The sequence below is a fragment of the Humulus lupulus genome, chromosome 4 (assembly GCF_963169125.1).
Source record: "Humulus lupulus chromosome 4, drHumLupu1.1, whole genome shotgun sequence".
In the NCBI taxonomy this organism is placed as follows: Eukaryota; Viridiplantae; Streptophyta; class Magnoliopsida; order Rosales; family Cannabaceae; genus Humulus; species Humulus lupulus.
In genome coordinates, this window is record NC_084796.1 from 102,608,732 (window position 1) to 102,680,026 (window position 71,295).

At 38.6% G+C, this 71,295-nt stretch overlaps 4 protein-coding genes and 2 non-coding genes across 9 annotated transcripts; 4 read left to right on the top strand and 2 right to left on the bottom strand.

Moving 5' to 3' along the window:
* Window positions 1-21,771: 21,771 nt before the first annotated feature.
* On the top strand, window positions 21,772-25,470 carry LOC133829094 (mediator of RNA polymerase II transcription subunit 15a-like). Of its 2 annotated transcripts, XM_062259023.1 has the most exons (5): window positions 21,772-22,247; window positions 22,392-22,461; window positions 23,752-23,873; window positions 24,318-24,429; window positions 24,847-25,470. In XM_062259023.1, the coding sequence occupies exons 3-5, from the start codon at window positions 23,764-23,766 to the stop codon at window positions 24,982-24,984; spliced, it is 360 nt and encodes a 119-aa protein (XP_062115007.1). In that variant the 5' UTR covers window positions 21,772-22,247; window positions 22,392-22,461; window positions 23,752-23,763; the 3' UTR covers window positions 24,985-25,470. The 2 variants fall into 2 exon arrangements, with proteins under 2 accessions (XP_062115007.1, XP_062115008.1); XM_062259024.1 differs by lacking the exons at window positions 21,772-22,247; window positions 22,392-22,461 and adding an exon at window positions 22,658-22,784.
* Window positions 25,471-25,820: 350 nt separating this feature from the next.
* LOC133829095 (mediator of RNA polymerase II transcription subunit 15a-like) lies at window positions 25,821-26,325 on the top strand. The gene is made up of 2 exons (XM_062259025.1): window positions 25,821-26,034; window positions 26,117-26,325. The coding sequence occupies exons 1-2, from the start codon at window positions 25,825-25,827 to the stop codon at window positions 26,207-26,209; spliced, it is 303 nt and encodes a 100-aa protein (XP_062115009.1). The 5' UTR covers window positions 25,821-25,824; the 3' UTR covers window positions 26,210-26,325.
* Window positions 26,326-26,644: 319 nt separating this feature from the next.
* On the top strand, window positions 26,645-29,213 carry LOC133829096 (ureide permease 3-like). 3 transcript variants are annotated; one of them, XR_009891520.1, is made up of 5 exons: window positions 26,645-26,911; window positions 27,131-27,274; window positions 28,156-28,294; window positions 28,412-28,574; window positions 28,935-29,213. XR_009891520.1 is itself a non-coding variant. In XM_062259026.1 (5 exons), the coding sequence occupies exons 1-5, from the start codon at window positions 26,909-26,911 to the stop codon at window positions 29,008-29,010; spliced, it is 459 nt and encodes a 152-aa protein (XP_062115010.1). In that variant the 5' UTR covers window positions 26,645-26,908; the 3' UTR covers window positions 29,011-29,213. The 3 variants fall into 3 exon arrangements, 1 of the variants encoding a protein (XP_062115010.1); XR_009891521.1 differs by having other exon boundaries at window positions 28,190-28,294; XM_062259026.1 differs by having other exon boundaries at window positions 27,197-27,274.
* A 20,597-nt stretch (window positions 29,214-49,810) lies between these two features.
* LOC133830678 (PLASMODESMATA CALLOSE-BINDING PROTEIN 3-like) lies at window positions 49,811-53,868 on the top strand. The gene is made up of 4 exons (XM_062260706.1): window positions 49,811-50,063; window positions 50,652-50,891; window positions 50,993-51,026; window positions 53,148-53,868. The coding sequence occupies exons 1-4, from the start codon at window positions 50,012-50,014 to the stop codon at window positions 53,431-53,433; spliced, it is 612 nt and encodes a 203-aa protein (XP_062116690.1). The 5' UTR covers window positions 49,811-50,011; the 3' UTR covers window positions 53,434-53,868.
* Window positions 53,869-66,033: 12,165 nt separating this feature from the next.
* On the bottom strand, window positions 66,034-66,140 carry LOC133833481 (small nucleolar RNA R71). Its single transcript, XR_009892858.1, has one exon. It is a non-coding gene; the product is annotated as a small nucleolar RNA R71 (small nucleolar RNA).
* Window positions 66,141-69,284: 3,144 nt separating this feature from the next.
* On the bottom strand, window positions 69,285-69,391 carry LOC133833303 (small nucleolar RNA R71). Its single transcript, XR_009892694.1, has one exon. It is a non-coding gene; the product is annotated as a small nucleolar RNA R71 (small nucleolar RNA).
* Between the last annotated feature and the right edge of the window lie 1,904 nt (window positions 69,392-71,295).

The window sequence follows — 71,295 nt, forward strand, 5'->3', positions numbered from 1 at the left end:
CAAGTATGTATTTCAATAAAACACAGGGTACGAAATGAGTATTACCCTATATAATTATATATATCCATGGTTATAAGAACATGAAGCTATTAGATCGGAAAAGATATACACATAATTGTTTAATCAAAGAAAATAATTGAAGTGGACAATAACTACCTCAAGTATGAACATTTCTCATGTAGTACATATAGGTTATGTTTTGGCTATAATTTTTTTTAGCAATGATAACTTCATTGATAAATATCATAATGTCGTGCAATCTAGAAAGCATAAATATCCAAAGAAAATGAGGGATATTTTCTAACTAAACAAGTTGTCTTTCCATCCTAAGAGCCGCAACTATTCGTGAAATGACGAATCATAGATTAGGGACACTCTTGGAAATATGGATAACAAACTTTTTATAACCTCTAGCAAAGATCCAAGGTCATTGTAAAATGTAGCTCTCTTAGAAAAAGTAGACACAACTGCTAAACAATATGTGCCACAAAATATTTTAAATAGAATTTGACTAAAAAGTATGGGAAAAATAATTATTTGCTGATAATAAATTAGATAAAAAAATATATTAAATACAAAGTTAGAATTTGTTTTCTTATCATTGAAATAAATGAAGATGAGGATTAGATTAGGTAAAATTATCTTAATTTTTTTTAATGAGATTAAGTTATCTCATCATAAACGAATCAAATAAATTGTTGGTTAACTTTTTCTATATTCTCTCATCAATTTCCTAACAAAATCATTGGATAAAAATAATCCAATCTAATTCTACACTCCAACCTAACCATAATAAATTATGAATATTTAATCAATTATACATATCTAAAATTATCGCCTTAAATACTATTAACTAATTAATACATTATCTAGTAATATTAATAGTAGCCCAAAATCTTTTAACTTTATTGTAACATCCCAAAACTCCTGATAAATTTTTGTACTTTGATAAGCGTGCCGAGAAGGCATGTGGAGAGATTATGTGGATTATATTATTATTTAATTGAGTATGCATTATTATGTATATTGAATGTGTTTAAAGATCCGCTTTTGTTAAAATTTTATATTTTCGTAATTTTGACCCACTAAGGGTGTATTTGTAATTATATGTGTATATGCATTTATACCACATTGTTATGTGTGTAAATATGTGCCATTCGACATGAGTGGGTCCTTTTGAGCAAATTAGCGGAAAAGTCATAACGGGAGTTGTTGACTGCCTCTTTCGCTATCAACCTAATCTAAGAACTTGACAAAACGTAGAAGAATATCACACAGAGGTTTTACGTGGTTTAGGCTATAAAAGAGTCATAATCCATGAGTCTTTGGTATTAGTGAGTTTGAAGCTTGTTTGAGTAAGCTTCAAATGATTCTCAGCCAGCGTATATATTGCTCTAAGTTTACAACGCTTAACTAGCCAAAGTTATGAATCTTTAACAAGGAGATATCCCAGACCTATTTATAGGGGATCCGAGTATTAATGTCCTTAATGGACAATTAATACAACATTCCCCAATTATTTGGGGGAGTAAAAATACTAATTAACTACATTGAGATGCACTAATAAAGACCAAGGGGCCAAGTGAATTGCACGGGGCCCATTTGCAGAAAGCTACCCACTAACCTTACGGGGAATAGGATACGGCTGCACATTCGTCCATGTCAAACGGCGTTGTGGGAAATGTCGATTGTCGAGTGTAGGAACTCGACACCACTACTTGAGGCTCACCAAAAGTTGTCAGATGATCTCCTGGTGGGCCACAACTACAGTTATTGACACCTGGCAATTACTCCAGGTTCCGAGGAAAAAATCCTAGACCTGGAAGACTACTGAATGATGAAAGCAGGAAGGCCACCCAGTCCTCAGGGTATGGCCTTACTTGGAAACAACCATTCCTTGGAAATAGACCACAGGATGTGGCCTCGCCTAGAGATATATGCACCTCAAGGATGGGTCACAGGACGTGGCCTCACTTGGAGACATCGACGTCTGGTCGAATCATAGTACTCGGAGGAGTTCTACACTTCGAGGAGCTCTACTCGAGCTCAACAGAACCTCATTAGCGCTCAAGGAGCTTAATTACTCCTCTAATGACTGTCACGTGTCTAGTGGTGAAAACACGAACAACATTTTCCCTCCAAGTCTTCACTTGTCCTCGGACAATGGAGATTTAGACTAAGAGGAGTAATTCAAAAGGTCTTCGGTGGGAGACGCTTGAGCTCTTCATGACGTTATACTCTTAAAAAGGTACACCACATGTCGACTACCTATTGTTGGGCCCTCCAAACTGTGCCATTAATGAAGAGTCCACTCCACAACCCAAAACATCTAATCCATACCCTAGGTGTCCTTTTGCAGCTTTGCTCGTTATGCCATAGACAACAAGATCTCGTTGATAGCTGCCAGTCGCCACATCTCCGTGGGGGTAAGTAAATCTTTTTGTTTTTCTAACTCCCCCCTTTTTTTCCATTTTTTATCTAAAATCTTCTTCAAGCTAACAGGTTTATAGTTTTGGTGCAGATTGTAGCCTTCAACCAATGGCTCGGGGACATCATTACCATGAGGTCCTTCGAGCTGAAGGAGCTTTGGGAAGAGCTGGAATAACTCAAGGAGACTGCAGTCTTGCTGGCAGAGCACTCGCGGCTTAGAGCTAGAGACCCTACTAGCCACAGAGCAATCCAAACTGTCAATGCTTAAAGACACTTCCTTGAACTGGAGGATGTCGTAGGTCAAACTTGAACCGTGGAAGAGGCCAATGACAAGTTGTCGGCAGGCCACACAGCTATTCGGAAGGAGTTCTGCCTGAGCTACGAGGAGTCTTTGGCTCACACCGCAGAGCTGGCCAGATTCCAAGAGGAGGCCACAAAGACCGAGGAAGATACGCTGCTTCCTGTGCTGAGAGCCTCTCATGGGAGAATGAAAACCTTCTGCTCCGACCAGAGGAGCTGGAGAGAGACCTTAATGTGATGGCAGATGAGACCTTGTTTGTGGCATGGCAGAGCAATCGTGACATGGTTTTTTCATTCTTGGAGGATCCAAACATGCGGATGATGCTCGAGGACCATCTTCTGGCTGAGGAGGCCAAGGCAACTCAGGAAAGGGAAGTTGCAGCGTCTAGTAGGGCTCCCGACGGGGACCCCATCATTGAGGTGGTTGTGGAAATTCCTCTAGGCGAGGGCCCAAAGTGATTTTGTTTTTATTTTCTTTTTTTTATTAAGTAGGCCTACGTGCCTTTTTTTTATTGGGGTATCGAGCCCCCGAGCACAATTGTAAATACTCTTAACCTCTATGCAGCTTGCACTACTTTTCTTGCCAATATTGCTTCTTTACTAATATGTTAATATTTAGTTATTATGCAATTTGTTCTTACTAATTTGGCTGGGTTTTAATGTAACTCAACATAACATAATGCCATGATAGTTTGAAACCTCAACCCATCCACAACTTGTGGGCCTTAATTCTTAGAGACTTAGGTCTTGTGCTCGAGTCTTGGTGGCTCGAGTCTTTATCGACTTCTCTTAGTATTTAGACAATTTTAGGCACTTAGTGTTGTTCCCAGGCTCATGTCCTCGAGAGTAACTTATAGTGCGAGGTCAAGTCAGAACACTGAACGCAGTCCTATTCCCTTGGCTCCCAAAAACTCAGGCCTTAGGCAATCTATTATACTTAGAGCTTGAAGATCTTCCTCTTAGTGTTTAGACGCTATGGGCATTTAGTTTTGTCCCCTAGGTTCATAGTCCTCGAGAGTAACTTTAATGCCATGTCAAGTGGAACACTTGACGGTCCCAACAACTCGAGTCTTAGGAGGTCTATTGCACTATGAGGTTTTAAGGATTTTATCTTAGTACCGACACTTTGGGCATTAGTGTAGCATCCTAGGCTCGTTGTCCTAGGGAGTAACTGTAATGGCGTCGTGTATCCTTGAGTCCCAATGAATCAAGCTCTAGGAGGTCAAATGCACTAAGATAATCGCCCCCCAAGTGCAGTGTCCTTGGGATGTTATATTAGGCTTTCCGTCCTGCCCCCCGAGTATAGTAACTCGGGCCTTTTCCATGTGGAAGTCGTGAACTCGTTGTCCCTAGGATCTAAGTCCCTAGAGCATGCAATCAAGTTTTCCACCCATAGGCTAGGCTTTGTGATGTTCAAGTTTTCTTACCTTAGATTTTCATTTACACCTCAAGCTTTAGGGACATAGTTATTACTCCGAGGACGCGAAGTCCTCGAAAGGTAACCTTAAGTCAGCACTTGCATTACTTGGATTTCTCATCGTTGGGGTAATTTTTTTGGGGTTGTGCCTAAGTACAAACGACTCGGGATTCCATTCACATCTTGAGGATTGGGACTTGGTTTTCATTCCTCGGGCGCGTGCTGTCCTCGGGAGAATACCTTAGGTCAATCCTAGCGTTATTTGGATTTTTTTGACGCTGGGGTTTTTCCCAGGTCTCAGCTTTGGGGTCTTATGACACTAAGGTTGCTCTGCTTGTAGACTAGCTTAGCTTCCCAAGTCATTGATTCCCAGTGCTAGGATTAACCTTACGGTGCTCAAGTTTTGGTAACTTAAGACTTTGGGCACGAGTACGAATTACTCAGGTTTCTGTTCACATCTCGATATCTAAGAACTTGGTCATAGCTCCTCGGGCTCAATGTCATCAGGAGGTAACCTAAGTCCGCTCTCACACTACTAGGATTCTTAGTCTTCGAAGTCTCGTGACACTAGGCCTACTCCTCCCTCGACAAGTTAAGTTTCCTAGGTCATGGACTTCCCCAGACTACTTAGTTCCCTAGATTTTTCTATTCTCTGGGTATTGACACTAGGTTTACTCTTCTCACTACAAGCTTAGTTTCCTAGGTCATTCTCCATGAGTACAGATGACTCGGGTTTCCATTTGTATCTCGAGATCTAGCAACTTGGTCATAGCTCCTTGAGCTTAATGTCCTCGGGAGGTAACCTAAGTCTGCTCTCGTGCTACTAGGATTCTTTGTCTTGGAAGTCCCGTGACACTAGGCCTACTCCACTCTCGACAATATTAGTTTCTTAGGTCATGGACTTCCCCAGACTTCTTAGTTCCCTAGATTTTTCTACTGTCTCGATATTGACACTAGGCCTACTCCGCTCATGACAAGCATAGCTTCCTAAGTCATCCTCTGCGAGACACTATACTCTGTGAGGCTTCCCTAACCCCATGCCATCAAGTGAATGGAGACTAGTTTGAGCTCACTTGTCCAGGCCAGTGAGCGGGTGCTCTACGAGTAGAAAAAATAGAATAAAAAGGAAACTAACAAATATAAGAAGATTCATTTAAATTTTCTACTGTGTCTTGTCTACACGATTTCCATTAATTGTGCTTGGAGGCTACAAAATTAAACAAAAATACCATGCTCATATCACTGGTAATACCGGCGAAGATGCTCAGCATTCCAGGTGTGGGGTACTAATTCCCCACTCAGTCGAGCTAGTTTGTATGTCCCTGGACACACAATGCTCTCAACTTGGTATGGGCCTTCCCAGTTAGGGCCTAACACTCTAGCACCAGGATATCAGGTGGCTAAGAAGACTCTTCGCAACACCAAATCTCTGACCCCAAATTTTCTATCTTTCACTTTAGAGTTAAAAATATATGGCTACTTTCTACTGGCAAGACGCTACTCGAAGCTGAAAAGCTTCACAGAGATCATCCACGAGGTACAGAGACTCTCAGAGTAAAGTGTGATTTGTGGTTGTATCATACATATCTCGTGGGTGCGTGGAGATCACTGCCTCAACTAAGAGCATGGCTTCGTACCCATAGGCCATGGAGAATGGCGAGTGACAGGTGGAGATCTTGGCAGTGGTGCGGTAATTCAACAATGCCTTAGGCAGCTCCTCGAGCCATGCGCCTTTCTCCTGTTCCAACCTTTTCTTCAAGGTGGTTTTAAGTGTCTTGTTGACTGCTTCCACCTGCCCATTTGCGTGAGGGTGAGCTACGGAGGAGAAGCTCTTTACAACTCCATGCCTTTGACAGAAATCTGTGAATAACTCAATGTTTAACTATAGGCCGTTGTCGGAGACTATTTTCCTCAAGAGCCCGAAGCGGAAAACGATGTTCTTGATGACGAAGTCTAGCACCTTCTTGGAAGTGATGATAGTGAGAGGTTCAGCCTCAACCCACTTTGTGAAGTAATCGACCACCACAATTGCATTTTTCACTCCCCCATTTCTCGTGGGTGAGAACCCGATAAGGTCAATGCCCCAGACTGCAAAGGGCCAAGAACTTTTCAGCTGAGTGAGCTCATTTGGAGAAGCTCGAGGTTGTTGGCGAAGCGTTGGCACTTGTCAGACTTCTTGGCGTAACCCATCGCATCACCATTCATAGTGGGCCAGAAGTACCCTTATCTCAAGATTTTCTTGGCAAGGCTCTGCCCCCCAATGTGGTCCCCGCAAAAGCCTTCATGTACTTCCTGGAGTATAAGACTGGCTTCTGCTTGGACACATAACATATTAAAGGCAATGAATATCCTCGCATGTAAAACTTGCTGTCCATTATCACATACCGAGGTGCCTTATAAAGCAGCTTTCGAGTTGCTTTCTTGTCCTGCCTCAATCACCATTACTGGTTGCTTGAGGGACACATTGTAGAACTACCTGGCCTCCTTCTGGTCTCCATGATTGTTCTAATTCCTGCCTCTGTGGGGAACTTCATGCATAAGTGGTGAATTGAAGTGACCGCTCCAAATTCTACCAGGGTTGGATGCCCAACGATGGCATTATACGCCGAGGAGCAGTCCACTACAACGAAGGTGTCGTACTTGAAGGTCTGACGAGGCACTTCTCCAAGTGTCACGGGCAGCTTGCTTTGCTCCATTGGAATGAGGCCTTCCCCCGGGAACCCATATAGATTCGAAGTGCACAAGTACAAGTCACTCATGGTCAGCCCAATCTTCTCGTAGGCTGACTTAAATAGGATGTTCACAGAACTCTCGTTCTCCACCAGGATCCGAGTCACAATCTTGTTGGAAATCTAGCTCTCGACCACTAAAGGATTGTGGTGGGGAAAATCCATTCTTCGAGCATTGTCCTCGAAGAATGTGATGACTTGGTCAGTCATCCTAGGCATCTATGCTGGCAGCTGAGTAAATGTCAGTACCTCGTCGTTGTGATTCAGAGCTCCTGCGTATCTATTATGCAAACCCCGCGAGGAGCCCCCCAAGAGGGGTCCTCCAGAGATATTCCCCACTCTTCCATTCAATGGGGGAGGCTCGTGGACTACCTGCTATTGTGGAGTTGCAGGCACTACACCCGGAGCCTGGGGAGCTGCCTGCTGCGAAGGCACTCCTGCGGCCGAAGCGTGAGCTGGTGTGCCCCACGCTGAACATACCAGTATAAATGCCCTAACTTGATGAGATTCTTAATCTCATCCTTGAGTTGTCTGCACTAGGTTGTGTGGTGCCCCACATCATTATGGAACTGACAAAATTTTATGGGATCTCTCATCTCCCTGTCCCTCCAAATGGGGTGTGGTTTCCGTTACCGGACATGCAACTCCGTGGCAAAGAAGATGCTCTCTCGAGAGTCCACTAGGTCCATGTACTCAGAGTACTACAAGTCATACTTCTCATCAAGGGTCGTTCTTTGTCCTGCCTGAGCTGCCCCAGTTCCCTTGGGCTTCCAGCCCTTGCCTTTGCCCTCGCACCTATTTCTGCTGGGTGCCGCTGATTGGGCTGGAGCTGCAGTTCTAGGATTGAATGTAGACTGAAAAGCACTGTATCCAATGGCTGTGGCTTCATAACCCATCGGAGTAACATTAAAACTAGCAGGAGGCATGGCACTGAAGCATACTTACTAGATAGCTGGGCTGAACTACGGGGCACTCACAACACTCTATTTGACAAAAGTATAAAGTGAGTATTGGGTCCCCGTAGCCACGGGGCTCAGAGACAACAAAGTAGGGAAAGTGATGGTTCCACCAAATGCTCCAATCTGGGCATCCTCTCAGTTTATGTATTCTTGTGCTCGACGAATGAAGACGTCGAGCCTATGGCATCCCCTCCACTGAAGGCCATCCCATAGAGAGGACCCTGCATGAATGCCTACCTGCAAGTCCATCAGCTCCTAGCCATTGTCGACCCTCTTGGACCTAACAGCTTCCTCCTTGAAGAGCTTGATGTAGGCCTTGAAGGTCTTGAGGGGTCCTTCCTTTATGTTGGCCAAGGCGTTGACCTCGAAGCTCACCTTTCGAGCAACTATAAATTGTCTTCAAAACGAGGACCAAATCTGGTGTCAGGAATGAATAGACCCTGGTTTGTGTTTCTTGAACCACTTATTTATTGGTCACATCAAGGTCAACAGGAAACACGTGGCACTTTGCGTCCTCGTAGACACGATGCACCGACATCAATCGGTTGAACTTCGATAGATGGTCAGTGGGATCCATGCTGCCATCATAAGACGTGATGGCTGGCCTCTTGAAGCCTCTTGGTAATGAGGCTTCCACAATGTGGGGAGCACACGACTCCCCATCCTCATCCTCCGAGTCAGAGTCATGGCCTTGCCTTCGAGCCATCCTTAGCATAATCCTTTTCAATATCTCCAATTTTGTGTGGAGAGGGTCGTGATCTTGATTAACACTTTGTGCTAGGTGCTCTCTCTTCCGAGGATTAAGATTGTCCCTGAGATCTAGCTGATCTCTCCTCCCGGGGTTGCTCCTAGGAGCTGCTTTATTCCTACGAGCATTTAATTCATCTCATAGGTTTGGTTGACCTCGATGGCAACCACTATCCTTGAGATATCCTAGTTCAGTCTCCCTGTCAGACTCGATGTTTTTGTTATTAACCGAGATGTTGAGGCCTTGCTCTCGGTTAACGGAGACATTCCTTCGGTTGGCCCCTTGGCCGGAGTATCTGTAAGGCTGGCGAGGTGTTGGGGGGACACCACCTCCAGGCTTAGCACGATCTATTTCGATGCGCCTAGGCAGAATTCCCTAGGCTCCACGAGCGCTGATGGCCTGACAATGTTCTCGGGCACCTTGCCCTTTATCCCTGTTTGGTGGCCTCGGGGCCTTGTTGTGTTCGGGCGCTCAACAAGCCTTCTTTTTCCTCGTAATAGTGTTGTCAATGATTTTTCCCTTGCCATGATCTTGTGGCGCAGGTGGGGCTCCAGCTCCAGCTCCAGCTGGGTGCGTAGGGTGCTCGGGAGGCGCACACACTATTTTAACAGGAGACACTCTAGCTGGGTGCACGGGTGGTTTACCTACTGGCTGCCTATATGGTACTTCACCGTGAGGGTCCACTCACAGCCCTTGGGCTGCCAGAGTGTCCCTCATGGCGTTAACCATCTCCTGTAGGGCGACAATGTTTCCCTCCTGGGCATCGATTTTTTTGCTGCTAGGTAGCCACCTGGTCGCGAAGCACCACCACCTTTGGTGGGTCCTCTGTGTCTGTAGGCTGAAGCTAATCCTCCTCATAGTATTCATCATCACCACTGTCATCTACAACATCGTAATCGAAATTTTCATCGTAATCCTCTTGGACCATCTTCGGGAGGTCTTGTGGAAATGGACAGCTGGTTTCTCCCCCCTCAACTCCGACGGAAGGAGCTACATCGTCTGGTGTATTTTACCTAGTGGTCACCAGGGTCGTCTTCTTCGATCTTTCTTCAATCTCACAATGAAAGCACCAAAATGTTGACTGCCTTTTTGCTATCATCCTAATCTAAGAACTTGACAGAATATAGAAGAATATCATACAAAGGTTTTACATGGTTCAAGCTAGAAAAGAGCCCTAGTCCATGGGTCTTTGGTATTAGTGAGTTTGATTTTATTTGATCAAGTTTCAATGGATTCTCAGGCAGTGTATATACTGCTCTGAGTTTACAACGCTTAACTAGCCAAAGTTCTGAACCTTTCAAAAGGAGATATCCCAACCCTATTTATAGGGGCTCCGGTCATTAATGTCCTTAATGGAAAATTAATACAATATTCCCCAATTATTTGGAGGAGTAAAAATTCTAATTGACTACATTGGGATACACTAATAAAGACCAGGGGCCCAAGCGGATTGCATGGGGCCCATTTTTAGAAAGCTGTCAAACAACCTTACGGGGAACAGGTATTTGACAATGTTAGGATACAGCTGCACGTTCGCCCATGTCAAGCGATGTTGTGGGAAATGTCGATTATCGAGTGTGCGAACTCGACACCACTACTTGAGGCTCACCAAAAGTTGTCAGACAATCTCCTGGTGGGAAACAACTACAGTGATTGACACTTGGCAATTACTCCAGGTTCCGAGGACAGAATCCTAGACCTGGAGGATTAGAGAATGACGAGAGTAGGAGGACCACTTGAATGATCCTCGGGGCATGGCCTTACTTGGAAACATCCATGCCTTGGAAATAGACAACGGGACGTGGCCTCGCCTAGAGACATACGCACCTTGAGGATGGGCCTCGGGACGTGGCCTCACTTGGAGACATCCATGTCTGGCCGGATCATAGTACTCGGAGGAGTTCTACACACCAAGGAGCTCTATGCAAGCTCTACAGAACCTCATTAGCGGTCAAGGAGCTTAATTACTCCTCTAATGATTGTCACATGTCTAGTGGTGAAAACACTAACAACATTTGCCCCCAAGTCTTCACTTGTCCTCAGACAGTGGAGACTTAGATTGAGAGTAGTAATTCGAAAGATCTTCGGGGGAAACGCTTGGGCTCTTCATGACGTCACACTCTTGAAAAGGTTACACCACATGTCGACTCCCTATTGTTTTACCCATCAAACTATGACATTAATGAGTACCCTAAGTATCCTTTTGTAGCTTTTCTCGTTGTGGCAGCGACAATGAGATCTTGTTGATAGCTGCGAGTCGCCACTTCTCCCTAAGGGTAAGTCAAATCTTGTTTTTTAACTCCCCCCATTTTTCCATTTTTATCTAAGCTCTTCATCGAGCTAACAAGTCTATTGTTTTGGTGCAGACTGCGGCCTTCAACCAACGGGTTGGGGACATCGTAACCATGAGGTCCTTCGAGCTGAAGGAGCTTTTAGAGGAGCTAGCATAACTCAAGGAGACTCATAGCTCAAGAAGGAAATGGAGAACGTTAAGGCTCGTGCATTAGAGCTTGAGACCTAACTGGCCATGGAGCAGGCCAAATTGTCAATGCTCGAAGAAATTTCCTCGAAGTTGCTGGAGGATGTCGTAGGTCGAACTTGCACTGTGGAGGAGGCCAATGACAAGCTGTCAGCAAATCTCATGTTAGTCCTCATAGAATTGGAGCAAATGTTAACTGAGGTGTGATCTAAGTTACAGAGACAGGTTGAGATATTGAATAGTTGAGGCAATAGATTCTGCAAGAGAATGTTGCTCAGTACGTCATTCCTGCACCGATAGGTTTGGTGGTGCATCCTGAAGTAGGAAAGTCGATTGGGACCATTGTGAGAAAGGTTATAAAAACAACACCCTTTAGTAGTAGTAGTAGTAGTAGTAGTGGTGGTGGTGGTGGTGGTGGTGGTGGTGGTGGTGGTGGTGGTGGTGGTGGTGGTGGTGGTGGTGGTGGTGGTGGTGGTGGTGGTGGTGGTGGTGGTGGTAGTGGTGGCGGTAGCAGTAGCAGTAGCAGTAGCAGTAGCAGTAGCAGTAGCAGTAACAGTAGCAGTAGCAGTAGTAGCAGCAGTAGCAGTAGTAGCAGCAGTAGCAGCAGTAGCAGTAGTAGCAGTAGGAGTAGCAGCAGTAGCAGTAGTAGTAGCAGCAGTAGCAGTAGTAGTAGCAGTAGCAGTAGTAGCAGCAGCAGCAGCAGTAGCAGCAGCAGCAGCAGTAGCAGTAGCAGCAGCAGCAGCAGTAGCAGCAATAGCAGCAGTAGCAGCAGCAGTAGCAGCAGCAGTAGCAGCAGCAGTAGCAGCAGCAGTAGCAGTAGCAGTAGCAGTAGTAGCAGTAGTAGCAGCAGTAGTAGCAGTAGCAGTAGTAGTAGTAGCAGTAGTAGCAGTAGTAGTAGCAGCAGTAGCAGTAGTAGTAGCAGCAGTAGCAGCAGTAGTAGCAGTAGAAGCAGTAGCAGTAGTAGTAGCAGCAGTAGCAGCAACAGTAGCAGCAGCAGTAGCAGTAGCAGTTGCAGTAGCAGCAGCAGTAGCAGTAGCAGCAGCAGTAGCAGCAGCAGTAGCAGCAGCAGTAGCAGTAGCAGCAGCAGTAGCAGCAGCAGTAGCAGTAGCAGTAGCAGTAGCAGTAGCAGTAGCAGTAGCAGAAGTAGCAGCAGCAGCAGCAGTAGCAGCAGCAGCAGCAGTAGCAGTAGCAGTAGCAGTAGTGGTAGCTAGCAGTAGCAGTAGCAGTAGCAGTAGCAGTAGCAGTAGCAGTAGTGGTCGTAGTAGATAATCTTGTTTATTTGAGGATTTAAGCATTTTAAGTAGATAATTCAAAAATAGAAGTTTCTAGAAGCCCTAGACCCTTCCAGAACTTGCTGGAATCTCGTAGTACTCAGTCAAACCTAATTAATCAATTCAAATTATGCTGAAAAAGTGCAATTACGTGTTTAATATATTCATGTATGCCGATATATCGTAGCATAGGAATCGATGTATCGCCACACGGGGAATACGAAAAACACGTCAAATTCGCACAAACGAAACAACGAGCACTCGGGACATAGGGCCAGGCGATATATCGCCTATGATGGGTGATATATCGGCCCTAGGGCCATAATTTCAAACGTTGTTGAAATCGAGCTTGATTCATTCCTTAGCCTCTTGACTAGCCTCTGAACGTTTTGACCGAGTCTTCAGCACCTGTTGAACGAATATTCAAATATTTTTCAATTAATACTCATTATTTTTATTCAATCTAAAAGGAGATATTTCACTCCTTGAACTCTGTAAATAGGACCTAGTACCCAGCCATTTTTCTCATTCTTCAAGCTGTGTTCAGAGCCTTCAAGCTGCTCGAGTTACTATAGAGTGATAAAGACTTGAGTTGGGATAAAAGCTTTATCATCTTAAGCTTTATAAACACTTGGAAAGTGAGATGTAGAGTGTGTTTTCAATATCGAGGTGTAGATCGGTTCTAGTATATCCAAAGGTATTCTTATTCTTAAGTTCATTTCTATATGGTTCTGTAGTTTTCTTTAGTTTTCATTCAGATCCTAACTCGTTGTTTAAATTCTTGGTTAGGTATTCAAGTTCTTTGAACTTAAGGTTTCTTTTCGGTAAGTCTTCTCTTGGTGGTTCAGTTCTCTTATTCCCATCTCTTTTCTTTAGAAATACTCACTATTCTTGTTCTTGGTTTTAGGAGTGTTCCGAATCCCATCCTTGTTCTCAAATATCTCGGTGTTGGTAAGGAAAATAAGATAGTTTTTTTATATGCTTATATGTTATGATATGTTTATGTTATGTTATGATATGTTTATGCTATGATATATGTATGATATGTTTTTAGTTTTAAGTATATGTTTTGTTTAGATAACAAGCATATAATTTGTTTAGATAACAAACATATAACTTGTTTAGATAACAAGTCTCACTAATATTCCTTGGGCATATGATTGTAACGACCCAAATTCGCTAATAAGGCTTAAGGGCCTTGATTAGTGTGCCTGGAGGGCAAAATGGGAATTATGTGTGACTTTAATGAGTAAAATGCATGATTATGATTTAAAGCATGATATATGACTATTTGAATATCTGAGATGCATGACTATGTGTATTAGTATGCATGTAGGCCCTGATTAGGTTAGAAGGGCATAATCGTAATTTTGGCCATTTTGGCCATAACTGTATTGATATATGTGATAATTGTTGAGACCACATTATTATATGGATATATCCGTGATCTGTGACTCGAAACGATCCTAGTGAGCAAAGTAGCGAAAAGTCATGGTGGGGATTTATACCCGGCTCGGGATGAGCCTGGGGGTATAAATGGGAATTCAGTGAGTATATCGGAGTCTATTTTGACATCGAGGAATATTATTGGTAATTAGTTAGGTATTGGGAATTAAGCGATAAATATTTGAGACACTCGAGGAATTAGCGGGAATTGGGTAAAATGACTAGAATGTCCTTAAGTGGATTAAAGGGTTAGAAATAAAGGGGAGGGCATAAAGGTCATTTGGATTCTTAAAGATGGGAATTACTGAGGCTTTATGTTAGTGGAAGTTGTAGAAAAGTATAGAAGTCTGAAAGAGAGAAAAGAAGGAAAAGAAAGAAAAGAGAAAAGGAAGGAAAAATAGAGTTGTATTCTCTTGGGTCGGTTTGTGGTTCTCTCATCACTTTTCTGGGGTTTTCTTGGAGCAAAGCTTAGAGGAGAGCTGGGTTAGGCTGAGCATCAAGAATCCTAAGCTAGGCTTGGAGAATTGTCAGAGGTTTAGCAAGAACACCCTAACACTTGAGGTAAGGTTTTGTAGTTTCTTCAGCTTCTGGTTTTGGTTTTTTGAACTATGGTGTGTAAGCTGAGTTTGATGGGAATTCAGGCCAAGAGTTGAGGGAGAGCAAGCCAAAGAGGTGTAGAGGTTGTCTTGAAATCGAAACCCCATCAAAGGTAAGAATTCTAAGCTTCTAACTCTGATGTTTTGATTGGTTTTGCTGAGTTTCTGAGCTTAGGGTCAGCTATGGTGAATTTTGGGATTAGAGATGCATGTGATTGGGTTTTGAGTATTTGGGGTGCTTGGGATGAGTGGAGTATGTTCATAAGGTTGTTTATTTGTTTGGTAAAGGTTTGGAGAGGTTTTGGTTGAGTTTGGTTCGAGAAAATTGCAGGAAGGGAAAACTGGTGTTTGTCTGTCTGTGACTAGCGCTACAGTGCTAGCCTTTGGGCGCTGTAGTGCTAGGCCATGCATGCTGAGGGGATTTTGCTTCTGTTTGTAGCGCTGTAGCACCTTCCCATGAGCGTTGTAGCGCTACCCTGTCTTCTGAAGGGGATTTTAGGGTTGTTTGCAAGGGTTTTTGACCAAGGGTTTGGGGTTTGATTCCACCACCTTGTTTGGTGGAACTAGGACTTCCCGGGGCTCGAGATTGACCCCGAGGCTAGGTTTTGGACTTGAGGTTTGATGATGACTTTGGCCTATGGTTGTGTTTAGGTGAGCGCTAGGGCTCGAGAGGGATCCTGCTCAAGGAGTCAAGTGATCAAAGCTAGCAAATTGGAAGGTAAGAAAACTACACCCGACTATATGCTTGTGATGGGACTAAGTGCTCCCGATATTTGTATTATGTCAATGATGGTATCATGCCATGGGACATGTGATAGCGGCCTAAGGGTGCCGAACACAATATTTGCGCACAGGGCGCGGCTTGGCCACTGGTAGCCGAGGACATCTTAATATTCACTGAGCTCGGTTTAAGCAGGCCGGAGTCAGTGGGATAACGGAGGGAGCAACCTGAGAGCGCTAGCCCTAGTTATCATTTGTGAAGTGATATGTGATATGAGTTGATATGTTTAGTATGTTGAATACTTGATTATACTGAATGATTATATGGTTGAGAACTTGTGATGCAATATTGATTTGTCTATTGATTGCTTATGCTCTGTTGTTGTGTTTTCTTGCTGGGCCTTGGCTCATGGGTGCTACGTGGTGCAAGTAAAGGCAAGGGCAAGTTGGACCAATCCTGAGATGGAGAGCTGCGGGGTTGAATGTACATAGCTAGCTGTTCGATCGCCATGGTCGAGAAGTGGATCAGGACAGGGTTTGCCTAACTATCTATTTTGCCTTAATATGGCTTGTTATTGTATCTAAACCTTATGACTTTTGTAAACAGTCTTCAAACTTAACATTTCTGGGATCCCGTGTAAACAGGAAATGTTTCCTAATGAAAATGTGGCTTTTGAGACCAAAACATTTTAACCCTAGTTCCTCTATAGTTTCAGTAACACGCTTTTAATTAAATGACTTGATTAGCAAGTCTAGCACTTTATAAACACACAGTGTAACGGTCTTGGCTATCCAGAGCGTTACAATGATTGTTTAGATAACGAGCCCCATAAATTTATATGACTTGTTTAGATAACTAAGCCCCGTAAATTTATGGGCATATGATTGCCTAGCTAGATGGCCATTATAATACATGTTTTTATAGTCATATGTTTTGTAGTCTTATCTTATGTTTTATGTTGTATGTGCTAGTAGATTTTCCTTGCTGGGCATTAGGCTCATTCCTTTATTTCTATGTATGCAGGAAAATAGTTATGGCGGCGGAAGGATTCTTGGTAGCTTGGTTTGTGTATTAAGGATGAAGGGATTCGATGGATTGCGTGAACGATTTGAGGACGGCGTTATTTTTAGTCTCTTTAAATTATGTTTCTTTAGGTATTTTCCGCATTTAGCTTTGTAAACAATTTCCTTTAGTTTAAAGTTATGTTTTATTTTAAAACAATGGGATCCCATATCACTCATTTATGTATTTCAATATTTACTTTGGAGTTTTTAATAAAATTATGACTATTTCTTGTGTATGTTTTCTCAAAAATAGTGGTTATGTCTAGTAGTTTTAATGGTCCAAAGTCTTAGAATTATTTGGGTCATTACAGTGGGAGACCGAGTTGGTGATAGAAATGGCACCTAACATAGAACTGATATCTAAGGGAACAAATTGAATGGTACCGACATAATGGAATGAGTTGAAGGAGCTACTCAATTTAGGGTTGATTAAATTTAGCTTCTCACCATGGAATGTGCCAATAATATATGTTAAAAAGAGGGACAAATCAGCAAGGAAGTGTACCGAATACTGAGAGTTGAAGAAGGCGAATATCAAGAATAAGCAGCCTTTGCCAATGATTGACCACTTGTTTAACCTGTTGCAAGCCAAGACCATTTTCATAGAAAGTGATCTTTGATCGGGTTATCACCAGCTGAGGATCAAGAGATAAGACATTTTAAAGACTATCTTCTGCATAAGGTATTGATGTCGTGGATTTTTCGGTGATGTCCTTGAATTAACCAATGCTCCATCGACTGGCATGGATCTGACTAATAGAGAGTTCAAGGATTATTGGAACAATTGGTGATTGAGTTATCAATAATATGTTGACCTACTCCCAATTAGAGACAGAACATGAGCAATGTCTCTGTTTAAAGTTACAGAGGCTAAAGGGGTATAAAGTGCATGCAAAGTTTTGGAATGATGAGTTGTGACTTCGTTGTGTGATATTGTTGAGTCACGTTATGAGAAAGAATGGGTTTATGGTTGAACTAAGTTGAATCAGTTAGGATAAGAGCAGAAAGGGATTGGCCAAGGCCAAGGAACGCTTCAGAAATTAGAAGTTTCCTTTGGTAGGCAGGACATCATCAACTTGTTGATGAAGAATCCTTGAGGAATGCAACACCATTGAATGAACAAATGAGTAGAACTTGAGGTGGGCATGAACTAACAGATGTGAAAAGAACTTCCAAAGAGTTAAAATAGAGACTGATTATTGCATTAGTGTTTAGGTGTCGTCTGAGAACGAAGAGCTCGTTGTGTATGGTGAAGCATCGTGACATAGACTAGATGAACCCTTATGTAAATTGGGAAAGTCATATGAACTGAGGCATCCTCCATGTGGTGATTGCGCTCAAGGTGTTGTGACATTATTGATATGGGAGCAGTGTAAGACATACACTGACATTAGCGTTGAAATATTCTGTTACCCAAAAGATTCGGATATGAGATAGAAATATTAGTTAAATCAATGAAAGTATTATGATTATAAATTCCTTTAGCATTCAGGGAAAATCAACGTGGTGGCTGGAGTCTTATGTCAGAAAGATCCGAGCCAAGTGTATAGTTTGAAACAGACCACAGAAGGTTAGCTGGGAAGATCACCGTATAGGGTTTGTAATGGGTAAGTTGGAAATGGAACCCTTCAATCTACATTTATTGAAATGGAGTTAAGGAAAATACAAAAGAATGATCTATGATATATGTAACATTAAGAGAAGGTATTAGCTGGAGTGGCTGAGAACCTTGTTATTTCATATATGGTTATATTAAGATATAAGAAATGGATATATGTTCTGATGGATGAGGATGTTAGAAAAGAGTAACTAGATGAGTCTCATACCCTTCCCTTTTCGTTGTATACAAGTACCATGAAGATATGTTAGAATCTAAAAACTCTATATTGGTGATCAGGGATAAAGAAATAGGTTGTTGGATATGGGGCTAAGTGCCTAACTTGTCATCAAGTGAAGGATGAATAACAGAGACCAGTGGGGTTATTATGATCATTGAGCATTCTAGAATATAGAAATAAAGGAATATATCCATTGATTTTGGTGAATGAATCATCTAGGATGGTGAGATGCCATGACTTGGTGTGGGGGGACATAGATCGATATACCAAGTCAATTCACTTTCTACGTGTCTGAATGAATAATAAAGCGGATTAACATGTTGAGCTATATGAGAAGATTGTACGTTTCCATGGGGGAACTAAAGTCTATAGTGTCAGACTGGGATTTTATCACTTTACTTCCAAGTTTTTGGGAGGGCCTACAGAAGGCAATGGGTACAAGGCTGGAATTTTGTATGATATATCATCTTCAAACAGATGAGCAATCTGAGAGAGGGATTCAGATATGAGTGAATATAATCCCTTGATTGAGTTTCCCTGTAATATCAGTTATTAAACAACGATCAGAGTAGTTCCATAAGAAATGTTACTTAGTAAAAAGAATGGAACGCCCATTTATTGGATAGAGATGGGAGAGTGAGAGTCTAGAGCATGAATGTTCACTTCACAGAATGGACAGAAAAGCTACACGGATCTAAGTGTAGGAACGTAGAGTTCTATGTTGGGGACTATGTGTATTTCCAAGTTTCACCGATGAAAGGGATAAAATAATTTGGAAAGAAAAAGGAATGGAAATCTAGGTTCGTTGGACCTTTGAGATCCTGGAAAGAATTAGGCAAGCGGCCTACATATTAGCCTTGCCACAGTACTGGCGAGGGTTCATATGGTGTTTCACGTATCGAAGCTAAGGAAAGATATGTCGAATGCTACACAGCAGGAGTTATCTTCTGAAGAGAAGCCCATGGAGATTCTGGATAGAAAGAATAAAGTCTTATGTCACCGTAGAGAAAGTGTTAAAGAAATAGCAAAGTAGCAAAAAAGACTTAGAAGATAGAGTTAGATATGTGGGACTAGTATCCTGAGATGTTCAAGTAAATTTTGAGGATGAAATTTTTTTAAGGAGGGGATAATTGTAATGTCTCAAAACTCTTGATAAAATTAAAGTGCTTTGATAAGTGTGCCAGGAGGGCACGTGGAGAGATTATGTGGATTATATTATTATTTAATTGAGTATGCATTATTATGTGTATTGAATGTGTTTGAAGACAGACTTTTGTTAAAAATGAGCATTTTCATAATTTTGACCCGCTGATGGAGTATTTGAAATTATATGTGTATATGCATTGATACCACATTATTATGTGAGTAAATATGTGACATTCGGCATGAGTGGGTCCTTTTGAGAAAATTAGCAGAAAAATCACAACTGGGATAAATGTCTGGCTTGAGTCGAGCTGAGGGGTATTTTAGGGAATGTTAATATTTTGGGAATTATGGGTTATGAAATTAATTGGTGAAATAATGGTGTTTTAGTGATTGTTGAATTATCTTGATAATTAGAAGTGTAAATTTAGGTTTGGTGGGAATTTAAACCAAAAGACCAAATTGCCCTTGAGCAAGCTTTGAGGTTAAGTAAGGGCAAGGGAAAAACTGTCAATTGACCACATAATTAGAAAAATAGGAAACCCATGGCTGAAGGTTTCTCTTCCATGTTTAAGCCTTCTCTCTTTGCTTTAGTGACTTTTTGAACACTAAGCTTTATTCAAGGACATTCTCAAGGGTGGACCAAGCTCTGTGGAATTTAGAAGATTTGTGGAGGGGTTTAAGTTCTAGTGGAGGAGTTAGCAAGAGCTAAAGGTCATCTTCAACCTAAGGAATTTAAATTTCATAGCAGAGGTAAGTTTTTGGTTGCTCTTCGATGATGTTCATCACTTGTTCTTGACAAAATGTGGTATTTTGGTTTAATTTTCGTAATTGCTGGCTATAACTTATTTGGGTGAATATATGGGGATTATAAACATGTTTTGTAAAGGATTTAAGCTTGAATTTAGGTTGGAAAACCATAAAAATGTTTGAGATCTTGAGTTTTAATGAAAATAAGAAGTTTTATCTAAAATTATGACTCTTTGAGTTTGGGGGTTGTAATTTGGAGTTTATTTGGTGTTATTAAGTATAAGTTGACTTGTATGTATGTTTTGCAGTATAAGTTTTGAGTTTGGTGCAGTTTGGAATCAATTTGGGTTGGTTTCGAAATCTAGAAAAACACAGAATTCATCTCTGTGATGAAACGATCGACCAGCCTGTGGGAAAAAATTGACCGTCCTTTGGTTTTAGGGTTTGGCAATTTTTACCAAACGGTTGACCATCTTGGGAGAACCGGTCGACCGACTTGTTCGGGCAGAGGGTTTTTGTCACGTCCTAAAATTCCTAATAAGGCTTAGTGTCTTGATTAGTGTGTCAGGAGGACATAATTGGATGTATTTGTGATTTTAATGAATATACATATGTGATTATGTAGAATTATATGAGTTATATTATGATATGACTGTGTATGCATGTTTAAGTGTATTAAATGTGCTCGTGGGCCCATTTTTGTTAGAAATGACATATTTATAATTTTGACCCACTGAGGGTATATCTGTAATTATATATGTTGTGTGATGAGACCACATTATTATGTGGATATATTTATGTTATTTTGTACGAGGCAATCCTATGGATTATGATTGTCATTGTGAATATGAGATAAAGACATTGGCTAGAGTTGGTAAAGGATTATGATTGTAAGATCTTGTATCATCCAAGAAAATCCAGCATGGTGGTAGATGCTTTGAGTCAGAGAGGTTCGAGACAATTATTCAGTTTGAAGCAGATATCAAAGGAGTTGGCAAAGGATATGACTAGAGCAGGAATAAAGTTGGTGGTGGATCAGTTAGCCAACATCACCTTACAATCTACTCTTATGGAGAGGATAAAGGAGGGTCAGTTGAATGCTCCTCAATTTATGAGGCACAGAGGGGATGTCCTAGCTGGAGTGGCTAAGAACTATACTATTTCCAAGATGGGTTTGCTGAGGTATAAAGAGCAGATTTGTGTTCCGATGGACTCTGCAATCAGACGAGAGATTCTAGATGAATCTCATACTACACCTTACTCGTTGTATCCAGGCACCACGAAGTTGTATCAAGATCTGAAATCTTTATATTGGTGGCCTAGGAAGAATAAAGATGTAACTAAATATGTAGCTAAGTGTCTAACTTGTCAACAGGTGAGGGTTGAATGCTAGAGGCCAGCTAGGTTGTTACAGCCTTTAGGTTTTCCTAAGTGGAAGTGGGAAGACATCACTATGGATTTTGTGGTGGGCTTGCCCAGAACGGTGGGGCAGCATGACTTGACATTGGTGATTGTAGACAGATATACCAAGTCGACCCATTTTCTATCTGTGAGGAATTTTTTTTTTACAGTGGATCAGTACGCTGAGCTGTATGTCAAGGAGATTGTTCGTCTCCATGGGGCTCCGAAGTCTATTGTTTCAGATCAGAACCCCACATTTAATTCTAAGTTTTGGGGAAGCCTGCAAAAGGCTATGGGTACTTAGTTGAATTTTAGTACCGCCTATCATCCTCAGACAGATGGACAATCTGAGAGGACAATTCAGATATTGGAAGACATGCTTCGGGCATGTGTACTAGACTTTGAAGGGTCTTGGAGTAAGTATTTGCCTTTGATTGAGTTTTCCTACAACAACAGCTATCAGGCGACTATTGAAGTCACTACAACAAAAACCCATTTCCATAACACAAAAATTTAACACTTTTAAAAAAGTATTATAATATATATAAGTGTATATGTATATAGGCGGGACTTTTTGGCACCTAATTTTCCCCAGCCCCCCAAAATTTTTCACACAGTCCCAATTGACCAAAAAATAAGAAAAAAAACCCATTTTCACACGGTCCCAGTCGGTCCCCGATTCCCCTCTCTCTCTCTTGTTTCTCTGTGTTTACCCCCCCTCTCTCTCTCTTCGTTTCTCGACCAATCTGCCCAGGAGGAGGACGATTAAGCTTGCCCAGGTACGTTTTCCTCTCTTCGTGTAAATGTGTATGAATACCCATTTTCAAGTTCAACATTTTCAGTTCTTCTCTGCGCAGGCTTTGTTTTTCAAGTGGGTTTTTGACATTGTACTTTATTTCGAATCCAGTCCAACATAATCTTAACTAATTCTCCGTGCCAAAAAAACCTCGGCAAGGTTAGTGTTTTAATCTCATCTCATCAATTTTGTTTACTTTATTTTGTTGTTATTGAATTTGCCTTTTGGATTCATTTAGAATGATTTTGATGATTCGCTTTAGGGTTTGATCCTCTGTAATTTTGATTTAATTTGTTCTGTTAGGTCTTCGCTTTGGACATGATAACTAAATTTTGAGGAAGCTTCTACACCAAACTCGAAGAAATCGTTAGAGGTTTCTTCTACTCTCTCAACAATATATACGACTCTTTTTCTTTTCCAAGCTGAGATGTTTGAGTAGATTTTCATGCACTTAAATACTTATCTGGGATTTTTATTTTTATTTGGAATTTTTATTATTATTAACATGCAAAATTTGGGAATTGATTTATGAAATTCGGGTTACTAATCCTAGATATCTTCATATTATTTTTCCCCGAAATCAAATCCATCTCACAGCCCTCACCAGCCTTCTTTGTCTCCTCGTTCGTCGTTTGTCAGCGTCCATCTCGACGCTGCTCTACTCATAATTTTTTTCTTCTGCCCTTTGCAAATCAGGTTGGCTATGGATTTTTCTTTCTCTTCTTAGTTTATTTTCATTTTTCTGTCCCATTTTTGTGTCAAAATTGGCTTTAAGGAAATCTTAGTTTCTTTCTCTCCCTCAAATCAATTCATGATCAAAGATATCCATAAAATTTGGGTCTATTGCTTTCTTCATTTTTGGAAGGCTCAAACTTTTTATTATTGCCAGCTCCATTTTGGGAGCTTGCGTTTATAATTCAGTTTTCCTTATATGAGTTTATGTACTGATACCTCCATAAATATGTGAGCTACTTTCATACCTCATCGTTGATCTTTCTTGTATGGCCGAGAAGAGATTTCAATATGAAGTCGTAAGAGTTTCGAAGAATTATGGGATGGTCAAATTTGAGACATGATGGTGTTGCTTGGATAGTAGCTTATGGGATTTTAGATTTTCCATTTTGCTTTGTGCTCTTTAATTTTTAATTTTTTAAAATATATTTGATGTTATTTGCCCCTGGGACTTTATTTGAGGTGTTTGGAAAAGTACATTTTGATTTGTGATGATTCGGAATTTTGTGGTCAACTTTTGAGATAAATTTTGTCATTTTTCTTATTTTGAGATTTCAATATGTATTTGCTAAAATGACTCACAAACTGTGATCTAAGAAAATGTATAGTTTCAAATCTGAAATGATCATATGTTACGTGGCAGGAAAATCAACAATGTAAGATATTTTTATTTTCCTTTCAAGTGTTTTTTAACATGTTTATACGAGAATGTGGTTGTTTTTCCATTTCCCTTGTGTTATTGTATATTTATTACTTTTCAACTGCTGCATATTGCCATGTTGCATTATTAGGTCAAGAGTTGCATGGATAACAATAAAAGTTCATGTTTTTGGATTAGTATTAATTGACTTGCATTATACAATACATTGTATTTTATTTCAAATCCAGTCCAACATAATCTAAACTAATTCTCCATGCCAAACACACCCAGAGTATTTTCAGCATGGACAACAATAATTGGAGATCTATTCAAGGTGGTGAACCCATGATAGACAATACTGATTGGAGAACTCAGCTGCAACACGATTCGAGACAACGAATTGTCAACAAGATGTAAGTGTCTTTTGAAACAAGAGATGCCTTGTTAATGGAAAATATTCAGTTGTACCTTAACCACTTAGGGCTTGATTGGATTGATTAAATAAAATAAAAATAAAAATCTTGTGTTCATTTTCAATTTTAAAAGATAGGAAACATGATTGGAAATCTTTATTTACTATGCGTATAGTAACATGTTTATCTCTTTTTGGAAATTATTCTAATAATTTTCATAAATACAAAAGACCAAACAAGATATCAAAGTAAACTTTCAAGGAAAACTTCCACTTTTTAGTATTTTTATTTTTTAAGAAAAACAAAACAAAAACAAAAAGCAAGCCCTTAATAGTTTGATTTTATTCTTTATGAAGTTTCCATCTTCAAAATTTATCTTATTGTACAAAATATATGAAAGGGTCATTTTCATTGACATATGTAATCTGATGTATTTATCGCAAGAATGGATACTTTGAAAAAGCATCTCCCGTTCTCAGGTCAAGATGGATTGCTTGAACTAAAGAAAACTGCTGAAAGGTTTGAGGAAAAGATTTACAGTGCTGCCACAAGCCAGGTACTTCCATATTTCTGATCACCTTCCTTTTCCTTTTTTTTCCTCAGTCACCTATATGTATTACTTGCATTGAATGCTGACATGATGTTATAGATGGATAAAGGCTGATTTATTGCTTAATATCATGATAATCGCAGAATAGGATTTATCTATATATATAGAGACACACACACACACATAGGCTGACATTAGGTTACATGTACTATCAAACAACCAGTTAGATATCTGAGGCTAACAACCCTAAAATATAGGAAACAGATTAATTAGGGATTTAAACTTAAATTCCCTTATCTAAAAAATATCCAATCTGCAACAGATGTACTTATGTTTACATGTTAATGTTTTGTGTCCTTGTACATGAACAATTTTTATGTATGTTGCTCCCTCCTAATTGGCATTTGTTTGTGATTGTTACAGTATGATTATTTACGGAAAATTTCACTGAAGATGCTGTCAATGGAGAATAAGTCTCAGAACAATAATGTACCCAACCCTTTTCCATCCAACCCCACTAATAGCAGAACCACAGATCCAGGTATAACAATGTGTTGTTAAATGGAAGCCAAAAAAATGTGTTTCTTAAGGGATACAAAATGCATATTTCAATCAAATTCTATTTTGTTCCATCCTCTTCCAAATTTTATGCTTTACTTTGGCATGTGAAGTAGTTATGTATGTAGTTATATAATAGCTCTTAGGAGCTTAATTTGGTAGTTAGAGGATCATGACTCATTCTCGTGGGGTCAGCTATCAGAAAAATATAATTTTTTTACATTTGCATTGGTAGGGATGTAATGGGGGAACATAAATGCTCATTATTTCAAATTATCCCTGATAGAAGTTTTGCTTGGACAAGATCTGTTGTCATGCCACCTCAAGTACACAATCAAGGGAAATCACTTGTAATGCCATTGTCATCTAATCAGGGCCAAACTCGACAACAACTACTATCTCAGAATGTTTAGAATTCTGCTGCTGTTCAGAGTTCTTCCAGTGTATCATCTACTCTTCTTCCTCCCACAAGCTTAAGTCAAAATATGCCTGGTAATTCACAGAACACGGTAGGCTATGCTAATACTCACAGGCAAATCAGAAATAGAGTCAACTACAACATCTGGTATCAAGAGGTGTAAGTTAGAGGTATTTGTCTTTTGCTGAAATGGATGTTTGTATGAATAGGACCTATTTTAAACATGGTTCTAGCTTCAAAGATCAATGTTTGACATTCAGCTCAATCTTAGATCTGATTTAGTCACTTGACTGATAGTGGAAGTGATTTTGGTGACTTTGTGATAGCATATACTGAGACACATAAAGATATGCTTATTATGAGTGTGCTGTGCTAAGAGTTAATTTTATCATATCCATTCAGAAACTTATACCTATGAAGTGACTATGGTGATCTTGTTGCAAGCAATTCATGCTCTTAAAGACGAAATTAGGGAAATAAATCAGCGTCTTATTGACACTGTTATTGATATTAGTGAGGAATCAAGTGTTGTAGCAGCTGCTGCTGAAGGAGGTGAAGGGACCATTGTCAAGTGCTCTTTCAGCGCCGTGGCACTCATTCCAAACATGAAATTGCAATATGCTTCAGCACAGATGGTGGGTTCTCAAGAATGATGAAGGGATTTTATCACCCCTATGTAGTATTTTATGTGTTGACTGTTCTTTTAATGTTTTGCAGTCTTCAATACAGCCATTAAGGTTGCTTGTCCCCACAAATTATCCCAACTGTTCCCCAATACTATTGGACATATTTCTAGTGGAAGTCAGGTAAGGGAAAAATCACACCAAATCCTCTCAAATAACACGGAAAAGTTTTCAGTTGATGTTGTGATAGTTGATGTGTATCTCTTGGAGAACTTTTTGTTCAGAAAAATGTAGTTTGAAAAGCTATTTGTGACATCAGAACTTTCATATTCCAATTTGGCTGAATATAAATGAAAATGAAACTTCTCCGATATTCCAATTCATGCTTAATATGGTTTTTTTTTCTGGGTTATTGATCTCTTATGTAATTGAAGTTAATTTTATTGCCTCTGAACTTATATTTATGTGAATTTCCATTTATTAATGCAGCATTTTGATTCATATCTTGTTAATGAATTTTCATAATTTAATCTGATAAAAATCAATTTTTTAGCTGGAGTTTATATTGCTTTTATTCATATTGTTTCTGATAGTTTTTAGTAAAATCTCTTACATGGTTTAATTGTGTCTACTGACTGCATAGTCAATGCATTACTTCATAAGACCACTCAAGATAGTTTTATATGTAGTTAAGGAGTCTAATTAGTTAGCATCAGGATTAGGACTCCTAGTGAGACTAATTAGGCTCTTGGGCTTTCATTAAAATTTTCAACCTTTATTTTTAATACTTGTGCTCTGTAACTGTAAATTTTCTATATATAGGGAGCTTTGGAAGACGAACTATCCGCAGCAAAGAGCCAGCAAAAACCTTAGACACAGTATTAAGATGGTAAGCTAAAGCTTTACTACATAATCATGAGGTGGTTATCCTAACTTTTCTATTGAATATGATGGTTGATTTAGTCACCATATTTCATCACAGGAAGATGAGAATCTACAATAATATCTATTACTGATGTATTATTTCTGTCCTATTATATTTTACAATTCTCTACCAACAATTGGTTTCAAACTACTATGTTATCCAATTTCTGGGGCAGTGCATTAGGGTTGGACTTTAGGGAGGGCACCTGTATATGATGTTAATATGTAACTTGCTTCATTGACTTTGCAGTATTTCGACGGATATGGGTATCATGGAACCTCATTTGAGCAGACATATCGATGTTACCCTTCATCCTTTATCGATAAGGTTAGTTTTGCTCCTCACTCGGTTCAGACTTCTTCTAGAATGTTTCACTGTTAGATGTTCTGTTTTTATATTTCAATAACCTCCTGCATTATTCAGTGTTTAGAGTCTATTGTAGCTGTGATTTATGTAGTGTTTAGAATAGCCTACCAAAACCTTCATTAAAGTAAGGTGTTGTGGATACAAAGAATCTAGAACATTACCTTCTAAGTTCATAAAAATTCTATGTAGATCATTTCCTCTGTTTGTATGGTTGCCAATTTTCCACCCATCCTTCATAGAATCTTTTACATCAATTAGACAAAGAGCCAGTCTAAATTTAATTCATTTTTCTTATGCTATTTTTCTGGCATGCATGTTAACTATCTTTTGGTTGAGACAATTTATTCTTCAAAAACAGAATTTGAGCAGAAACATTATGTTATTTTAACCATTGAAATTTATTTTTATAGAAGCTAGAAGCTAAAAGTTAGATAAGAAAATGAGATAAAAATATTGCTAGACAATTTTATTGTGACAGTCTTGTCTCCATGAAGTTTAATAAAAAGGTCCAATTATTATGAGACATGTCTAGAATCCATTATTTTTTTGTTTTTCCTCTTCTTTTTTTATATAATTCTTTTGGCTGCTCCTTCTCATGATTAATTCAGTATTGATTATATTTTTTAGCTCATTACAAGTTGAATCACAAATATTCAACACTTGCATATATTTAGATAAAGTTTACTTCATTCATTCTCTATTCTCTTTGATGAATGTGGTGCTATTTGGAGAGACCAGTGATAAGGAACACATCATAATGAAAATTTCATCTATTTGCCATAATGGAGTTGTATTGTATTGTATGTATTTGGTTTCGATTCATGTTAGGGTGATTGGCGCAGGATAATTGGCCTTCTATGATGTTTGCAATGGCAGGAGGGGTGGTACTTAGCCTTGGAAATCTCTCAACTCATTATGCTTGGGCTTTTGTTGGCTTATCAGTCAGAGAAGTGATCACTGCAAGCATAACAGTTGTTATAGGTCCTTTCTTTCATTCTCTCTCTCTCTCTCTGACCATTTCTAAATATTGATGTTTGTCTATGTTGCTCTTATAGATACTGAATTTTTTGCTTCTGTTGCAATCTTTAATGGTGACAGGAACAACCTCGAATTACTTTTTAGACAATAGAATTAATAGAGCCGAGATCCTTTTCCCTGGCGTTGGCTGCTTCTTGGTTGTAGTTTTCCTTGCTTCTACTGTCCACTCATCTAATGCAGCTGATAATAAAGAAAAGCTTGAAGGTTTTTCATCTAAAGAGGGGTATGTTTCATTCATTAAATGTTAAGCTTATCAAATAATTATCTTGTTTTCATTCATTTTTAAAAATAAAATCATCGAGCTTGTTGAGTGATGCAATTTTTACTTAATTGTTTTGTTTGATGGTGCACTTAAGGATAATGAGAATGAGCAGAAAACTAGCTGTACCACTATAGATGGCACTGTAAAAGACAATAATTTTTAGTATGGAAAATCAATTAAAATTCTCACATTTAGATGAAAAGTGATAATCTTGTGTTGCAAAAATACTACACAACAATATTTGGACGTTCATCACCTGACATTCAAATCCAAACATCTCAGATTCTCTATCACATTTAATAATTATAACTCTTGCTACAGGTGTTTGGGAAAAGCACTGTCATTGGACTGTCCATATGTTTCTTTGCTGGTGTTTTCTTTTCTCTATTCTCACTAACATTCAACTTGGCAACAAATGATCAATGGCATACATTGAAAGATGGGGTTCCTCACTTGGTTGTCTACACTGCATTCTTTTACTTCTCAGTATCTTGTTTTGTCCTTGCTATAATCCTCACATCACATTCCTTTACTACCCTATGCTGGACTTACCGAAATCATCATTCAAGGCTTATATGTTGAATATTTAAGACTACTTGAATACTTTAAGAATATTTTGTTGTTGATGAAAGTGTTGAATGTTTTAAACTAATTTGAGGATTGTTAATATAATGTTGAATGTTTTTACTATTTGTTATTTGAAAATCAAGTTCATTTGATGATGCTAGTATATATTAGAAAGCTAATTTTAATTATATAAAAAAAATTCAAATATAATAGAATAAATTAGTGTTATATAAATGAATATATAATGAGAATTTAAACTTATCTAAATATTAAAATAATACAAAAAATGTGTTATAATATCTATTACAATAACACTTTTTATAAGTAAAGAATTTTGTTATGCAAACATTTTTATATAACACAAATAATGTGTTATACTAAAGTGTAGTATAACACAAATTTATAAGTATTGAAATGTGTTATATAATCAACTATAAATAATATAATTAAACACTTATCTATGTATTAAAATAACACAGAAAGTGTGTTATCGTTGACAGTATAATAACACATCTGTATAACAATGATAAAGTGTTATGTAAAGTACCCTGACTTACGATAACATAGTCGGTCTTAACACATCATAAAGTGTTATGGTATGTTTTGATAACACATTTTTGGTGTTATTAAAAGCATTTTTTCTTGTAGTGAGTGGCTCCATATGAGATGTTGTATTGTAGGAGATGTAGATCACTCGTCCATTGGGATGAAATGGGTGAGAGGAAATATTTGGGTCATGAAGCATTTCAGAGGACCAATGAGGCTATTGAGAAGATTAGAGCTTGGATGCTCGCTTCATAGAGTAGATAGAAGAGCTACGCTGATCCCAAGCGTAGAAATATAGAGTTCCAAGTTGGGGACTATGTCTTCCTTCAATTTTCACCTTTGAGAGGAGTGAAGTGGTTTGGGAAGAAGGGCAAGTTGAGCCCTAGGTTTTTGCCTTGATTAGTGTGTCGGGAGGGCATAATTGGACGTATTTGTGATTTTAATGGATATACATATGTGATTATGTTGAATTATATGAGTTATATTATGATATTATAGTGTATGCATGTTTAAGTGTATTAAATGTGTTTGTGGGCCCAAATTCGTTAGAATTGGTATTTTTGTAATTTTGATCCACTGAGGATATATTTGTAATTATATATGATATGTGATTGAGAACACATTATTATGTGGATATATTTATGTTATTCAGCACGAGGTGATCCTATGGAGCATCTTAGCAGAAAAATCACAACGGGGTTAAGTACTTGGCTCGGGATGAGCTTTGGGGTATTTCGGTAATTTGGTAAATTGCCAGGATTTATTGATTAATGGGAATTAAATTGGTGAGTATTTGGGTCTAGTTGAACTAATTGGGGAATATGTGGTGTAATTCGAGGTTAATGGGTAATTAGGGTAAAATGACTATTGTGCCCTTGGGTTACTTTGGAAAAGATTTATAAGGTGAGGGTATGATGGTCATTTTGACCCATTATTAGACTTAAGTTGATAAGTGTTGGGGACTTAGCTGCCTTACACATTCAGTAGTAGTCTTCTCCTTATTCTAGTGCCTTCTTGAAGCCTTATCCAGTCTTGAAGCTCTAGGATCACTTGGATCCCGAGTGAAGGATTGAGGACTTAGAAGGAAAATTCAAGGATTGGGAAAGTGAGGATTGCAGCTGGTGTAGCCATCTTCTTCCTCGAATTTTTGAGTTTGGGCAATTGGGGTAAGGATTTCTTCAACTATTTTTGAGTTCTTATGTGTTCTTGAGGAAAAGCTTGGGTTTTGGGTTCAATTTTGATTTCAGGGGATTCTAAAGTGTTTGTGTAAGTTGTTAATGAAAGAAACTAATTGAGCTACTGATTGTTGTGAAATTTCTACTACGCAAGTGTACGTAGTCAAGCAAGTAATGATAATAGAAGTAAAGTATCTTTCCCACAGAGAATTGATCTACTAATTACCAAAAGTGAACTTTAATTTCTATTTTACTAACGAAAATAGATTGAAAATTAACTACGAACAATAAACTAAAATAACATATTTAAATTACAGAAAATTCTATAGAGAAAATATTAGAGCATTTTAACTTCATCAACCTTCAATTTTGTTCAAACTGTTAATATGATTCTTCTAACTATGATTATAGCAGGTTTACTATTGACAATTCTATTCTCTTTCAAGATATAAAATATTTAGTTTACCTGTAAATTTTCATCATGTCTGTGATAAATTCTACACATAAACCGCATTAAGAACAGAAACCTAATTGCTACACAAACCAATTTGTGTAGCTATTCCAAATTGAAATCTATGATTATGATTATCTATCATTCTAAATTGAAATCTATGTCTATTGCCTATAGCTATTCCAATTCTCACTTTTCAGATGTTGAATTGGAACAAAAAATCATGCAAAAGATGGTCAGTCAATTACAAGAATTAAACGTAAGAACAATAGATAATCATAGATTCAAGAAATCTTAGAAACTGCATTAAAGATGAAAAGAATATCCAGTGACTACATTAAAATACTCTAAACAGAAATTTAGTTCATAATGTCAAACATAATTGCATAAAAATAATCCAAAATTTAAAAGCATAAAGAGATGAAATAAAAACTAGTGAAATCTTGCTTCGTTCTTCCTTTCGGCAATCCAGAGCACTCTTCCTCGTTTAAAAAAAATTATCCTTTTATATTTCCATGAAAAAGCCCTACGAAATTACATGAAAATCCCAAAAAATTCCCACGTGACAATATATCGCCTATACCATATTCTTGATACAAACCCAAGGTCTCTGTTGTCGTTTCTATCTCTGCAAAAAATCCATATTCCTCAAGCGGCGATATATCGTCCAAGACATGTGATATATCGCCTATGCTGAATTTCCAATACTTAGCCAATTTTGACTAATCACATAGATTTTTAATTTAAAAACTCTGAACTCTCACACTAATCAGAATTATAGCGACAAACCGCAAAAGTTCACAAAACAGATCAAATACGTAATTTCACTTGAGAAAAACAACCAAATCAAACCAGAAAAGTCATGGATAAGCATATATTTTGTATGCATATCATTGATCTAAGGCATTTTTTAAGTCTGAATTCTGGTTTTTGATTGTTGAATTTCAGATTTTGAAAAGTATTGAACTTTGAAACTCAAAGTGTGATTCTTGGTGTTTTTGGGTTTTAGTATGTCTTGAGATTGTTTATGGGGTCTTTGAATTTTGGGTAACTTGTTTTGGGGTCAAAGCTTTGTTAAAATTGGAATAGAAAACTTGGTTTGGTGATTTTTGGGGGATTAGGTTGGAATGGGGCGAGTATGGGTCGAAGAAGTTACAGAAAAAGGAACCCAGAATTCTGGGTTTATGGTGTAGCACCCCTGCCCTTGTTTTGGATGCCCCTACACTATGTAGGGGGAGTTTGGGGGTGTCTCTACCTATTGGGTTCCCCTGCGCTATGCAGGGGGGAGCTTGGGCGCCCCTGCCCTATAACCATTTCAAATTGTGGTTTCATTGGGGCTTGGGAAGAGATTGGAGGGTCAGGGGACGTTTCCACCAGCCTGTTTGGTGGAAGTGGAGGTCCCGAGAGCATGTGGCTGGTCACGGAATCAGTATTTGGATTTAGCTCTTAACGGGAGTACCATATATGGTTGTGACTAGGTTACTGCAAGGCTCGTGAGAAAAGGATCGTTGTAATGTCCCAAATTTGTTAATAATGCTTAGCGCATTGATTACAGTGTCAGGAAGGCATAATCAGAGTTATATGTGAAATTAATCGAATATATGTGTGTGTATGTGGTATATATGATTTATATGGTGATATGAGTATTTATGCATGTTTATGTGTATTAAATATGCATGCAGGCCTGTTTTACTAATTAGAGCATATTTGTAATTTTTGACCCGTTGAGGGTATATATATATTATATATGCTTTATGAGTGAGACCACAGTGTTATGGGGATATATTTGAGATGTGTGGTCTAAGCGATCCTAGTTAACGGAAAAGTCACAATGGGGTCAAATACCTAGCTCAGGATGAGCCTAGGGGTATTTAGGTAATTTAGTACATTGATGTGGTTTATCAGGTAATGGGGATTTATTTGATGATTTTTTGGGTATGTCAGGGTTAATTGGGAATTTGTAGTGTTATTTGAGGTTTAGCGGGAATAGGGTGGTAAATGACGAGTTTGTTGTTGGAGGCATTAATGGACTAAGGTTGAGGCTATGGACATTTGAGTCTTTTTCCCCTAACCTTAGATAGTCCTAGGTTGTAGAAACTTTCAAAAAGAGAACCACATTAAACACTCAGCTCTCCTCTCTCTATCTCGCTACTCTCTTTCTCTCTTGTAGTGCTTGGGGTTATTAGGGATTTTTGAGGTGAAAGCTGGGGAAATTAAAGGGGTTGGAGCTAGGGATTGAGTTAAGGGCACCTTAGGGTTGCAGTTTGGCAAACTGAGGTAAGAATTCTTCCTATTCTTGGTAATTTCTGGTTAGGTTTTTGATGTTCTGGAGTTTCTCAAACTTAAGGTTTGAATTTTGGAGTTATGGTTAAGTTCTAGTTTAGGTTTTGTTTTATTTGTGTTTCCTTAAGTGTATTAATGAGGTTTTAGGATTCAATTTTTGGTTTAGTTGTGATTTGGTGTGAATTTTGGGAGTTTTGGCTCGGGGAAAAATGCAGGAAAAACCCAGAATATCTGGGTTCGCGGGGTCGCGCCACGACACTATTCTTGGAGCGTTGTGGCTCGTATGAACTTAGGGGCTGGGGTGGTTCTCTGAACCGCCTTATCGTCACGGCACTAGGTGGGCAGCACTGCAGCGCATGTCTAGGGAAGTGAGGGCTTAGGCTCTCTAACTTGTAGAGGGTCGCAGCGCTTGTGAGGGGCGCAGTGGCTCAAATAGAGAATTTTTTCCATATAGGGTTTTTAAGTTCGGTAACTCAAACCTAAAGACTCGGGAAGGATTCTACTACTTAGTTTAGTAGAATTCGAGATCTTGAAGGCTAGAAATTTACCCTAAAGTTATTAAATAGTATATTACTTTATGGTTGCCCATTATTTTATTGTGACTCGGTTATACCATTAGGGCTTGAAAGTAGGGATCGCGCTCAGCGATGCCATACTTTATTTGCTCGGGACTCCAGGTAAGAAAATTGCGCCCAGGTTGTAATTAGGGCTTGGACCCCTGTAAATGGATATGATTGTGGTTATAAATGTGATTATTCGATTAGGCAGGCTTGAACGTCACCTAAATATTCAGAAGTGTCGATTGCACTTGTCTGACTCATTGATTGCTAAATTGGATTATGTGTTTGTTTGAGCAGATTGTTGCTGCTAAGCTTGTTGTTTATATTTTGTTGCTTATTGAATCTGTTGATTTAAGTTTTCTTGTTGAGCCTTGGCTCACGAGTCCTTTGTGGTGGAGGTAAGGGCAGGGTAAGCTGAAGAAGCCACGAGTTGGAAAGCTTTAGGGGCGATGTGTACATATGCATCCTACTCGATTGCCACGGCCCGGATAGCTTGGGAGGAACTAGGGTTGAACTCTATTTTGCCGCCTAGGACAGCTAGTGTGTATTTTATTTGTCTTTTATCAGTCTGTAACCACTTTTTAGGATCCCATGTTTAAACTAAACAATTTTAATGAAAAATGATTACTTCGTTGACCAAAATTTTGAATACCTAACTTTGGTTTAGTATTTAATTACACATTTAAGTCCAAATGACTCCCTTAGCAAGTTAAGCACTATTTTAAACGCAGTGTAATGGTCTTTGCTAACCAAGGTGTTACAACTTGGTATCAGAGTAGTCTAGGGTTAAGGGTTCTTGAAGATTGGTTGGGCATGTACACTCATCGCTAAAGATAAGCCTGACTCATGGTTTGGTATCTAATAACGTTATAGTGTGCATATCTACTTAATTGAACATATGTGCCCTATCTTCATGCTAGAATAGAGAGCATTACATATTTAAATATATCTTGTGGGATTAAGGCCTATTAGTTGACTCATGAACGTTATAGACCTATGTTTTGGTATGCATATTGTATGTGGTTGTTGTGTTGTTTGGTTCTGCTCGTGGGACAGTTCTGGATTTGATTATCATGCCTAATAGGTTAAGTCATTGACTGTAGACAAATTTAGGAATTATGTATCCAAGGTAGTCAATTAGATCAGGCATTGTTAATATTGGGGTTGCAGATGATAGTCGGGGCTAGAACCCTCCATCTGCCCCCCTGGAATTGGCAGCAGATGTTTGCTAGCATGCAAGCAAGATTGCAAAAGCAAGAGGAAGAAATTAAGTGATTGAGACAATGGGTTCCACCAAGGAACGCTGCTCCATATGTTCTGACAACAATGACACCAGTTTCGATTCAACCTGAGGGTGGGAACAGTTGGGAACTACTGTATGAAAGATTCTAGAAGCATTATCATCCAGTTTTTGAGGGAGGCTTGGATCCGTTGAGAGCTAAACAGTGGATGGGCATGATTAGCTCCATCCTTGACTATATGGGAGTGGTAGGCAATGCATAGAGTGGCTTGTGCCACGTACATGCTGCGGGAAGATGGTCGAACATGGTGGGAAGTGGTATCCCAGACCCGGAATGTTGTCATGATGTGTTGGGAATTATTCAAACAATTGTTCAATGAGAGGTATTACTATGATGCAGTTCGAATTGCAAAGACCAACGAGTTTATGAACTTGTTTCAGGGTAGTAAGACAGTGACAGAGTATGTCAATGAATTTGATGGATTGTCCAAATTCGCATTTGATTTGGTACCAACAGGTGTGGCCCGGAAGGAGTGATTTATTCGAGGATTGATCTCTGGGATGGCCTAGAGCGTTAGGATCGCTCCAGTACATGAGATTTCTACCTACGCTTAAGCGATAGGGAGAGCCCTTGCTATTGAGAATGCAGGAGATGAGATATGGAGTGGGAGCGTCGTAGGGAAAGAAGCTCAGACAATGGTACCCCCAATTGCGGGATCTGGTAGGGGCGGAGTCCCTAGCAACCAGAAATGAAAGATTCCTGACAATTCTACTACCCCTGGTCTTGACAGGAGGAGTCATGGTACTCAGGGTGGCCACCAGGGCGGCAAAGAGGCCTAGAGAAGTTATCGAGTATTTGCTAGATGCAGGAGATGCCATCTGGGAGAATGTCTAGCGAAGGCATGTTTTCTATGTGGAATAGTTGGGCACTTTAAGAAGGATTGCCCGAGATTGAAGAAGGAAAAACCAAGGAGTACAGATAGCTCGACTCCAGCTCGAGTGTCCGTCTCGACACAATCAGAGCCTGAGGCTGGTTCATCAGAGTCGACAGGTCGGCTTTTTAGTTCTAGATCTTTTATATTGTGTTGATTAAGTCTAGAAATACGTATCTCTTAATAGAGGCATAGATGTGTTGTACATACTATATGATTATTACGTTATGGGGCTTGAAATCTTAGTGTCTGCCCAGGAAAGTTTGTGGTTTCTTGGAGATGGGTCAGAGTACTATTGGTAGAGAGTTAGCAGTAAAACTGATTGAGCTGGTTATATGAGGATTTTGATATGATTCTGAGTATGGATTAGTTTTCCAAATAAGGAAAAACCATGGACTGTAAGAAAAGATGGTGACTTCTGAGTTTAAAAAGAAAGGACCCGGTTGCGTTCACGAGATTCCTAGCTATTATGGTATGTACCACCAGGGTTATATCAGTTAGATCAGAGGAAAACTAGATCGACCAGTGAGGTTTTAGATGGGTTTACAAGGATTTTCTTGGATTGTTGTTGCCTCTATGAATTGAGTGTGCTAAGGGACTAATGCAGGAATAGACCCGGCATCCGAGACATCATGCAGAATGGTACCAGTTGAGCAGAAAGAATTAAAAGTTCAATTGAAGAAGTTAAACGAATACAAACAAAATAATAAAAAGATAAGAACTGTAGAAGTGCAGAAATATAAATAGACAAACAGGTTTTTTACGTGGTTCAGGCGTTAACGAGCCCTAGTCCACGAGTCGATGTTATTATACTTGTAGAGAATTACAGTAAAATGGCTGGTGTACAAGAACCTCACAAACTCACAATGTTTCTCTCCGGTTCTCTTGAAGAAGATGAAGCTAGAGAGATTTTGGCAGAGTTCTTGCTCTGTAATTTCTTGGCCCTCCTCCTATCGTAAAATGAGGAGGTTTTTATAGCTAGGGTTTTGGATTAGGGTTTTACTCTGCCCCTATGAGTCTTAATTACACCAGCCATAAATAGGGGATACAATTACCGTAGTAGCATGGCTACAAGGCTCTACGTAGGTATAATTACATGAAAATATGGGGAATGCCAAAAGGCAGCTGTCTTTTCCAGGCTGTCAGCGGAACAGTAGGCGAAAAGGCACTTTTAGGCGTGTTGGGATGTGTGCGGCCTCGACCTGTCAAGCGTGTCAGGCGGGATCCTGTGCTAGGTGAGTATCATTCCAACTATGCCTCCTCCGTGACTCGACCGCTTGGTCTTCTTCCGTGCGAGGCACGGAACTGTATCCGCGAAGGTAACCTGAAGAGCTTCTCCTGGACGGACCTTCCCCGAAGGATATCCCTTCGGGAGTCCGGGAGAATTGACGAGCTTCCGGGTCGCGGTTGCTTGAAAGAGTGTGCTAGACACTAAACGGGAGAGGCGAAGCCTTTCTGTCCATCCGCGACCCCTGGTCACCCTTCGTGAAAGACTTTGATAATTCTGCTTCCCCAAGGCTATCCATCTAAACGCTATCCGGAAATCTGAATAACAGTTAGATCAGAGGAAAACTAGATCGACCAGTGAGGTTTTAGATAGGTTTACAAGGATTTTCTTGGATTGTTGTTGCCTCTATGAATTGAGTGTGCTAAGGGACTAATGCAGGAATAGACCCGGCATCCGAGACATCATGCAGAATGGTACCAGTTGAGCAGAAAGAATTAAAAGTTCAATTGAAGAAGTTACTCGACTTGGAGATTGATTAGATGGAGCTTCTCACCAGGGGATATGTCAACACCATTTTTTAAGAATAAGGACAAGTCTGCGAGAACGTGTACCATATATGGATAGCCAAATAAAGTAATCGTCAAGAATAGGTACCCATTGCCAAGGGTGGATGATTCATTTGTCCGGTTGCAAGGTAAGACATTGCTCTCAAGAATTGACCCTCTATCTGGTTATTACCAGCTGAGGATCAAGGAAAAGGGACATTTCAAGAATTACCTCTTGCACCAAGTATGATGTGATGGATTTTCAGTGAAGGCTCTTGAACTGACCAATGCTCCAGCGACCCACGTAAATTCAACAAGTAGAGAGTATATGGATGATTTGGACAAGTCGTATTCAGATCAATCAAGAATGTTTTGAATTACTTCCAATTAGAAACAGAACACGAGTGACACTTTTCGTTGTTATTACCGAGGCTGAGGAAGCGAGGATTACAGGTAAGGATGTAGAAGGGATAAATTTCGATTACTCCAGATGATATTCAAGGTCACATTATGGGAAGTGATGGGATCATGTATTATTTAGTTAAGATAGAAACAGTAAGGAATTTTCTAAAGGAACATCTTAGAGGATAGAAGTATTGTGGGACTGGCGAAACACATCGGCCTTTACTTGAAGCATCTTCGAGGACTGCCATACCCTTGACTAAAGTAACGTAAGGACATAAAGTTTTCCTGCATGGATAGTTGCATACCGGATTTTCAGAAGTTGAAATAAGGGTTGATTGCCACACCATGGTATCAGTATAAGCATGTGGTGGATCGGTATATGAGGACGGTATGGTGGATTATGTCCTTGTTTATAAACGAGGAGTTAATAGTGCGGTGCGTCAAGGACTAGGGTGTGCCCGTGTGCAGACTGAAAAGGTGATTGTTCGTGCTTCACATTGGATAAAGGAATAAGAACATAAATGTTCTACACGGGACATTAAGTTGACAGTAATGCCAGATAGGCACGGTTAGGGTGAGGTGATGGCACTTATGGAAAAGAAGTGCACGCACTAGCATAAAATTTAAAGCGATTTGTCACCCTTAGGGGTTAACCATGAGATAAGGCATTGGTGGGAATTGGTGAAGGAATCACAGTGAAATCCTTTATTACTCAGAGAAAACTAACGTGGAGGTTGACACCTTGAGTAGAAAGGTTCGTGCCAGTTGTATGATTCGCAATGAACTATAGTAAAGTCAGGTGAGGTAATGACCGAGATCGGTATAGAATCTGTGATTGATGATTGGAGGATATACCTCTATGAGCGATGAAATACATAAAGAAATTCTTGTAGGAATGACTAAGAATCCTACTATTTTAGCATGGATAGATTAAGATATGAGGATTGGATACATGTTCTGATGGATGCTTGCGTCAAGGTGGAGATTCTGGATGAGTCTTATACCACCCCTTATGCTTGTTGTATCCAGAAATTTTAAATGTGTGTTAAGACCCAAAATCTGTATACCGTGAGGGGCTCACTATCTAACCTTTCAGCAAGTGAGAGATAAAAATCACAAGCCAAAAAGGTTATTGTGAGTCTAGGGCATCCTAGAATTAGTATGGAGGGATATAATTATTGACTGTATGGGTGGATCACCTCATATTGCAGGTAAGAGGATTGGATATGAGAAGTTGTGACTCGACATATTAAGTTAACACACTTTTTGCGTGTGTGAGCGAGTTATCATAAGAATAAGTATATGCGAAAGAAGAGCGTATGTCTCCGTGGGGTACCGGAGTCGATAATGTCAAATTGAGATCCTTTATTTATTATTTCCAAAGTTCTGGAAAGAGTCATAGAAGGCAACGAGTATAATGGTGGGATCTTGAATTATTGGTTACCTTCAGACAGGCTGACAACCTAAAGGAACAACTCAAACTTTAAGTATTTTACTTTGATTATGTAAATTTTTGGGACATTGAGGCAAGTACGGTCCTTGGATTGGATTGTCACGGTGATGAATATCGATCGACGGGCAGAGTGACTCTAGATAAGATATGGTGAGGTAGGAAATAAGGATTTCCCATTCCAGGGAATGAAATGAGAGACATGAAGTATTCTAGTTCAGAATCGGTCCGGAGGACCAATTAAGTTATTAAGGATTGTTAAGGCATGAGTGTCTACTTTATTGAAAATACATAAGAGTTTGCAAATTTAAATATGGGAATGTGGGGTCCGGATAGGAGACCTTGTGCCTCTCCGAGTATGGTTAATTAAAAAATAAGATAATTTGGAAAGAAAGATGAGATTTGACTCTAGGTTTGTGAGACTTTTGAGATCCTAACACGAATTAGGCAAGGAGCCTACAGATTAGCCTTACCCCATCATGGGCAAAGGCTCATAAGGTGTTACTGGTGCCAATGCTAAGGAAAGAGGTATCGAGTATTACCCCTGTTTAGATAAAGAGACCCTGGAATTTCAGTGGGACTTATTGTGTAAGGAAAAACCAGTGGAAAAGCCTGGAGAGAAGAGATAAAGTCTTAGGGAATAAGTGTTATATTATTTCATATAATATAACGTTAGATTAAATAATGTGACAAAATGTGATTTGTCACACCTTGTAACATATTATTGAGAGTCACAAAATTGGACATATGTGTGTGCCCAAATGTGGCATATTTGGAGTTACAAAATCAGTTACAAATTTGTAACTCCCAAATATTACCCAATAATGTGTATATTATATGTTACACATTTGAGATTGGATTTCACAAAGCCATGATGAAATATGGTTGTTGGAGACATGTTTTTAACTCCCAATAGGTGTTTGGAGGTTACAAAATCATGTGGGAAAGGATTTGGGACGTTTTGGAACGTTTTGGAAAAATGACTTTTTTGTGCTAAAAATGGCCTGTGGCCGCGGCCTGGGGGACAGAGACCAGTGGCCGCGACCACTGACAATCCTGACCGCGACCAGTGAGGCTGACAACCAACTTGGTTTTTCAGCTTTTTTCCAAATTGAACGGTTCTAACACCCCAATAACTCCCAAATCTTCATTTTAATTCCATAAACATCCAATTAAACATTGGTAACAGTCATGGAGGTTGGTGGAATTTGAAATTCAAAGGATATCTCAAACTCTATAAATAGGAGCTTAATGCTCACTTGTAAGACACACCATTTTCCATCCACAAAACACTTGGCTGGAAAATACACCATAGAGGCTTGATAATTCTAGAGAGCTATTTCCTAGAGAGATCCCTTAGTGCTTAGAGAATATGGGGAAATAAGCTTTTTTACAAAGGTTTTGAACCTTGTTCAAGTTGGTGATCCCTACTACTCTACACTCTGGTTGTGTGAGAGTTTGTTCTTTTTATTGGTTTTATTTTAATTCTTTTGATCTTGTTGATCTTATTTACTTGTATTAATATTGTTTTGAGTTTGTAATCTTCTTCTTCTACATCTTTCTATTTATTTGTATTTTGAGCAATTTAGTTGTAATATTTATTTAATCAATATTATCTTGTCTATTGTATTTTTGCATAGAGTTCTATTTTGGTTTTTTCCATATTTCCATTGAGTATAAAAATATATTCTCTAACAATCAAAAGCTTATTATACTTTTCAATGGAAGGAGAAACCATAGAGATCTTATGAGGATCCAACTTTGAAAAGATGGTAAAATAAGGTAATGGTCTTCTTTTGTTTTCTTAGAAGATCTAATGGTTTTCATATAGTGATAGAAATGAGAAGAAGAAAATTTTATAAATGAGGTTCGTTGTTTTCTAATCTCCTTTGTTTTTTCAAATATGGTGGTTAGATTAAAAGATAATTTAATATCTTGAGTTTTTGTTATATGTGATTAATGTGTAAATGATCTAGTAGATTATTGGGTAATATGTTAGCATGTTATAAAATTGTCTTATTATGTGATAATGATAAATTATTAGAATGAAAATTTCATGAGTTTTATATGACATGCATAAATATATTGATTTTGTGAATCAATAAAAATATGAAATCATATGTGTATGATATTTGTAATTTATGTTTACCTATTAATAAAGAGCCATGTTAGTATGATATAAGTCATATATGTTGACAACTATGTGAAATTATATTGAAATATAATCATGCAAACATTTGTGAGATGTTAATAGGTTTTATCCTATATTATTGTTAGTATGTGATTTGTGAATAAAAGAATTATTTGAAAATTTAAAATTTTCTCATTTAAAAGATGATCATCTCATTTTATGAGATAAGAAAAGATGAACCTAAGGGGGTTACATCTTTTAATGGTTGTGTCTTAAAAATGGATCAAGGTGGATTCAAAAATTGTGGGATGACATATTGACTCAATAGACTTATAGTCTAGAATACGGTCAAATGAAATATATTTGAGAATTATTTAGTGACAATAATTCTTAAATATTCAATGAGGAGACATTTCAAAATTGGAGAAGCAATTTTGAATCTTTACACCAATGGTGAATAAAAGAGAACTTTATTCATTTTGGTTAAAGATGGTGATATGTTTAAATTAATCTCAATGATGAGATAATTTCAAACAAAAACATAAGAAATCAAAGTGTTTACATAAATCAATGAGGGTTTATTTTCTTTGATTTAAAGTGTTTAAAAAAAATTGACATTTTCATTTTGATTTTGATGAGAAAATCAATGGATGTCAAATTGATGTTTTCAAAATAATCTCAAAGAGACTCTTAAGAAATACACAAAAGTTGTTTAAGTGATTTTGAGATTATTTAGACAACTAAAAATGAAAATTTTTTATTATTTGTTTGAGAAATTCTCACATTACATTTGTGTTCACATTTTATTTTGTGAAATACATAAAAGAAAGAAACTAAGTAAAAGTTGCTTTGAAATAAATGTGCCTTGCTTTAGAAAGTAAATAAATCAAGGTAAACATTGAGGTTTTATCTTGATCTATTGACAGTTTATCATGTGGCTTAGAGGACTCATGATGAACTTTGAGAATTATAAGTCTAGATTTATCTTGGAGGATAAATGACTTAATAGAAATGAAGAGATTTCTATTTTAAAGTGATTATCACTATGTGAGAAATGTGGGGGTGATTCTCCAAAAGTTAATCAATTTATTTTGTTGATAATAATTGATTAATTTGGTCATTCTATCAAATAGGTAATTTGGAATTCTACATTCTAAATCACATTGGTTATATGTGTATAGAATGAACAAATCTAGACATGTTTGGTGTCTAAAGATATTGTTTTGTAATATTTTGATTCAAGAAGGAATCAATTTAAAACATAAAGGATAATTCTATAAACAAATAGGTTTCTAGAATTAATATTCAAATGTTTATCTTGGATATTAAACTATAAAATAGTGGGGGTGTTGACTATGGTCAAAATCACTATTTTAAAGGGGTAACTATTTTAATCAAACTATAGCTAGCAACAAAGTTTGAATAAAATAATGAGAGTGTCTAAGTATGCATACATGAGAAAAATGATTCAAATGGAATCATTTCTACAGCTCAAGGGATGGGACTTATACTCTCTAAAGAGATTCACGGTTGATGGTAACCTATCTTAATACTAGTAACCAAATTAGTATTAGGTTCAATAGGTAATAACAAGTCAATCAAGTGAATAGTAGTAGTACTCAAATTTTGTCCCATCTGAGATATGAGTATTAGTGTGTTATCAAAATGAGGGTTAAAACCGAAAGGTTTTTTTAATAGAACTCAGTTTTGAAAAAACAAGTATTTTAGGGTAACAAAATACTGTAAGAATTCTACCTATATAGACATATGGGTGGTGCCACCCCTCATGAGAATTGGGAGTCATTCTCAAGAAAAATCTATGAATGGAATGTGCACATGGACATTAACGGTGCAAAAGCGAGACATTGAGGTCTCAAGTGAACATAACAAAGGTGTGTGTGTTATCGTCGGTTTGTTATCAAGGGATAGTGGTTCAATGCTTCGGCAACCAAAATTTCAACAAACTTTGTGATAATTACACTAAGGTAAAATTCAAGTCAAAAGACACTTTACTTTATGCACCAATGCAAAGGTTTCTATAAAAAGCGATTATTTAATCAAGTGGGGGAATATTATATTTTAATATAATGTTTGATTGATTAAATAAGTGTTACAAAAGTGATTTTTTAATCTAGTGGGGAATGTTATATTATTTCATATAATATAATATTAGATTAAATAATGTGACAAAATGTGATTTGTCACACCTTGTAACATATTATTGAGAGTCACAAAATTGGACACATGTGTGTGCCCAAATGTGACATATTTGGAGTTACAAAATCAGTTACAAATTTTTAACTCCCAAATATTACCCAATAATGTGTATATTATATGTTACACATTTGAGATTGGATTTCACAAAGCCATGATGAAATATGGTTGTTGGAGACATGTTTTTAACTCTCAATAGGTGTTTGGAGGTACAAAATCATGTGGGAAATGATTTGGGACATTTTGGAACGTTTTGGAAAAATGACTTTTTTGTGCTGAAAATGGCCTGTGGCCGCGGCCACTGACTTTCCTTGGCCACAGCCTGGGGGTAGAGGCCAATGGCCGCGGCCACTAACAATCCTGGCAGCGGCCAGTGAGGCTGACAGCCAACTTGGTTTTTCAGTTTTTTTCCAAATTGAACGATTCTAACATCCCAAATAACTCCCAAATCTCCATTTTAATTCCATAAACATCAAATTAAACATTGGTAACAGCCATGGGGGTTGGTGGAATTTGAAATTCAACGAGTATCTCAAACTCTATAAATAGGAGCCTAATGCTCACTTGTAAGATACCATTTTCCATCCACAAAGCACTTGGTTGGAAAATACACCATAGAGGCTTGATAATTCCAGAGAGCTATTTCCTAGAGAGATCCCTTAATGCTTAGAGAACATGGGAAATAAGCTTTTGGACAAAGGTTTTGAACCTTGTTCAAGTTGATGATCCCCACTACTCTACACTCTGGTTGTGTGAGAGTTTGTTCTTTTTATTGGTTTTATTTTCATTCTTTTGATCTTGTTGGTCTTATTTACTTGTATTAATATTGTTTTGAGTTTGTAATCGTCTTCTTCTACATCTTTCTATTTACTTTTATTTTTAGCAATTGAGTTGTAATATTTCTTTAATCAATATTATCTTGTCTATTGTATTTTTGCATAGAGTTGTATTTTGGTTTTTTCCATATTTCCATTGAGTATAAAAATATATTCTCCAACAATAAGACTGCCACTTTAGTGAAGGTGTTACAAAGAAATAGTAAGGTAAATGACTTGATTCCGAAGTTAGAGTTAGATTTGGGGGACCAATATCCCGAGATGTTTGAATAAATTTCCAGGACAAAATTTGAATAAGGAGGGGATAGTTGTAATGTCCCAAATTCGCTAATAAGGCTTAGCGCCTTGATTACTGTGTCAAGAGGACAAAATCAGACATATATGTGAAATTAATTGAATATATGTGTGAGTATGTGTCATATATGATTTATATGGTGATATGAGTATTTTATGCATGTTTATGTGCATTAAATATGTATGCGGGCCTGTTTTGCTAATTAGGGCATATTTGTAATTTTTGACCCATTGAGGGTATATTTGTATTATATATGCTTTATGAGTGAGACCACAGTGTTATGGGGATATATTTGAGATGTGTGGCTTGAGGCGATCCTAATGGGCGAGTTAGCGAAAAAGTCACAACGGGGTCAAATACCTGGCTCGGGGGTGAGCCTAGGGGTATTTTGGTAATTTAGTACATTGACGAGGTTTATGGGGTAATGGGGATTTATTTGATGATTATTTGGGTATGTCGTGGTTAATTGGGAATTTATAGTGTTATTTGAGATTTAGCAGGAATAGGGTGGTAAATGACGAGTTTGCCTTGGAGGCATTAAAGGACTAAGGTTGAGGCTAGGGGCGTTTGAGTCTTTTTCCCCTAACCTTAGACAGACCTAGGCTGTAGTAACTTTCAGAAAAATAACCACATTAAACACTCATCTCTCCTCTCTCTATCTCGTTACTCTCTTTCTCTCTTGAAGTGAATGGAGTTCTTGGGGATTTTTGAGGTGAAAGTTGGGGAAATTGAAGGGGTTGGAGCTAGGGATTGAGTTAAGGGCAGCTTAGGGTTGCAGTTTGGCGGATTGAGGTAAGAATTCCCCCTATTCTTGGTAATTTCTGGTTGGGTTTTTGATGTTCTTGAGTTTCTCAAACTCAAGGTTTGAATTTTGGAGTTGTAGTTAAGTTCTAGTTTAGTTTTTATTTTATCTGTGTTGCCTTAAGTGTATTAATGAGGTTTTGTGATTCAATTTTGTGTTTAGTTGTGATTTGGTGTGAATTTTAGGAGTTTTGGCTTGGGGAAAAACGCAGGACAAACCCATAATATCTGGGTTTGCGGGATCGTGTCGTGACCCTGTTCTTGGAGCACCGCGACCCGCATGAATTTAGGAGCTGAGTTGATTCTCTGAACCGTCTAAGCGTTGCGGTGCGTGTCTAGGGAAGTGAGGGCTTAGGCTATCTGACTTGTAGAGGGCCGCAATGCTTGTGAGAGGCGTCGCGACTCAAATAGAGAATTTTGGCCAAATAGGGTTTTTAAGCTCGGGAACTCAAACCTAAAGACTCAGGAAGGATTCTACTACTCGGTTTAGTAGAATTCAAGATCTCGAAGGCTAGAAATATACCCTGAAGCTATTAAATAGTCTAGTACTTGATGTTTGTCCACTATTTTGTTGTGACCGTTAGGACTCGGAAGTATGGATCGCGCTCAGCGACGCCATTCGCTATCTGCTCGGGACTCCAGGTAAGAAAACTGCACCCGGGTTGTAATCGGTGTTTGGAACCCTGTAAATAGATATGAATGTGGTTATAAATGTGATTATTCGATTAGGCATGCTTGTATTTGCTGCATACGATTGTGTATTATGCAATCTATATGTTTGATTATATCTATTCTGAAAGCCCAGCCTAAGGGCGCCTGGGCCGACATCAAGCGTGCAGAACATAGCTCGGCCTAAGAGAGTCGGGGTTGGCAATAAGATTTGAGAGCTCGGCCTAAGAGAGTCGGGCCTGAACGTCACCTAAATATTTAGAAGTGCCAATAGCACTTGTCTGACTCATTGATTGCTAAATTGGATTATGTGTTTGTTTGAGCAGACTTTTGTTGCTAAGCTTGTTGTTTATATTTTGTTACTTATTGAATCTGTTGATTTAAGTTTTCTTACTGAGCCTTGGCTCACGGGTGCTTTGTGGTGCAGGTAAGGGCAAGGATAAGTTGGAGCAGCCATGAGTTGAAGAGCTTCAGGGGCGGTGTGTACATATGCAGCCTACTCGACCGCCACGGCCGGGATAGCTTGGGAGGAACTAGGGTTGAACTCTGTTTTTCCACCTAGGACGGCTAGTGTGTATTTTATTTGTCTTTTATCAGTCTGTAACCACTTTTTTGGATCCCATGTTTAAATTAAACACTTTTTTATGAAAAATGATTACTTCGTTGACCAAAATTTTAATACCTAACCTTGGTTTAGTATTTAATTACAAATTTAAGTCCAAATGACTCGCTTAGCGAGTTAAACACCATTTGAAACACACAATATATCGGTCTTGGCTAAACAGGGTGTTACAATTGTGCTCGGGGTCGCCTCGTTTCATTGCTTAGAACTTGAGGTATGAAAACTGCACAAGGGTTGTGATTAGGGCTTGAGCCCCGGTTATTGAACATGATTATAATGATGCCTTTGAATATCTATTTAAATATGAGTGACTATGTTATGCCTGAATTTCATACTTGATAGAATTCGATTCAAAAGTGTGGTTTATAAGTTGTGGTCAGCATAAGCGTGTTGAATGCAGGCCATTATGGCTGGGCCACTTTGGAAGTGTAATATGCACTTGTCTGGCTCTGATGGCGCTTCAATAAATGAGGTGTGGAATGCACTCACGTGACTCTAAGATCGCGTAATTGAGTTAGATGCCTACTTGAGTATGGTTATTACTGCTAAGCATGTTACTTATGATTTGTTGATTGTCTGTATCTGTTTATTTAAGTTTTCTTGCTGAGCCTTGGCTCATGGGTGCTATATGGTGCAGGTAAGGGTAAAGAGAAGCTAGACCAGCCATGAGTTGGAGAGCTTCAGGGGCGGTGTGTACATATGTAGCCTGCTCGACCGCCATGACCGAGATCTCTGTTGATGAACTAGGGTTGTACCTTATTTTGCTGCTTAGATCAGGCTCTCTTTTGTATTCTTTTGAGTTGTAATTAACTTTTAAACCGTTTTTGGGATCCCATGTATAGACTCAAACTTTTAATGGAAATGATTGTTGTTTAACCAAAATTTTTAATACCTAATCCATTAGTCAACTTTAATTACACATTTAGGTCCAAATGATCCGTTTAGCGAATTAAGCACTATTTTAAATCACACAGTGTAACGGTCCTAGATTAGTAGGACGTTATAGTTTTTGAACCTTTTTTCATATGAATTTGATGTAGAGTATTAGGGGATCTTGAGCTGAGGTTCTCAGGATATATTTAGGCGCATTTAAAGTATATTTGGATCCTAGGAAGGCATAAAGAAAGATTGTGGTAGGTTGTGATTTAAAGGGGAACTAAACCTACCTTACATCGTTGTGAGTAGGGTTCTGCGAGGCTACGGATAGGAATCATACTCGAGGTCGCTCCATCTGCAGCTCAAGACTGAGGTAAGAAAACTGGCATATGCACATAGAGCAGGGCACGGGCCCCAGTGTTGAGATATAATGATTGTGCTTGTTTATTTAAATGTTGAATTAGGGTTGTATACCCCATCCGTTATCTTAAACGAGGCATTGTTGAATTATATATTTCTGTTGTGATTGTTCGACAATGGGTTGTGTTCGACAACACATGCTGAATGTAGGTTGTGATGATGTGGAGTCGCAACAAGAGTGTTATACACACTAGCTCGACATGGATCAAAAACTTGGCGCCCCAGTGCTGCGCCTTGCTCGGCATAGGGTGTGAAACAATTCATAGGGAAAAATGAACATGTTTATTGCTTGTTGGTTATTTGTATGATTGATATATACGTATTTATGATTTATTGATCATCAAAGTTGGTAATTCCTGCATATTATGACTTTTGTTATGCCTTGTGGAGTTTCTTGTTGGGCCTTGGTTCATGGGTGTTCTATGGTGCATGTAAAGGCAAAGTGAATGCCGATCAACTATGAGTTGGAAGGCTTTGGAGCAGCGCATACATGTTCGGTCAGCTTGGCCGCTACGGTCGAGATTTATTGAAGGACTCAGTGCAAAAGTGTGAATTTTGTCGCTTAGGTGGACTATTTGTAAAATTGTGATTGTAATTATGTTTTAATCAAGTTTTGGGATCCCATGTAAACCATTTTATAATCATAATAAAAAGTTAAACATTTTTATTCAAAAATTTTATTACGTGCACGTTTACTTTATTTAAATTATACTTTTAATCTAATGAGTTAAGCACAATTTTTAATCGTAAGGGCTCAGGGTTAGTAGAGCGTTGTATTTATCATCTTTGAAACATTATATAGTCATGATGTGTTTTGCTTAACCAGTTTGGTTAGATTTAATTTAATGAAGTTAGATTCTTGCCAATAGTTTTTAATTGACCCAACCTTCGTTTCCATTCACTGTGACAAACGTAGTTTAATAAAAGAAAAAAATTCTGTTGTTAGTTTGTTTATTTATTTTATGCACGCTGAAATACAACTCATTTCTCACTCACACCTTTGTCACTGCCACTTTCTCTTGTTGTCTCTCTCTCTCTCTCTTTGTTTCCTCACTCTTTTCTTCTGCGTGGCTACTTCTGCGTGGCTACTGCTTCCTCTGAGAGCTCACCATTGTTACTTCTTTTTAACCATTATCTAAGCTTGCTTTATCCATGGCCGTTTTAGCTTTTCTAGTGCTTATTTTGGCTATGACTGGCCATACAAGTAAGCCCTTTTCTTTTCCAACTCTGAAGACATTATTTGCCATAAATAGTTTTTCCCCTCTTTTATTTGTAACATCATAATCTTTTTTCCCTTGCTTGAGATGTGTTCTCTTATGTATTTTCATCTGGGTTTGAGGATAACGAAGCATTAGCTCATATTTCAGGATGAACTTTTTTAGAAACAAGTTATTTTTGGTCCTTTTTTTTTTTCATGTGGGAAGCTGTAAATGATTTTCTGAGTATGCTTGAAGCTTGTCCCTTTGCACTAAATGCTCAGCATTTACTCTGCTCTTTTTCTCTCCAGCTCAACTTTTTTTATATTTCAAGATTTTTCATAATAGTTTTTGTTTTTTCGAAATTTTCTTGCACTCATGAACTAAAATAGGGGAAAGGGTAGGTACTCAAATGTTGCTTATCTCTTCAAACTTCTGTTCTCTAATTTCTTTAGCTGACTTATCACACTTTCTCTTTCTCTCTCTCTCTCTCATAATATCTCTCTTTCCCATAGTTTATCATGGATCTCCCTCTCTATTCTAATTTTATTATATTTTCTTGGCCCTCTTATGTTAACTTGATGAAACTTTTACAGGTGCCAATTGGTGTGTATGCAAGAATGGAATAAGTGAGGGAGTGTTACAGAAGGCACTGGACTATGCTTGTGGAGCTGGAGCTGACTGTAACCCCATCCACTCAAATGCGGCTTGTTACAACCCCAACACTGTTCTTGCTCACTGCAATTACGCTGTAAACAGTTATTTCCAGAAGAAGGGCCAGGCTCAAGGCTCATGTGATTTTGCTGGGGCTGCTACTGTCACTGCATCTGACCCTAGTAAGTTCCCCACCACAAGCAGACCCTTTTCTTATCTTCAAGGCTTGAGTGAAACCTAGTGAACTGTAACGCTAACTTTTACTTTACATGGTGATTTGCAGGCACAACTGGTTGCAACTACCCTGCTTCTGCCAGGTATTTATACTTTTGTTTATATTTTGAAAATATATTATCTGTTCGGATGATGATATTTACAAAAAGAAAACATCATAATAATCATCACTTTAAAGCATGTTTTAAAACTATTAGTTTTTTTTTTAAAGTATCCACTTAAAATGGCCTCCTTGTTATGAGAACATAGATAGGCACTTCACGTTGGTGGCATGAGTCAAGGTGGTCCAAGAAAAAGTTGGGTTTACACTCTTTGCCTAATCTTGTAATTTTGGCGAACTCCATGATTGTTTGTCTAAATGGTACTATTGTTTTCATTCGGTGCCACTTGCAGCTTTTGATAATTGTCATTTTAAATGCGGTGTCGGGTCTGACATTTATCAGCGTTTTGAGTTGGTATACTGTAGACTTGCTTTTTAAAAAAATAAATTCAAATAATCTTTTTTTCGAAAGGTTAATATTCTCATTTCTAAAGCGTAACGTTTTGAGAGAAAAAGCAGGTCTGTTGAAGAAGTTGTGAAAGGATATAGTGGGAATTTAAATTAAGCTTCGTCAAGAATGCCTCCTAGTGTTTCAAATTTGAACTAGTTATAATGGGATTCAATCAAACGTCATTATCTTTGATTAGATTAAAGTAAATTGTCTGATAATAAAACTAATATAATGCTTCCATATTTCAGTTGTTTTAGAAAAGAAAAAAAAAACATCTACAAGTATTTGGTAAAGTTGTGCTAAGAAAAGTCTGGTGTGAAATAAAGTTAGGTTTAGGGATTAGGAGATTTACCCATCAAAACAAGTCGGGATAAAAAATGATCTGATCTAAAGATAGCTGTGCTTGATTATTGTATTGCTGTGGTTTCATGAAGGATCTGCCTTGTGGTTTCATGAAGGAGCTGCTTGCCTAAAGGCCTATCCTTTTTTTTACATAAATTTTTTTTGCCCATATTCATAGTGGAATGGGCATCTTCGCTTTTTTAATATATTCAGATAAAAGTATTGTCTTTTGGAAGAATTGATGTCTCGTTCAGCTGTTGTCGTTCAATTCAAATGACTTCCATTCAATTTTAACCTTATTTTTAATCCAATACTCATTACCCAATACCCTTCCCATTATCTTTTTGCTTTGTCCAGTCCATGTGTACCCTTTTTGTCATTTTGACCAATATTGTAATTGCATCATGATGTTCTTGACTCATTGTCCATTTATTGGTGGGGAGCTTGTAGGTTAACTTTTTTTTTTAATAAAAGATCGATGCCACAATCATTGGGATCCAATGCTTTATAGATGGTTAAAGTCATAGTATAAGAACAGTGAAAAGGGTAAAAAATCAAAAGTGAATTTCCCTCACCCTTAGCAAATACACTATATAGTTTTGTTGCTTTTTATGTGACTGGTGATGCACATAAGCTAGCAATGGTCAAAAGTTGTGGCCATCAATTACTGTTAGCAGAAAGTTTTGTCCACATTATGGTGGCAAAAATAGGGTATAGCAGCGGCTGCTTTTTCCTGGGTGGGGGCAACTCTTTTGTGTCCTTGAAGTGCCACCTCAAAGCCTCGGGATAAACAAAATTTTTGAGATTGGAGCCAACTTTGTAATTTTTTTTTGGGTATTCTCGAGGGATGTGCTCTTTGATTTCAGTTCCACCATTTCTATGGAAAGCACTAGTCTAAAATCTAATTTCTTTCCTATTTTTTCGAAAATAAATTTATGTATGTAAAATAAAAACAAAAATTATTAGGAATCAGAATACCATTGTGGTATGCAACTAAAACTATTGAAGACATTCATCACATGGTGGGTCGGTCTGAGTCTATATATTGTACTTAAAGCAAACCATGACGTTGATTAAAATTTAAAACCTTGCCAGACAAACTTTTTGTATTTTATATATTTCCTGAATAATTAGAGGTACCCAAGCCCAACTTCAATATAAGGTGTCAAAATTGTTTCAGCTCTTTTACTACTACTGAAGTAGATAACTTTTTCCCCCCCTCAATTTTCCATCTCTTCGAGTATTAGTGACTAGAAAATTGCTTGGTTATATTTACTTTTTTTACTAGAGTGAAGAACTTATCGTAAGCATTCGTGGGAGTCCATGCTTAATTTTATGGTCAATTAATTTGTTTCTGTTTCATTTGATTAGCTCCTCGAGCACTGGGACAACTCCAGTGTCAACAACACCATCCACCAGCACTGGCACTAACACCGGCACAGGCACCACCCCATCCACCACTGCGACGCCATCGACCACATCCCCATACAGCACAACCCCTTCCACCGGAGTGCTAGGAGGAATAGGAGGTGGCATGGGCCCCACAGGAGCTGGCATTAACACAGATGAAAGTGGTGGGTTTAGACTTGCTAGGACTAGTGTGTTCTCTTCCTCTGTGACCTTGTTCATTTCAGGCTTGATGCTCTGGTGGGGTTGAGAAGTGAGGGGGTGATGAGTGAGGATGTGGGGTAGGGACGAGGGTAGGCTGGTGCTGGATTTTCAATGTGCACAGGTTGTTTATGCATGTGATTCTGCTGTTGTTTTGTAGGTGTTCAAATCAAACAGAGACAACCTCTTTTTTATTATTTATTTTAGTTATTATTATTTCTTCACTATTTTTGTTTCTTTTGTCGTCTATCATCATGATCATCATCATCCTACATGGGAAAGTAAGATGGGTTATTGATTCCTTTTTGGTGGTGTCTGCGTAGTGGGAATGTGGGAAAAGAAGCAGAGGTTATTTCTCTAGTTGTTTCTCCAACTCCGACTTTGTTATCTCTTTTTGTACATCTAGATCTTAAGAGGGTAGTTATCTATTAATTTGTACCGGAGAAACCCAAACTTTGTTATAATACTCTTTTAAGGCACCTTATTTCCCCTGTTATCTATTTAGAAATGGGTTTTTATTATAGTTAGTATACATGAATTTAAGATATAATATCAAGTGGGATATGATTCAAAGGACAAAATTGGGAATTTGTTAAAACTTTGAGCAATGTGGGTCTTTATTAATATTTTGTAAAGATCAAGGACTACATTGACATTTTCTTTACTTATTAGAAATTTGCCATTTAATTTTTACATTGGGGTAGGAATTCCAATTTGGGACATTTTCTCTGCGAGAAGAAACATTATAGCACCAGTAGACTGAACCATATATTATTTAAGAACTATTATTCAACACTATTTTGGTTAAGATCCTTATTCATGAAATTTAATATTTCTAATGGTGACCACAAAATCCTGGGTTAGTAGATATTGGTTGAAGATGTGGGAATCAGATGTACACTAAATATTTAATGGAGCTTTTAATGGTTGATTGACTATGGAGTACCTAAAGCAGAGGCCAGAGGATCTGAATGAGATTTTATCATCAGAGAACATTATGCAATGCCTTGTTTACCGTATCATTATTGTACGGTCTATTATGTGGAGCACATGTGAAGATGGGTTTGTTTTGTAGTGAACCTAAAGTGTATTGCAACCAAACTGAATCTAATAGTCCTTCAATTCTTGATCTTGAAATTCCAGCTAAAGCTTCTTTTTTAAAAAATAAAAATAAATTATCAATAAATTGAGAGAAAGGGATGGGACATACATAAATAAAAAAAATTCAATACCTCATTCCTTTCCTTCTGGTGGGCATTTCACTGCACTTCCATTTTACTTCAATACAAGTACAACTATAAACGCCATTTTTTCAACCTTTCATTTAAAATTGTGAAAATGTATCATCCATAGTTTAGCCCCTACTGATTGGGGGTGTTTCTGTTTTGTTTTCACTATGTAGATAAATTATAACCCATGTTTCTGTTTTGTTTTCGCTATGTAGATAAATTATAACCCATATTTTTTTATATGACACTGTACATTGTAGTTATAGCAAACATTATCATAATTTTTGGGAAATTCTGAATAATTTACAATGGTCAAAACATGGTTCAAATAGTCAATTGCACACATTTTATATCTACGCGTGCAACTAACCATTTTGAACGGTGTCCCCACTCTAGAGGATATTTTATATATTTTTTTTTGTGTGAAGGCTAATCTAGAAACTAAAATAGGAGGTGATGGTTTTTATTACCTCACCTGATTCCCAAAATCTGCCAGCATCATCGACCTTCCAAACCATCCAAGCGACTACAAGGACCAGTTCTTAATGTTGAACAGGTTCCGGACTTGTGAACATTGCTACTTCAATCGACCTTGTAAGTATCTTAGCTTTAAATCCTTACTTTAATTCTTTTTTTTTGCTAAGTTTTACTTATTCTGATCGAGTTACTGTATCGTGCATCTATTTACAAGAGGTCGAAGACTTCTCAAACCCTTTTGGGTCAGTACGCTACTCTGGCCAATGCCCCTGCCCGAGAGAAAGAGTTCAGAGTAGTGGTGAATGATGCCATCATGGTGGCCTACAAGCTGATCAAGGATGGTCAGTCTTTGGCCATCAAGTCCCGAGGCCCTCTCAAAAGGCATCTTTTGGTCATTGAGGAGGTCAAGGAAGAGGAGGAGGTAGCGCCATTGGTGCGCAAGAGAAACACTATCGAAGGCGTGCAGGATAATGATCAAGGTCATGCTGAATAGGGGCAACAACTGACACCTCCGACCAAGGTAATAAGGATAGTAAAAAAAATCGAGCTGCTACTAGTTTTGTATTAAACCAATTCAATCCAAGGCTGGTTGTTATTAGACATCTTGAAGATCCAAATTTGGATGTAACGTTGAAGTTGTGCGTTGACCACATGGTTGTTCGCCACGACTTAGCCTACCCCCAAATATATTGTAGTAGTAGACAATACCTTTCCTTTTAGGCCCATTATTTTTTAATAGTACGGTACTAATATCCGACCTGATGTATCTTAGAAGGCCAAATCCTTACCCTAGGCCAAATCCATACTCAGGCTGAGTATGATCTCAGCTCGGATGAAGAACCCGAACCTAGTGAACCCCGTGAAGTAATTATATTAGAGTATCCCCCACCCCCAGCCATACTAGAGTTCGAGGTTACAACCAGCCTGGTTCATAATCCGGAGCTGATCGTAGTAGTGTCCTCCTCTAGTTCAGAGGGTAGGGTTCTCACACTTTTTTACTTCATGGTTTTCAGAGTTAGTTTTTTGTCTAACTTTTCTGTTCATTCTTGTACAAGAAGACATGAACCTCCACGACATCTTCAGCTCCAGTCCTACCATCAAGAGGCAAAGAATTTTAAAGAAAGTTGCCCTTAGAGTCAGAGTTGCTCCCGGAGTCGGAGTTCTAGATAGATCTCCAGCTAAGGCTAAGGGAACTGCCTCCACCTAGCAACAACCCCAGTCCTCCGTGGTTATGACCAAGGTGGCTCCTCCCCCAGCTCCTCGTGATCCTTCGTACATCCTCCAAGTCATCCAGGTCGCAGTCCCGACCGTCACAATGCAAGCTCCCAACATTGAGGTAGGGAAGCATCCAGAGTCCCTGGGGGTTTGCTCCAGGGGATCACGAGCCATCTGATTGCCCATGTAAACCAGGTCAGTTCGAGGGAGCTGGAGAAAATCCAGGAAAACCCCTCCACGAGCGTTCTCGACTCCGCGTTGGGGATGTCTCTGACCACAAGTTTTGTCCTTACTCTTCCTTTCTTAACTTCTTTGCTTTCACGATCTAACCTCTTATTTCTGTCGCAGTCCTGCTTTGCCCAAATCCGGGCCATTGCTCGGTTCTGTTAGGAACTGGAGGAGCTGGAGGAGGTCAAAACAGCCCTAGAGACCTCCTAGAATAAAAAGAGCATAGCTAAGGTGTGGGCTTTGAAGGTGATCCAAAGTTGCAACCATCTTCAAAAGGAGGTCGAGTTGCTCAAGCTGAAGGCCACCAAGGATGAGGCCAAGATTGAGAGGTTCTAGTCCAAGGTCAAGGAGCACAGGACCAAGTTAGAGAACTCATTGGAAGAGATGTTCTACCAGGTATGGGCTTTCAACCATGACAGGGACTTCTCATTCCTTGATGCCGAGCTTTGGGGGTGTTACCTCGCCAAGTTCCAAGAATGGTTGGCGAAGGAGCCCGCTGAGACGGCCGAGACGGCCTCCGGAGCTAGAGGTGTAGGTGAAGAGGAAGAAGTTTCATCTGGATGAAAGTCTCTTCTATATTTTTATGGTTCTTTTTCTTATATTGGGGGTATTCTAATCCCCTTGTACTAAGGCCTTTTAGATCGAGACAATTGCCTTCGGGTTTAATATGGGGTTAATTATCCTTGTCCTTAATTTACTTATACTTCTTTTATATATGTTTTTTTATTTTTATGCTCCATCTTTCTGCTATCTCCTTTTACTATTTATTATTGTGTTTATTAGACTTTCAAAGTCTTGATACACTTGCATAGTTGTAGGGAGTTCTTTTTAGATCGAGAGATATGCCTGATGGCTTGTCCACTTAACTTCCAGTTGTGTACCTAGTTATGTCCACGAGTTTGATTGCCTATTTGCGCATACCTGTTAGGATTCTGGCCTCAGACCTAATTTAGTTCCAGAATTTTTTGTTCCTAGTCAAATTCCGTGATTTTTGTTTTGCTTTGGATTTTCTTAACTTAGTTCACATCGGGAATTATTTTGAAAACTCGATCTTTAAAAAGTCGTTAAATGTCCACATTTCCAAATTATAAGTTGCAAAAATTTATCCTAAGTTTGCAGAATATTTCAAAGACTATCGAGGGTTATATATGCCCCCAAGAGATCAGAATTTATAAATATTCTAGATAGTTTTTACACAATTAACTCGTGCTAAACAACAAGATTAAATTAAAAATATCCAGGGTCCGTGTTTAAACTACACAACAACCTTATATTAATTAAAATTCAAATAAAAGACATGGTTTTTATAATTAAGCCTTACAAAAGATAATATAAAAGGATCCTGACAAAATTTCCTATTACTGGAAGTACTTTTTCAGATGCAAGGCATTCCAAGTTTGTGGAACCACCTCTCCATTTAGTCGAGCTAGTTTGAAGGCCCCTTATCGTAAAATTTCCACGATTTGATAGGGTCCTTCCTAGTTTGGCTTAAGTACACCATCATTAGGGTCTTTGTTGGCTAGGAATACTCTTCAAAGCACCAAGTCTCCCAGTTCGAGTCTTCCCTCTCTGACCTAAGTAATGTGTTGCCCTTTGCTGGTAAGGGGCAACCCACAACTGAGATTCTTCCCGTCGCTCTTCAATTAGATCCATGGATGTATTAAGATGGTTTTGATTCCGTTCTTGGTCAAAGGTTCTTTGTCTGCGTGACGTCACAAGAGTCTCAACTAAGAGCATGGCTTCGCGTCCAAAGGATAGGGAGAAGGGAGTGTGCCCAGTTAAGGTGCGATGTGAGGTCCTATAGACCCAGAGAACTTGTGGGAGCTATTCTGGTCATAGCCTATTTGCATTCTCTAGTTGTTTCTTTAGACTCGCCTTGAGAGTCTTGTTTACTGCCTCAATCTGACCATTGGCCTGTGGGTACGCTACTGAAGATAAACTTTTAATTACGTCGTATTTCTTGCAAAAATTCGTGAATAGATCGCTATCGAATTGAGTTCTGTTGTCTGACACGATCTTTTTTGGGAGTCCAAAACGACAAAATATGTAAGGCCTTGAATAGCCAAGACCGTCACACTGTGTATTTTAAATAGTGATAGACTCCCTAAACGAGTTTCTTGGCCATAAACGTGTAACTAAACGTGATTAACATATTAGGGTTAAATTTTTTGGTCAAAAGGAATAAAAATTTCATTAAAAATGTTTACGTTCATACATGGGATCCCAAAATAAACATTTAAAAGGTTGTTTACAACTCAAAAGGTTACAACAAGCCAACCTAAGCGACAAAATAGGGTTTGACCCTAGTTCCTCTGAGGAACCCCGACTGTGGTGGTCTAGCAGATGCATATGTACACGTCGCCACCGAAGCTCTCCAACTCACTGGTCCAACTTCCCTTTCTCCTTACTTGCACCACAAAGCACTCTTGAGCCGAGGCTCTGCAAGAAAACTTAAACATACTCATAAGCAGTTAATAACATATTATAGAATCATAATAATCATCCCTATTAGTAATAACCCTACTCATGCATGCATTATATTCAAATAAGTGACCATAGTGTCACACTAGGGCTCATTTCCCTAGATACGTGACCATAGAGTCACCCCGGGGCTGCTTCTGCCCTAAAATAAATGACTATAGAGCCACACCAGGGCCCATTGCCCTAGGATATGAGACTATAGAGTCACCCTAGGGCCCATTTCCTTATCCTCTGTATAACCAGCCTTAGAGCTGGCCCAGCGTACCTGGCGCTTTAATTTCCAACAACCATAGGGTCGGTCAAGTGTATATCACGCTTCTGATTAGGCCTAACCACATCGGCTTGCACTCCGCACACTATTGCCAACCTTGACTTATAAGTCAATGCTTTCAACCAGCGCTCAACGCGCCATTGCCGCCCTTGTCTTATAAGTCAAGTCTTTTCAATCAGATAATACAGACAAGCATACATCAATTAACAATTATCCAGATATAGAGAATTCAAGCATGCTTAATCAAACAATTGCATGCATAATCATAATCATGCTCATTCACAGGTTAATTAGCAACAACCCCCGAGCACGATCCTCTCTTAAGCCCTAGCGGTACCCTAGTCACAACCATAATAAATGATATCCATCAATATTGAGTAAATAAAGGCTTTCGGACTGAGTCCCAGCCTCTGGGACTTCGAATTCTACTAAACAGGTAGTAGAACCCTTCCCGAACCCTTAGGTTTGAGTCCACGCACTCACAAACCTCTTATGGATAATTTTCCTAACTAGTGTCGCAGCGCACCCTTGAAGGGCCGCGACACGCCTCAAGTCATAGAGCCCCTATCCTATAATCCCAGGGACACGTGCCGCGAGGCAGCCCACCAGGCGCCATGGCGCCAAGATGATTCAGGGAACCGCCCTGGGCTCTGGGTTCATGCGGGCCGCGACACTCTAAGAATAGTGCCGCGGTGTAACGCTGCAAACCCAGTTTTTCAACATTTCTCTCCGAGCCAAAACCCTAAAAATTTACCCCAAAGCAGTACCAAATCCATTATTGAGTGCCAAAACCTCAATACTACTCTCATATTAGCACAAATACCCAAAAACTTAACCAAAAACCTCCTCACAAGTCAAACTTAAATCCTTGAGTTCAAAACTCAAAAACACTCTAAAAACCAAACCAGAATTCAATCAAAACAGGGTTTAAAGCTTACCTCAACTGTGAATTACAACCTCCTAGCTGCACCTAATCCAATCCTAGCCTCAAGCCTTCAATTCAATACCAATTTTGCCAAAATTCAATGATTTTGAACAAAGCAAGTGGGACAGAAAGAGAGAATCGAGAGAGATAAAGAGCTTAGTGTAAATGTTTCCTGCTGCTGAAGCTATGTTGTGACTAAGTCATTGCCTTGGCACAAAGACTAAAATGCCCCTTTCTTATGTCCTTGCTCTCTAATTCCCTTAAGGGAAATATCATCATTTGCCACATTTCCTGCTAATCTCAATTAACGCCTCATAATTTCCTGTTACTTCCAATATCCTCAATTAATCACCAAATAATTTCCCATTACCCGGTAAATCCTAGTAATGTACTAAATCTCCAAAATACCCCTAGGCTCACCCCGAGCCTGGTATTTGATCTTGTTATAACTAAACCGCTAACTTGCTCCCTAGGATCGCCTCATGTCGAATAACCCAAATATATCCACATAATAATGTGGTCTCAATCAATATGCACATATATATATATATATTCAAATATGTCCTCAATAGGCAAAAATTACAAAAATTCCCTTCTAATAAGAAGCAAGCCCACATGCATGCTTAATACACATAAACATGCAAATACAATCATATTTTAACATAACTCACATAATTCATATAATCATGCATTTAATCACATAATAATTCAATTATTGCCCTCCTGACCCCCTAATCAAGGTACTAAGCCTTATTAGGGAAATTGAGATGTTACATAATATGTTCTTCACTATGAAGTCCAGTACTCTCTTCAAGATTATAGTCGCCAATGGTTCTGCCTCATCGCACTTTGTAAAATAGTCGATCCCGACCACCGCATAACGAACTCCTCCTTTGCAGTAGGCAACGAACCAATTAGATCGATTCCCCAGATGACAAATGACCAGAGAGAAGAGATCATGGTTAACTCCATGGGTGTAGCTCGGGAAATAATGGCAAAGTGCTGACACTTGTTGCACTTTAGAACATGTGATGTCAAGTCCTATTTTAGTGTGGGCCAAAAATAGCCCTACCTTAGTACTTTCAAGGCCAAGCTTTTCCCCCAGCATGGTTTCCACATAATCCCTCTTGGATTTCTTTGAGGAGTACCTGAGCTTCTTCAGACAGAACACATCTTAGAAGAGGCATGCAATTGCCTCGCCTGTATAGAATCCCATCAACCATAATATACCTCGGGACCTGGTACAACAACTTTTGAGCGTACTTGCGGTCTTCAGATAATTTTCTGGACGTGAGGTATTCTACTATTGGGTTCATTCAGGTCGATGCTTCACAAATCATTTTGACCTCTATTGCCTCTTCTTCTATGCTCGACTTGTCTAAGAACTCCACCAGGACCACGTTCAATGAGTCTACTTCTTTGGTTGTGGCGAGTTGGGCTAGAGTGTCTACGTTGGTGCTTTGCTCATGAGGGACATGCTCGATGGAATAGAACTCAAATTCTGATAGCTCGCTTTTTACTTTAACTTGATAGGCTGCCATTTTGATTCATCGAGCTTGATATTCCCATAACACTTGATTAACCACGAGTTGAGAATCACTGAAGCATTGGATTTATTTTGCTTTCAACTCCTTTGCTACCCAAACTCCAGCCAACAAAGCCTCGTACTCCACTTCGTTATTGGATGCTTCGAAACTGAACTTGAGAGTTGTATGGAAGCGATGTCCTTCATGTGTGATCATGATTATTTTAGCTTCGGATCTGTGTTCGTTGGATGATCCATCAATGAAGAGTTTCCACAACTATTGTACCGGTTCCCTTAAAGGCTCGTCCTGGAACTTGGTATATTCAGGTACGAAATCAGCGAGCGCATGGCCCTTTATTGTTGTTCATGGCTTATATAATATCTCGAATTAACTGAGTTCGATAGCCCACTTCAACAGACATCCTGATGCTTCAAGCTTTTGCAAGACCTGCCTTAAATATTGATTGTTTAAGACGTGTATGGTGTGGGATTGAAAATATGGCCTGAGCTTCCTCAATGCCAAAGAATAAGTCCACAAAAAATGTGATTCTCTCTCACTATACTCTCCACACTTTATTCCACCATCTGATCATTTTTCCTTACATTTGGCTCTCTATTTATAGTGGAAATATGACCCAAAATGTGTAAAATCGTGTACAAAATAGTGGGAAAGTGGCTACAAAAACTGATGGAAAATGGGACAGGTGGGACACGTGGCGTGTGCTGATTGGCTTGGCAGCTGAGTTGTTGGGGCGTGGGGAGCAGCTGCCAGGCGCGCGTCAGACGGCGTCAGGTGGCGTGGGACCGTGTCAGGAGGCATGGCAGCTGGTGGGACCCACGGGCAGGCGCGTCAGGTGGCAGGCGGCTCACGTCAGCAGTTCGGCTCGGCTGGAATGGCTGGCTTGCGTCAAGCGGGTGGCTAGAAGGGGACACGTGTCAGGAAAATAGCTGTGAGTTAGTTGGCTTAGGCGGCTCGGCGTGGCTCGGCTGGGCGAATAGCAGGCTGCCATATGGTAGCGTGGGCAATTGCTGAAGGCTTGGGCCTGGGATATTTGGGCTTGGTTTTGGGCCTATTTCACCTTCAGAAATGTCACTTTTTCATAATTTCTTCAATTGTAATTCTTTCTTTCTTCTTTATTTTTCCTTGTGTCAAAACACATTTTATTTCATGAAAATTGAACACAAATTAAATTAAAATTAATATTTTAAAATATAAAATATATGGAAATAAATCCATGAAAATATCAATTAAAACTTAATTAATTTTAAACTTTAAGACTAATAAAATGATACTTTTGAACACTAATCAGCTGCCTACAACACAATTTTGGGACGACCCGTGTTGATGACTTTTGAAGCTATTACCTCAATTCGACATTTAGCAATGAAGTTCCCCTTGATCTCAGGTATATGTACTGTAAGACGAGATCAGCTTGCTGCTAAAGAATGCTATAACATTGTTGTGAAGGGAAAATCACAACCCGAGCAGCAAGCGATGGTCATCATTGGGGAGAATGAGGAGCCTCGAGTAATGGAAATTTCCCATGGGGCGGAAGAACCTCAGGAAAGAGATAATGAGGTCACCCAACAGGATGAAATTGATCCGAGATTAGGCGAGAACAAGTCTGAGGTCCAAGCATTGGAGGAGCTTGAGTAAATAAGTATCGACCCAGAGGTACCTTAAAAGGTTGGAAATAATCTTGGAACTGAAAGGAAAAATGAGCTGGTCGAGATTTTGAGAAATAACCTGGACCTCTTCTCTTGGTCACATGAAGACATGGTGGGAATCAATCCGAATGTTATGATGCTTACTTTGAATTTGGACAGGAATGTGCCTACAAAGGTACATAAATGAAGGCTTTTGGGGAAGGAATGATCAGAAGCTTTAGAAGAAAAAGTAGATTGATTACTTAAGTTTGGGTTCATAAGGGAAGCAAAATATGCGATCTGGATTGCTAACCCTGTTTTGGTCCCAAAGCCCAATGGAAAGTGGAGAACTTGCATTGACTTCTCTGACCTCAATAAGGTCTGTCCTAATGATTGTTTTCCACTACCTCGAATTGATCAGTTGGTGAATGCAACACTCGGTCACGAACTCATGTCTTTGATTGACGCATATTCTGGATATAACCAAGTCTGAGGCCTAATTCCTAACAGGTATAATGCTATTAGGTGAGCAAATTCCTGGATATAACCCTTATGATTGCATATGTCAAGGACTTAGAAGTTCATAAGTGTTGAGTCTAGTTTTGTGTTGTGTATAGGTTGTATTTTAGGTAGTTTTTATTAATATTTTTAGTTTTTTAGTGCAGTATAATGCTTTTTTTTTTGCTTGTTTTCAAGTTTTAGCTTATAAATAAAGGAAAAGAACAATTGGAGAAAATTGGCAAAAAATGATGAAAAATTTGCTTTTTGGTGTTTATTACGTGAAAAGATGACTCCTCAAGCAATTTTATGGATTTGGTGAATTTTTGGGACCAAAATCACAAAAATTGAAGAAATTTGTAAGGGTCACAGCGCTATGATGCTGAGTCGCGGCCACGTCCAAGGCAGAAAGCCTGTTTTTCGAGGATAGACACGGGCCGCAGCGTAGGAACATAGGGCTGTGACGCTGATGAGGATGTCTGCCCAGAAAATATACAAGGACGCAATGTTGAAAAGGTTGGACCGTGGCCCGCCTGATTGAAGTCCAACGATAATTTAAACACTGGCCGCGACACTGGAATAGGTGGGCCACGACCCGCATTGCTTCTGAAGAAAGAAATTAGGTTTTAAACCTAATTTCGAGAGGGGGAAATTAGACTGAAAGGGGAGGACGAACTCTGAAGGAGAAAACACATCATGGAGCATCTCCATTCGCTGTCTACAGTTCTTTTTCTATTACCTTTTCATTCTATGTTATTTTTAATTGCTTTTATTATGTTAGAATGACAATGTTGAACTAATTTCTTTATTAGAGTTTTTAATGGATTCTCTTGAACTCCTTTGATGATCTAATGCAATATTAGTATTTTTCTTCTTCATCTATTAAGCTTGTCTCAATCAATTTTAATGCATGAAATGTGATTGGCCATCTTATTTCATTGCTATTTGTGTTTGAATTGAAATTCTAAAAAGCGAAATTTAAACAAGGTTTGATTGAAACAGCATAGATTTAACCTATAACGAAAGTATCTAGATTATTTTTGTAGCATCTAGGTTGTGAATTCATTTCCTCCTGATTGTTGAATTTATCATAGAAATATAGAAAGTTCATAATTAGGTTGAGTTTTATAATTCCTAATCCGATTATAAAATACCTTGACAACTTGTTAGCTTAATAAGATGAAGAGTTTTAAATATTGTTTTAGTGATTGATAGGAGGGATTGTAGATCAAATTAAAACCCCTAATTGTTTAAATTCTTGGAATTTTATTATTGTTTATGTTTTTTACAATCTTGCATTATTTTAGTAGATTTATTGTTTTTAATCATCAAAATACAAATCTGATTTTTGTTAACAAAATAGAAACTAAGAACTAATTATCTGGTAATTGATAGTTCAGTCCTTGTGGGAAGACACTTGGTATTACGAAGAAATTATTACAAATTGTGACTGTGTGCACTTGCATAGCTCTAATTTTTGCAACAAGTTTTTGGCGCCGTTGCCAAGGACTTGAAATTATCAATATCAATATAATTAATTCTATTTCTAATTTGGTTGTTCTTTGAACTATTTCTAACTTGTTTTGCGTGCATTCTTGACCATTTTTCAGGTAGTTCTGTTATATGCGTAGCAGAAGAGGAGCAGATAGCCTTTTTCCTATTAATCCCGAGATTGAGAAAATGTGCAGGCAGAATCGTAGAAATAAGAGAGCTTCTGGTCCAACTGTGGTTATGGAAAATCCTTAGAAAAATGATGGGTTGACTAGAGGGGTGGCAGAAGTGGTTCAAGGAGAAGCTCATAATCCTGCTGTGAGAAGCTTACGGGAGTGCAAACATGTATAAGACCACCAACTCTGGAGGCTAATAACTTTGAGATTAATCCGACGATCTTACAAATGGTGCAGTCCACCGTGCAATTTGGTGGCTTACCTTCAGAAGATCATCATATGCACATAGCTAATTTTCTAGAGCTATGTGAAATATTCATGTATAATGGGGTGAGCGACGATGCAATCAGGTTGAGGCTATTCCCATTTTCGTTGTGGGATAAAGCTAAAAGTTGGTTGAACTCCCTTCAATCTAGCTCTATAAATACTTGGCAGGGTTTAGCTCAAAAATTTACGACCATGTTCTTCCCTCCATCAAAGGCAGCAAAGTTGAGGGGAGAGATTAATAATTTCTATCAAATGGAGGGGGAGTCTTTGTATGATGCATGGGAGTGTTTTAAAGAGTTGTTGAGAAAATGCCCCCATCATGGTATTGAGAAGTAGATGCTGGTCCACACTTTTTATAATGGGTTGTGTGGTACTACTCGTACCATAATTGATACTGCAACTGGTGGGGCATTCATGAGTAAGAGTGCCAATGAAGCATATGAATTATTAGAAGACATAGCCACTAACAATCACCAATGGTCTGATGAGAGGTCTACCGGTGTTAGAAAGGTTGTTGGAATTCATGAACTTGATGCTATCACTTCATTGATTGCTCAGGTAGCTTCCTTGACAAAACAGTTGCAAAAGAATATTGTGTCTGCTAATGCCATTTAGATGCTAGCATGTTGTGAACTTTGTAGCGGTCCACACTCTTTTGATCAATGTCCTTCAGGTGACCCTAATAATAATATTCCTATGGACCATGCTCAGGTTCAAGCAGTGGGAAATTTTCAGAGGCCTTTCAACAACCCATTTTCCTGGTTGGAGAAATCACCCAAATTTCTCATGGAGAAACAATCAAGGCCAACAGTCACAGTTTTAGGGCGAATACCAGCAGAATATGCCACAACAACCCATGAATCAAGCTCTCTCCTACAACCTAGGCCACAAGTTCAACAAGAAAATCCCAATGAATTGAAAGCAGCTCTGTTGACTCTAACCAATACTCAAACTCAGTTTATGACTGAGACAAGATCTTCCATTAGAAATCTTGAGACACAAGTGGGGAAATTGGCAAACATGTTGAATAACAGACCTTAGGGGAATTTTCCTAGCAATAGTGTGGTGAATCCCAAGGAACAATGTCTGGCCATCACTTTGAGAAGAACATAGAGTTGGGTGAGACATCTGGTTCTGAGAGTGAGAAGGTTACTGAAGACCATCCCGCTACAGAAAAGGCATCTCCATTTGTTGTTGTTGATTCTCCAGTAAAAATCCCATACCCTCAGTGGCTTAGGAAAAATACTCTTGATAAACAGTTTTCTAAGTTATTGGAGGTGTTCAAAAAGTTACACATTAACATCCCTTTCGCTGAAGCTTTAGAACATATGCCTAGCCATGTAAAGTTCATGAAGGAGATTCTGTCCAAAAAGAGAAAAATGGAGGATTATGAGACTGTAGCGTTGACAGAGGAGTGTAGTGCTATTCTATAAAGGAAACTCCCCCAGAAACTGAGAGATCCAGGAAGCCTGATAAGGGTATTTTGGATATTATATATTTTATCCTTTCGCATTTAGATAATGTTCCTTTAAAGTGTTTTTAGCTTTGTTTTACGAGTTTTTTTATTTTTAAGTCATAAAATATTTTATAAGGTATTATTGATGAATTTGATACAATTTTGTGGTTAAAAATGAAGGTGCAATGATATGACTCGAGAAAATGAAGTTTTGAACGAGATTGAAGTGTTTTCGAAGTCCCTAAACCCGATGATTGAGCCTAAGTTGGAGATTATGAAGAAAAAAATATAGGAGCAGAAAATGACCAATGGCTGCGGCCACCAGCATTTACTGGCCGCGGCCTGGGAGACAGGGAGTGTTGGCCGCGGCCAACATGATCTCCTGGCTGCGGCCTCCACGCGAACATGGCCCAGAATATGACCCGTGGCCGCCAGAGGAGGAGGAAAAAACATCATCATCTATATTCTTCAATCTAGTTTTTCTTTCTTCTCAAAACTCTTTTATTTTCATTGAATATTTATGTTTATGAATATGAATATGATTATGGAGTAGTTTTCTTTATAGTTGAGAGTTATTTCAAAACCTTAGACATGAGATCTTGAATGCATTGATGAATTTTACTCCTTTTATTCCCTTATATTAAATTGCTTCTATTTTTCTATTTGAATGTTATGGATCTTGTAAAATCTTGTTTAGATGGCCACTAATTAAGGTTTTGCATTGTTCTACTATCATCTTAGGATTTCTATTCACCTAATAGTTTAAGATTCTAAGTAAAGTGATAAATTGCAATTAAGGTATTGTGACGGGTATTTTAATTGTGATGAGAAATAGAACCTAGGTTAAATGAATTGCATGCTTAATGAATTTGTTGCCTAGATTAACTTGTTTCCACAAAGTGTAATGCTTTTACTAGGTTAAATAGATTGCATGCTTAATGGGCTTATTGCTGGGTAAAAAGGGTTAATTAAGAGCACTTAACTTTAATTAATTATATTAGGGAAACTGAGATAATTGACTGCTTAAGTGTTATCTGCGGGGTTAATAGTTTAATTGGGAATATGGAATATTATTCATCATTGTTGATAGATTGATTGTTGAAGGTGGAGAGTAATTCTTGACTATTTCTTTAATATCGTTATATCCTTAGTTATTCAATTGTTTATATTTATTTCATTTTATGTTTTCATCTATTAAAACTAAAATCCCTTTTTAATTTCAGTCTAATATTATTTTGAATAATAATTTGATCATAGTCCTCGTGGGTTCGACCCTTATTTACCGCTATACTAAAGTAGCTGGTGTAAGTGAATAAAGAAATATATATATTTAAATTTGATACGGCATATGACACGCATCAAATTTTTGGCGCCGTTTCCGGGGACTATTGTAAGTCATTTTTATTATTCAATTTAATTAACTACATACTCATTAGTTTAAATTTCTTGATTGTAGGTGTATATGTCTGACGATGATACTCAAGAAAGACTACAAGCCATAAAACAATATCTTGAGACATCGTCGTCCCGCTCTTCAAGGACTATCACTGACAATCCACTCTTTCAACCTTCAAAGAGAGTCAATCCAGTACAAATACCATTACCATCTGACAACGATTCTGACTCTGAAACATCAGTTAAGTCTCAGATGGCACAAGAAAGGGCGTTGAAAGAGTTGGCAGCGCCGAATCTAGACCATCAACCTCTGTGTATTCAATATCCGACGTTAGACGTTAACTTTGAACTCAAATCGGGCCTTATACATTTATTACCATCTTTCCATGGGCTACCAAGAGAGAACCCAAATAAGCATCTGACTGAATTTCACATAGTCTGTTCTAGTATGAAACCAGCTTTAGTAACGGAAGAGCAGATTAAATTAAGAGCATTTCCATTTTCTTTGAAGGATGGTGCAAAGGAATGACTCTATTACCTTCCTCCTGGAACCGTTAATACCTGGAATGAAATGAAGACATTGTTCTTGGAGCGTTACTTCCCCGCATCTAAGGTTGGTAGTATAAGGAAGGAAATCTGTGGTATTCGCCAACAGACTGGGGAGTCATTATATGAGTATTGGGAGAGATTTAAGAGGCTATGTGCTAGCTGCCCCCACCACCAAATAAGTGAACAACTCCTAATCCAATACTTTTATGAAGGACTATTTCCATTGGATAGGAGCATGATTGATGCAGCAAGTGGGGGAGCACTGGTGGACAAGACTCCTGCTGCAGCTAGGAGCTTAATTTCTAATATAGCAGCTAATTCTCAACAGTTTGGAGTTCGTCAAGAAGTTTCAGTTAAGGGATTAAATGAGACAAACTCTAAAGTAGAACAGCAACTGGCGCACTTAACTAGTATGGTTCAACAAATGGCTTTAGGTCATCAAGTGAGATCTTGTGGCATATGTCAGTTGGTAAGGCATCCTACTGATGCATATCCCACACTTCAAGAGGATATCAATGAGCATGTAAATGCAATGGGGGGATTCCCAGGGCAACCTAGGCAAAGGTATGACCCTTATGCTATAACTTATAATGAAGGATGGAAGGATCATCCTAATCTTCGATATGGGAATCAACAACGAACTGTACCAACTAGACCACCAGGATTTCCTTATCAACAAAGGCAACAACAAACTTATACACCTTAGCCTCAACAACCTATTACCTCACAAGCTCAAGAACCTTCAATGGCAGATATGCTAAAACAGTTAGTAGCTTCCAATATGCAAACTCAAGCACTTCTTCAAGGCGCTCATGTGTCCCTGAAAAATTTAGAGAATACTATGGGTCAAATTGCCACTTCATTGAGTCAAAATGAGCCACAGAATCAAGGAAAATTACCTTCACAGCCTGTACGAAACCCAAGGGAAAATGCTAATGCGATCACACTAAGAGATGGCAAGACCTACGATCCACCCACTATTCTATCAAATTCAAATGATGCACCATTACCTCCGACCCAATCCGCCCAACAAGACAAAGATGACACCCCAACCACATCACCCAACCTTAAACTCACTATTTCCACTTATGTCACTACTCCTCCATTTCCTAGTCGTTTGAGAAAGACCAAGAAGGATGAAGCTGAACAAGAAATATTGGAGACTTTTCGCAAGGTTGAGGTAAATATTCCCTTACTTGATGCTATTAAACAAGTACCTCGATATGCAAAGTTTTTAAAGGAGTTATGCACCAATAAGTGGAAGTTAAAATGGAATGAAAAAGTGAGTGTGGGGGAAAATGTTTCGGCGGTTCTTCAAAAGAAACTTCCACCAAAGTGTAAGGATCCTGGCACCTTCACTATTCCTTGCACTATTGGCAATAAAAGAATTGAAAGATGTATGTTAGATTTGGGTGCTTCAATTAATGTAATGTTGTACTCTATTTATTCCTATTTGAATTTGGGACCACTAGAAGAAACGGGGGTGATCATACAATCAGCGGATCGTTCTAATGCATATCCAAGGGGAGTAGTAGAGGATGTATTGGTTAAAGTTAATGAATTGGTTTTTTTGGCAGACTTTTACATTCTTGATATGGAAGATTGAAACACTATAACATACTTTTTCACTATTGGTTAGTCTTTGCCTACTAAGTGTTTGATGAAAGTTCTTAGAGGAGTATGTTTCAGTTTTAAGGGGAATTAATTGAATATTTTTGAAGAGGAAGTGTTTATTGGTTTAACAGAAGTTTGTTGGGAATAATTAGAGGATTTTGACTTTATATTTTGGGGTATTTTGAATTATTCTTTTAGTGCTTAATTATTTGTGTTTAAGGAAGGTTATCTTTGAATCTTGAACTGACGAATGGCTCCAAAGAGATTTCGAAAGAATACTAAAGGTGTTTCCTCATCTGAGGTTGAGTTTGATGCCACCAAATTTATTTCTGAGGAGGTATTCAAACGCTATCAAGATGCGATAGTGAAACAGAAAACGATGATTGAAGAAAGAGGGTTCGATATGGAGATTTTTCATGGGTATCCATCTATTGTGGAACAGATTGAGAAAAGACATTGGACGGAAT

Excerpts from the sequence above, each read along its gene's own strand:
- LOC133829094 (XM_062259023.1), top strand. The coding sequence starts at position 23,764 with ATGGACAACAATAATTGGAGATCTATTCAAGGTGGTGAACCCATGATA. Across the intron at positions 23,874-24,317 it reads CAACGAATTGTCAACAAGAT|AATGGATACTTTGAAAAAGC; the intron begins GTAAGTGTCTTT and ends ATTTATCGCAAG. Across the intron at positions 24,430-24,846 it reads ACAGTGCTGCCACAAGCCAG|TATGATTATTTACGGAAAAT; the intron begins GTACTTCCATAT and ends TGATTGTTACAG.
- LOC133829095 (XM_062259025.1), top strand. The coding sequence starts at position 25,825 with ATGGTGATCTTGTTGCAAGCAATTCATGCTCTTAAAGACGAAATTAGG. Across the intron at positions 26,035-26,116 it reads AATATGCTTCAGCACAGATG|TCTTCAATACAGCCATTAAG; the intron begins GTGGGTTCTCAA and ends AATGTTTTGCAG.
- LOC133829096 (XM_062259026.1), top strand. Across the intron at positions 27,275-28,155 it reads CTTCATCCTTTATCGATAAG|GATAATTGGCCTTCTATGAT; the intron begins GTTAGTTTTGCT and ends TGATTGGCGCAG. Across the intron at positions 28,295-28,411 it reads AAGCATAACAGTTGTTATAG|GAACAACCTCGAATTACTTT; the intron begins GTCCTTTCTTTC and ends TAATGGTGACAG.
- LOC133830678 (XM_062260706.1), top strand. The coding sequence starts at position 50,012 with ATGGCCGTTTTAGCTTTTCTAGTGCTTATTTTGGCTATGACTGGCCAT. Across the intron at positions 50,892-50,992 it reads TGTCACTGCATCTGACCCTA|GCACAACTGGTTGCAACTAC; the intron begins GTAAGTTCCCCA and ends GGTGATTTGCAG. Across the intron at positions 51,027-53,147 it reads AACTACCCTGCTTCTGCCAG|CTCCTCGAGCACTGGGACAA; the intron begins GTATTTATACTT and ends TCATTTGATTAG.